This window comes from Hemiscyllium ocellatum, chromosome 1 (assembly GCF_020745735.1).
Source record: "Hemiscyllium ocellatum isolate sHemOce1 chromosome 1, sHemOce1.pat.X.cur, whole genome shotgun sequence".
In the NCBI taxonomy this organism is placed as follows: Eukaryota; Metazoa; Chordata; class Chondrichthyes; order Orectolobiformes; family Hemiscylliidae; genus Hemiscyllium; species Hemiscyllium ocellatum.
The window spans coordinates 75,975,792-76,047,880 of NC_083401.1; the positions used below are offsets into that span (position 1 = coordinate 75,975,792).

Genomic DNA, 72,089 nt, shown 5'->3' on the forward strand with positions numbered 1-72,089 from the left:
AGAAACTCTTGCAGCGATGTTCTGGAGCTGAGATGACCGACCTCCAAAAACCATGGACATCTTCCTATGTGTCAGATATGACTCCAACCAGCAGAGAGTTCGCCCCCTGATACCCATTGATTCCAGTTTTGCACGGATTGTTTGCTCCAGTTTTGATCAGCTCCTGGGGATTTATCCACCTTTATGCGTTTCAAGGCAATCCATCAAGGTTTTCTGCAGGCTCACGATCATTGGCACATTCGCATGTCATCCTGACTTGAAAATAAATTGCCAATCCTTCACTGTCACTGGGCTAAAATCTTCAATTTCATTCCCACAGCAGAATTATGGGTGAATTTCCACAACATGAATTTCTGAAGTTTGTGAACCTGGCTCAGCACTGCCATCTCAAAGCAAAATGTACAATGAACCTCTTTATGTTCAAAGTTAAATTAAGACCTAAGTTAACAACAATGAGATATCAAAGGAGATAAGCACCATGAGATGAATTATGACTGAAGTTAAATAATTTAAAGACTTATGTGAAAACTTTAAGAAATTGGATTTCACTATCATCTTTATGTGCTTTCAGTAGAACAGATATGCTCACTTATTTCAATTAATGAAACATTTTCAAAGTGAATGCTTCTCTTGTAATATGTGGTTTATGGATCTTCTTCTGGAAACCATGATTCTGCACGTCTTTAACTGAAACCACAGTCACTTATCTTGGTCAATGAAAGCAATTTGTAGCTTCAGAGCTGATGGATGACCAACTGTCCTATACTCAGTAAATAACTATCTTTTTACACAGAACAACCACATACATATTTACATCAAGAGAGATAGTAATGTTTCCTACAAGTCATTAGACTCTAGGGTTTAATTTTTGCAGCAAGCTATGAAATTTAAGTCATCCTACTATCTTCCTTTAGTGAGTTGTTTGATTGTCCACCACCAATTACGGCTGGATGTGGCATGAATGCAGAACCTATATCTGAGGGTGAGCACTCAAACAACTCGCCAGATGAGGAGGCTTCACCACCCTCAATGATGCAAGAGCCCAGCACTTCAGTGCAGATGATAAGGCTGAAACTTAGGTAGTGATCATCACCCAGACCAATTCATCTCGGTCTTCTCCAGGTTCCCAGCTTTACAGATGCCAGTCTTCCTCCAATATGATACAATCCACATGATGTCAAGAAATGGTTGGAGACACTGGATACTGCAAAGGCTATGGGCGCTGACAATGTTCTGGCAATTGCACCAACGATTTGTGCTCCAGAACTTGCTCCTCTTCCAGTACAGCTACAACACTGGCATTTGCCCGATAATGTGGGAAGCTAGGGAAGTGATTGCTGGGCCTCTTGCTGAGATATTTGTATCATCAATAGTCACAGGTGAGGTGCTGGAAGACTGGAGGTTGGCAAATGTGGTGCCACTGTTTAAGAAGGGTGGCAAGGACAAGCCAGGGAACTATAGACCAGTGAGCCTGACATCGGTGGTGGGCAAGTTGTTGAAGGAAATCCTGAGGGCCAAGATGTACATGCATTTGGAAAGGCAAGGACTGATTAAAGATGGTCAACATGGCTTTGTGTACAGGAAATCATGTCTCACAAACTTGATTGATTTTTTTGAAGAAGTAACAAAGAGGTTTGATGAGAGCAGAGCGGTAGATGTGATCTCTATGGACTTCAGTAAGTCGTTCGACAAGGTTCCCCATGGGAGACTGGTTAGCAAGGTTAGATCTCACGGAATGCAGGGAGAACTAGCAATTTGGATACAGAACTGGCTCAAAGGTAGAAGACAGAGGGTGGTGGTAGAGGGTTGTTTCTTTAGACTGGAGGCCTGTGACCAGTGGAGTGCCACAAGGATCAGTGCTGGGTCCACTAATTTTCATCATTTATATAAATGATTTGGGTGTGAGCATAAGAGATACAGTTAGTAAGTTTGCAGATGACACCAAAATTGGAGGTGTAGTGGACAGCAAAGAAGGTTAACTCAGATTACAACAGGATCATGATCAGATGGGTCAATGGACTGAGAAGTGGCAGATGGAGTTTAATTCAGATAAATGCGAGGTGCTACATTTTTGGAAAGAAAATGTTAACAGGACTTAAACACTTAATGGTAAGGTCCTAGGGAGTGTTGCTGAACAAAGAGACCTTGGAGTGCAGGTTCATAGCTCCTTGAAAGTAGAGTTGCAGGTTGATAGGATAGTGAAGAAGGCATTTGGTATGCTTTCCTTTATTGGTCAGAGTATTGAATACAGGAGTTGGGAGGTAATGTTGCGGCTGTACAGGACATTGGTTAGGCCACTGTTGGAATATGGCATGCAATTCTGGTCTCCTTCCTATCGGAAGGATGTTGTGAAACTTGAAAGGGTTCAGAAAAGATTTACAAGGATGTTGACAGGGTTGGAGGATCTGAGCTACAGGGAGAGGCTGAACAAGCTGGGGCTGTTTTCCTTGGGACTTCGGGGGCTGAGAGGTGACTTTATAATGTTTTACAAAATTATGAGGGGCGTGGATAGGATAAATAGGCAAAGTCTTTTCCCTGGGATAGGGAGTCCAGAACTAGAGGGCATAGGTTTAGGGTGAGAGTGAAAAGATGTAAAAGAGACCTAAGGGGCAACGTTTTCACACAGAGAGTGGTACGTGTGTGGAATGAGCTGCCAGAGAAAGTGTGGAGGCTGGTACAATTGAAACATTTAAATGGCATCTGGATGGGTATATGAATAGGAAGGGTTTGGAGGGATATGGGCCGGGTGCTGGCAAGTGGGACTAGATTAGGTTGGAATATCGGATCAGCCTGGACGGGTTGGACTGAAGGGTCTGTTTCTGTGCTGTACAGCTCTCTGTAACCTTGCAGAATTAATGTAGTGCATGTTGTAGCTGATGAACACTGCTGCAACTGTAAAGAACATTGGAACAGGAGTAGGTCATTCTGCCCCTTGAGCCTGTTCTGCCACTCAGTGAAAAAATGACTGATCTGCCGCCTAACTCCATATACCAGCTGCTGGTCCATGTCCCTTAATAACATTGATCATCAAATATTTAAAGTATATATTCGAGAGATAGTTCATTTTTAGCCTACTTTTTATGGTTAAATATACGGGGTCGAATATCACATTTTTGAATAGTGGAAATGCATGCCCATCAAAATTCATACCGTATCATTAGCAGAAGCCATTTGATCTCTAAGCGAATAAAGAAATGAATTGTGGTAATTCTGAAAACCCGGAGGGGAACATAGCAGCCAGCCGACCGGAAGACCGGGAGCAGAGCAGAACAACCGGCACACTGGCAACTGCAGCGCAACATGATGGCTGGCACATTGACCCACAAACATTGACCTGCTTTCTGTAAAGAACTAGGATTGACTTTTACACAAGATACATGGAACATGCCAGGTTATTTGGCCAGAAATAAGACATTGACTTTTACATGAGATCGACTATTACTCGAGTATATCCGGTATCTATCTCAGATTTAAATGTAACCACTGACCTAGCTTCCACATCTCTCCTGAATGATCTGGCCCTGATCCTCAGACTATGCCCACAGAAAGTGCTCCCTCAAATGTGTACTAATAGTGGTGAGAATGAGTGGTTAATGTAGTGAATGGGGAAGCAGGAATCAAGCTGGCTGATGTATACTGGAAGGTGTCAAGCAACCTGAGTTTTGTTGGAATTGTCACTCGTCTGGGGAAGTGGAGATTATTTCATCATTTTCCTGACTGGTGTCTTAAGATTGCGTAAAGGATTTTGGAAATCAGAAAATGAGTTCGTCATTTCAAAAGGCCTAACATCTCTCCTGCTTTTGCAGCCATTATATTTATATGGTTGATCCAATTAAGCTTCTGGTCAATGGTAATTCCCAGGATGTTGCCAGTGGAAGATAATGATGACAACTGTATCATTTAACATCAAGTAAAGATACTTTATTATTGTCATTGGTTATGGTCATTTTGTGATACATATGTTACTTGCCCTTATCAAACCAAGCTTTAATTTGTTCAAATCTCACTGTATTCACACACAACTGAGTTAAGAATGAAACTAATTCTAAGTACGTCATGTATGTAATCTGAATGTTTAAATGAAAATGCATGCTACATATAGATTGATAGATCTAGATATCCAAAATAGATTCATAGAATCATGGAGCTATACAGCATGGAAACAGACCCTTCAGTCCAACTCATCCATGCCGACCAGATATCCTAAATAAATCTAGTCCCATTTGCCAGCATTTAGCCCTTATCCCTCTTAACATTTCCTATTCATATACCCATGCAGATGTCTTTTAAATGTTGTAATTGTGCCAGCCTCCAACACTTCCTCAGGCAGCTTTTGAGATGACTAACTCATTTTCTGATTTTCTCGATGTGAAACACCAGCTCCTTAGATCCGTTTTAAATCCTTCCCCTCTCACTTTAAACCTATGCCCTCAAGTTTTCAATTGCCCCACCCTGGGAGAAAGACCTTGGCTATTTATCCTATCCATGACTCTCGTGATTTTATAAACCTCTGGAAGATCACATCTCAGCCTCCAATGTTCAAGGGAAAGTGGCACGGTGGCACAGTGGTTAGCACTGCTGCCTCACAGTGCCAGGGACCTGGGTTCAATTCCCGCCTCAGGCGACTGACTGTGTGGAGTTTGCACGTTCTCCCCGTGTCTGCGTGGGTTTCCACCGGGTGCTCCGGTTTCCTCCCACAGTCCAAAGATGTGCAGGCCAGGTGAATTGGCCATGCTAAATTCCCTGTAGTGTTAGGTAAGGGGTATATGTAGGGGTATGGGTGGGTTGCGCTTCGGCGGGTCGGTGTGGACTTGTTGGGCCGAAGGGCCTGTTTCCACACTGTAAGTAATCTAATCTATTCAGTCTCTCCCTATAGCTCAAAGTCTCCAACCCTGGCAATATCATTGAAAATCTTTTTTAATCCTTTCAAGTTTCATAAATGATTTTAGTGAATCATGCATTTCTTCTAACCAATGTCTGAATATATATTACGATACCTGATCAGCTTCAGCTAGTATCATGTGACTTGCTGTAGGCAGAATTGATGCACAATGGAAAAGTTCTTTGAGATGACATCAAAGGGAACAAACCACATCCCTTTGAGCTCATTATAAATTGAATGTGAGTTTTATTTGTCGCCACAAAAGAGGCAACAATGAAGTCATTACAGTACAATCTGTTTATTTATTTGATTGTTCTTTCCCGATCTCCAACTTGTAAGTAGCAAAATCCGCAACTTTTATACTTAGCACATTTATGTTCAGATTTATTTTAGTAATTATTGTATGGCAAAATGTTTGTCTCAAACAATTTAACTTATTTTAATAATTCTTATGTGGCAATAAATGTGTCTGGAGATTAATCTAAATGCTCAGTGATTGACATGTTAATATTTCTTCCTGTCAATATTTGTTAACTATTTGGAGTGAATGTTTGAAGTTAAGATGACCTTTTATCACCTCTTCACGTTCTGAATTCTGATTTAAAAGGTATCTTGACCTTGAACATTAGTTCTGTTTCTCACCACAAATTATTCCGGACCTGCTGAGTTATTCTAACATTTTGTTGTTTTATTTTTAATTCACATTTCCAGCATCAGCAGTCTATTGCTTCTGTATTTTTGCAGCAGATATCTACTTCCAGACATTTTGATTTACTTTCATTTCTTAATCTTAAGAAATACAAATAAATTGCTACCAACATGTCCGGCAAATTATTCCATTCATAATATTGAGCAGAAATAAACAGAGGTTTCTGTTGGTCTCTTGAATCATGCTTCACAGAAAGAATCTCTGGTCCATAGCAATTGTGCCAGTTCCATCCCTCATTCTGGTCCCATATTGCTACAAGTCTATTATTTCAAATGCTCATGAAATTTCAGATTTGAAGTTCATAGAGACAAATTTAACTTTGGGAGATTGTATAAAATAAAGGATGATATAAAGCATCCTATTCTACACTTCCTCGGTAGGGTGAAAGTTTTAAAATTGAAAAGGAAGGAGTATTGCATAGGTTTAAATTAAAACAACACATGGATGCTGGAAATTGGAAATAAACCAGAAAGGCCTGGAGAAAATCAACAGGTCTAGCCATATCTGTAGAGAGAGAAACAGAGTTAGTATTTCAGAGCCAATATGATTTAACTTTGGAACAAGAAAATCGTGCTGGTCTTGAAACACTCACTGTTTCTCTCTCCACAGATGATGCCATATCTGCTGAGTTGCTCCAGGTCTTCCTACTTTTATATGTATTGGATAAGCTGACTAGATTTAATATTGATAAGATGCCAGGTCCAAGTGAGATGCATCCCAGGATACTGAAAGAGAAGAGTAAAAGTTACAGAGGCACTGACCATAGTTTTAAATCTGCCTTAGGCTCAGGGGCTGTTCCAGAGAATTATAATTACAAGTCTTACACACTTGTTCCAAAGAATTTATAAAGATCAACCCAGCAATTACTGGCTAGTCAGTTTTCTTTGCTTTTGGAAAAGCTTTTTGAATAATATTCCAGGCAAAACAGTCACTTCGTGTTTGGGTTCAACAATTACAGGCTTTATTTTATAAACCTTAACTGGGATATACATAATAAAAGTGCACTAAGGTCTCCCTGGTCATGTTGACAGTTTCTAGCCTTAATTCATACATTTCTTACACTTCATTATAATGTTTGTACAACTTTACTTGTCACTCATGATCTTATGCCACTGGGCTAGAATTCCAGAATCCTGGGGTAATGTGCTGGGATGTGGGTTTAAATGCAGTAAAGAAAACTGGAATAAAAATTAAATAAATAGTGACCACGTAACTACTGCTAATTGTCATAAAAAAACTCATCAGGTTCACTAATATTTTTTAGGGCAAGAAATCTTTCATCCTTATCTGGTCTGGCCTGCATATACTGCAGACCCATAGTACTCTGGTTTACTGCCTGTTATTAATTTGGGATGTTCAATAAATGCTGACCCAGCCAGCAATGTCCACATCCCATCAACAATTTAATTTTAAAAAGCACTTATGTCACACATCCTTATCAATAATTATATTCTGCTCATAATCTTTTTATACTTTCATTAGCTCCCAGATATTTGTTAACACTATCAGTCTTCCTATCAATGGCCCTTCTAAGGTGCATGACTGTGTGTGAGCAATCAGTGCAAAGTTCCATGTACGGCGATCGGCATCTAGTTCCTGCCAAGCATGGACCTTGGAAACCCGTGCCACTGGAGAGAAAATGCTACCAATGTCTCTTACTTGCTCCCTTACCATCCTGTGACTGTTGATTCAATCTGAAAAGGTTGTTCAGTTTTCCAAACTGACATTCATGGTTTTGGGTTCCCTCAGAATTGATTACATTCTTAGTTAGGTTCCTTTGGAAACTGACTACATTTTCCATTTTGTGCAGAAAAGGCGTTTGTAGCTACAAATGTCTACTCTGAGCTATTAGTGTACATTTAAATGTCAAACTTAATGAATTGTCTCACTTCAAACAGTTTAGGAATGTAGATTAATTAAGGAAAACTAGGATCAGAGCAAATCATTTTTTACTAATTTGGTTGAGATTTTATTTATATAATGGAGAGGATTGATGATAAGCTTGTTGATGTGATGCACAAGGACCTCGAAGAAGCATTTAATAAGGCATCACACTGCAGAGTCTTGCGAAAAGTCAAATGAGAAAAAGTGGAGGTCACTGCATTTTGGACTGGAGGTTTGCAAAGGAGTTCCCAAATGTTGATGTTCAAAGCCCTGTTTTACCAGATATAAAATAATGCATTAGATATTGGGGAACAGGTCACAATATTAACATTGGTGGATGATACAAAACTTAAAAATTATGAACTGAGAGGAAGGTATTGTAGAACTTCAGACGAACATAGGTTGGTAAAATGGGCTTAAAGGCAGCAGTCAACATCTAATGCAGAGAATTGCGAAATGATTAATTTTGGTCAGACGAACACAAATAAAAGGTACAATTCTTGTAGGGAGTTCAGGAGCAGAGGGATTTATATGCATAATCACAGAAGATGACAGGACCAGTTGAGATATAATTAATCAAGAGTACAGTAGTTTTAGATTTATACATTGAGGAACAGAGTACAAAGTCAAGTTATAAAAACAGAAAGTGCTGAATAACAGGAAGTTTTGCAGCATCTGTGAATAAAAAAGCATTAACATGGTGAGTCCACTTTGAATTCTTCCAAAACCACTCTTAATCATTATATTGTGCTTCATAACTTTGAATGACTTTTTTTAGCAGAAAGCTTGAAATAAACCATTTTTTGTGGTATAATGTCACCATGGTTCAAAATATTTGCCTTTGATTTCAGGAACAGATTTTGTGATTGTGACAATGATCATATTTCGCAAAACTGAGACAAGAGATTATTATGAATGTGTTATTATGATTTCAGAAGGATTCAAGAAGGCAGCTCACTACCACCTGTGCTAGGGATGGGCAATAAATATTGACCCAATGAGTTAAGCCAACATCCCACTATCAAATTTTTATAAATCTCGAATTCTAACTTTATCATGGAGGAAATGCCATTACCAAAACAACCGAAGGTGGTTGGAGCTAAGACACTACCCTGAGGAACTCTGATATTGATGGCTTGCACCGAAACAATATGCCTTCAAAAATGACAACAATCTGCTTATGCGTTAGATATGACTGCAGCTTGTTGAGACATTTACCCTGACAACACTGATGTTAATTTTAACTAAAGTTCCTTGCTGCCCCAATCAGTCAAATGCTGCCTTGCTATCACGGCCTGTTACTGTCACCTCAATTTGATTACTATATTTTAGTTATGTTATAATTATATGAAACCATATTGCATTTGAACAAATCCTGGAGGTGAGTATGGGAGGAATCCTATGTAAAGATGTATCTATAATAATTTACTGCCCATTTCAGTAACTTAATAATCATACAATAGCTTTCTTTAAAATACAGGTCATGGTGTGGAAATTATTGGAGGATATGAAGTTGAACCCCATTCAAGACCTTATATGGTCTCTATCCAAGGTTATAATTGTAAAGCAAAGCGTTACATACATCATTGTGGAGGGGCTTTGATTAGTCCCAAATGGATACTGACAGCAGCACATTGTAAATTGTAAGTTGTCATGTGTATGACTATAAATGAAGTCTTATTATGTTTATTGACTCAACTTTGTAAATTGTATGTCTCCCGCATCCAGAGCACATTAACTACTTCTAATTGTTTACTTTTATAGATGATCTTATTGCTAGATGGCAAACATGATATAGCTCTTTAATGTGAGCATGATTTTATTTGATAAGTTGTTCCTCTGAAATTCATGAAAACTAGAAGTTGTGCCTTTGAGAATATTTTTGTTTCCTTCTGCTTGTCCAGTTTGTAAGCTTGCTCAATCATTGGTTTGCAGGATTGTATGGATCTAAAAGGAACAAATACTATTCTAGTAACAATTTATTAATGACTTTACTGTGTTTTTACATGTCACCGCTATGAGAAACGTGATTATTTTGATAGTATTCTGAGCAATTTACTGTTTGAACAAAATGACCATTGCGCATACTTGCATGTATAACTTGCATGAATAATAGCTTGAAGACACCACCATCAAGTCCTCTTATCAAACTAACGTGTATCAATAAGAATCCAATGAGTCTGTTTTCAGGAATATGGCCTTGTTATTGGAGCCTTACTATAAGCTGCAGGGATCACAAAATCACCAATGAATCTTTTTCACAGTAGCAGGCAGTTAGCAAATTGGCCAGGACAGAACTGTACAAAATAGAGCACAACTTGGGCAATGCTTATTGGGATTGTAGTTTTAGAAACAGGAATTAGCTTGGCATCTGCATATATGATCTTCTTCAACTTCTTCCATCATGCAGAAGGTACAGAAGCCTAAACACATGCACCAGCAGGTTCAGAAACAGCTTCTTCCTGGCCATTATCAGACTATGAATGAACTCTCTAGCCTCAAGCAACGCTGATCTTGCTCACGCTGATCTAACCTAGCAATGTAACCTGTATGCCTCGAAGTCTTTTTAAATCCTTACTTATTATTATCTTCTTGTTCTGGTCGTAAACAAAGCTTTCCACTGTACCTCGGTACATGTGACAATAAATCAATCAATAAATCAATAATATTGGATATTATAGAGTCATGGAGTCATAGAGATGTACAGTATGGAAACAGACCCTTCAGTCCAACCCGTCCATGCCGACCAGATATCTCAACCCAATCTAGTCCCACCTGCCAGCACCCAGCCCAAATCCCTCCAAACCCTTCCTATTCATAAACCCATCCAAATGCCATTGAAATGTTGCAATTGTACCAGCTTCCATCACATCCTCTGGCAGCTCATTCCATACATGTACCATCCTCTATGTGAAAGAGTTGCCCCTTAGGTGTCTTTTATATCTTTTCCTCTGACCCTAAACCTATGCCCTCTAGTTCTGGACTCCCCGACCCCAGGGAAAAGACTTTGTCTATTTATCCTATCTATGCCCCTTATAATTTTGTAAAACTCTATAAAGTCACCCCTCAACCTCCGATGCTCCAGGGAAAACGCTACAGCTTGTTTAGCCTCTCCCTATAGCTCAAATCCTCCAACCCTGGCAACATCCCTGTAAATCTTTTCTGAACCCTTTCAAGTTTCACAACATCTTTCCAATAGCAAGGAGACCAGAATTGCATACAATATTCCAACAGTGGCCTAACCAATGTTCTGTACAGCCGCAACATGATCTCCCAACTCCTGTACTCAATACTCTGACCAATAAAGGAAAGCATACCAAACACTTTCTTCACTATCCTATCTACCTGGGACTCCACTTTCAAGGAGCTTTGAACCTGCACTCCAAGGTTTCTTACAGGGTACTGATTGAGGATGATCAGCCATGATCATAATGAATGGTGGTGCTGGCTCGAAGGGCAGAATGGCCTACTCCTCCACCTATTGTCTATTGTATTGGGTTGATGCTGAGTTTCGGTATAGACAAGTTTCTTTCTGTATGTGAAAAAGAAGGATGTGAGTGAAGACTGGAATTCTCTACATTGGGAATTTTTCAGATCCAGCATTGCTAACATCACTGATGGCGGTACACCTGGTGGTATGGGAGAACACCACTGACACAGAGGCTAAGGAATGACCAACTACCTCCCAAATTGTACAGAGTTACTGGCCAGATATGCTGTCCCAACCTCAGCTGAAATTTCCACATTGATTATTTTTTAACTGAATTCAATTTTATTTTTACCGTTTAGATAAAAACTACACTTCTTATTGTGTGTATCTTTTTCTTTAGATTTAACAATACTGCATATATGTTAAACAAACGAAAAATGTACTTACTGCAAGTCTGAAATAAAAATTGAACATTTTGGAAATGCTCAACAAATTAGTTAGTATCTGATGAAGCATTTAAGTAAAATGCCAACTTTTCAAGTACTGACTAAGCTGCTATTTAAATGCAATATCAATGTATGTTTGGGTGGAACACAGAGCTACACAAGAGCTACACAATGTATAATGGGGTACAGGAAGATTGTAAAGATATAGATGCAGACGGTAGCAAATTCACTTGCGTTCAGATTGGCATAGACAAATTGAACCAACTGGTCTTTTTCTGCAGTGTGCACTCAAGTTTTGACTTAAGTATGAAAGTAATAGTAAATAAAATGCTTTGCTCAATTTTGTTTAGCTTGTCATTTTTATAATGTTTGAAACCTCAATTGTTTCTTTTCTCATGATTGCCTCAAGTGTGTTTTGTTTTGATGAAAGTGAAGTGTAATGATCTGTCCATCTGATGAAATGCAGGCATAGACAGTTTCAAGTTGTTCTTGGAGCACATTCTCTTTCACAGAATGAGAAAAGTCAACAAAAACTTCAGGTCAAGAAGCAGTATCCACATCCAGAATTTGACCATATAATTCCAGACAATGACATCATGCTGCTTGAAGTATGAATTTTAATTATTTTACTCCAATTCTTTTGTGGTGTTTCAAGCTTTTAATCTGGATAAAGAAGCATTTCCTTTCATAGAAATGTAACAGCATTATGTGATCTAATTCTTAGAATTAATTTAATCGATATAAATAATTGAGGTCTGCCAGTTTTATCAGTTAAGTTACAACAAACATTAAGATTCAGACACACAAAAAAAATTGTTTTGTGCTGTATTTTTTCATGCGTGAGAACTGATAATGAAGATTGGCAGCTCTGAAAGGGCATCAAATTTGAATGTGATTATGTCACAGAAACACAGAACTTTTACAGAATGGAAGAAGCCATCAGGCTATCATGCCTGCACTGGCTCTTAAATGACCATCATTCCTTCATGCCAACATCAGCTTTTTCCTATAACCTTGCACACTAACCATCCAACATCCATTTGGATGCTTCAATCAAACATGCTTCGTCCATATTTCTAGACAGTGCATTCTATACCCTACCTCCTTACCGTGTGAGAAAGATTTTTCTCATATCACCCTCACTTCTTTGACACATCACATCAAATTTATACCCTCTGATTCGTTTTACTTTATGAGTGGAACAGTTTCTCCTATCCACTCCATCAAGTCCACATGTGATTTTGAAACCATGTATCAAATCTCCTTTCAACCTTCTCCTCTCCAAGAACAGGACATGCCAAACTTCAGATCATGAATATATATTAGGAAAATACAGTGGGGCAGCACAGTGGCTCAGTGGTTAGCACTGCTGCCTCTCAGCACAAAGGGCCTGTTTCCACACTGTAGGGAACCTAATCTAAAAAAAATCTCAAAAATGGCACTTGTGGAACTGTATTACAACATTCCTCCAGCAGAAAAATATCCATTGATCATTAGTCTCTGTTTCCTATTATTTAGCCAATTTTGTATTCTGTACCATACTGTGACCTTCAACTTTACTCATAAATCTATTGTGTGGTCCCATATCAAATGCCTTTGTGTATTTGTGGTGTACACAACACCTACAGCTCCATGAATGACTTTTCCTGTTACCACTTCAGAAAACTCCAGCATTTTGTTAGAACTACATGCCAACGTTTTCTAATCAACTCACGTTTTTCCACGTGACTTTCAATTTTGTCCTACATATTTGTTTCTACCATTGAAATGATTTGTCTGCAATTGCAATTGTCCTTACAACCTTTCTTGAAAAATTTACAATTCCCCAGTCTTCTCTAACCTCCCCCCCAAAGTCAAGGGAAGAAGAAAAGATTATGGCCAGCACCATACATGTCAATATTATTGTTAACTTTGAATGATTCTTGAGACAAAGTTTTCTCCTCTGTCCCTGGCCTGGACAGCGTCCACCACTTTTGCAAAGACAAATATAAAGTATTCATTTTATACCTCAGCCATGCCACCTGCCACCATTAATAAACCTGTTTTGATTTCTAATTAGCCCTATTCCTCCTTTAAACACTCTTGTACTATTCATGTGACATAAAAGGCATTGGGACTCCACTTTATGTTAGCTGCTAGTCTTCTCTCATAATCCCTCTTTGCTTCTTTTATTTGCTTTTTCAACTTTCCATATTCCTCATGGTTTTCAATTGCATTTTCTATTTTACACCTGTCATAAGCACACTTTTTATTTCTCATATTAATTTCTACCTCTTTGTCATCCAGGTATGTCTGTCAGCTCTATCAGGAGCACTATCTAGCACACATAGACAAGAATAACTGAAAAAGGGTCACTGGACTCAAAGCGTTAACTCTGCTTATCTTTCCTACTTGCTGTCAGACGTGTTGAGTTTCTCCAGCACTTCCAGTTTTTGCTTTGGATCTCCAGCACCCATAATAACTTGCTCGCCAATGCACAATTTGTGTTCCATCTAGACTATGTGGGTCCACACCTTATTTGGTTTAAATCCAGTTAAGAGAGTAAAATAAGAGTTGAAAGTGATGAAACTGAGCAGATCTCACAGCAGTGGATAGTGCCTGGTTGATGCTGAGTGGTCTGTCCAATTTCATTTCTTCATTGAGACTTTTCAGCAATTTATATAACTTAGTGGCCATTTTTCAGGGCAGTCAAGCATTGACCATATTGCTAGTCTGGAGTCATATATAGGCCAGACCAGATGAAGATGACAGATTTACTTCTCTGAAGGACATTAGTGAACAAGTTAGACACTGTTAAGACTATCATGGGATTTATATGACACATCTGTCCCCTTTGAGATCCAGAGATATTCTCCCTGATTTCCCCAACCAAGATGGAATGATATCATCAAATTGCATGAAATTTAATGTGGTGTCAAAATTTAGAGCTTCTAATTACTAATGCAACAATGTCCAAAATAATTCTGGTGTTCTATGCTGTGTTTGGGAAACTTTTTTTATTTCTCCACAATTTTCTTTATATTTTGGTACTGTCTAAATATAATTTATAATGTTCAAGATATCATTATATGCATTTTGTGAATTGTTAATTGTTCTCTGGCTAATATGCATAAATGATAGTTGGATTGCTTCAAATTTTAATTTTTATACATGATGAGGGAATTAGAGAAGAGATCTGATTTAAGTTTCATGCTATTCTTGTACCTGATCATTTATATTGATTTCTGTGTGCTTTTGGCAGTTTTTATAAATTGGCATAGATTAGATTAGATTACTTAGAGTGTGGAAACAGGCCCTTCAGTCCAACAAGTCCACACCGACCCGCCGAAGCGCAGCCCACCCAGACCCATTCCCTTACATTTCACCCCTTCACCTAATACTATGGGCAATTTAGTATGGCCAATTGACCTAACTTGCACATTTTTGGACGGTGGGAGGAAACCGGAGCATCCAGTGGAAACCCACGCAGACACGGAAAGAATGTGCAAACTCCACACAGTCAGTCACCTGAGGCAGGAATTGAACCCGGGTCTCTGGTACTGTGAGACAATAGTGCTAACCACTGTGTCACCGTGCCGCCCATAGGTTAAAGAAACTGTAAGAAATTTAGTCAGCACAATAGGCAGTAAAGCAGTGTAAATGTTGTGCTCCCCTGGCGGCAATGTAGTTTGAGGAGAATCCTTCTCAGTGCAATCAAACCCAATCCTAACCACTTTTGTATATTCTGACCAAGTCCCCGCATTGTCTTTTTCTTCATCCACCTACCCTAATATTGAAGGGCGGAATATTTTCTGCATCAACAACTAAACCTTAAATTATGAAACCTGTAGTTTCTCAGTCCCACAACTCTCTGTAAGCAAGTTCCACCAATCTTGCTTACTGATTTTTTTTATGTTTAGTTTTTGTTCTTTCAATTATTAGAAAGATTAGCTGCCTTCTATTTTGTTTGGTCCCTTCACAACATTTATTATAACCCACCCAATAATCTATCTAATAGAAGTGCCTTCATTTGTTAATTCCTTCATACTTCAAAAAATAATTTAGTTTTTGCGATGATTCTTGCACTAGGTAGTTGTGTAACACTTGCTTCTCCATTGTCGCCTATCTAAAGCCTTAACATACTTGCCACAGTGTGCAACACAATTCTGCTGTTCTCTAATCATAGTCTTATTATTGTTTTATATTGACTCATTATTAGCTCTTGGTTTTTAATTTTATACCTTGTGAGGTAAAATCTAGAATTTTATTAGTTTCTTCTAATCTTTTTGGGGCCAAATTGGGCCAAAGCCTTTAAAGTTCTGTGAACTAAATACTTGGTCTTGTGGCATTGTGCACACTTCCACTCAATTCATAATTCCTACAATTTTTTGAAACTCAACTGACATTGAATTCTATTGATCATTTTCTCCCTTATTCCTGCATACCATGTTTAGTTTTCTAAAAAAAGAATGATAGTATAGCTATCTACTCCAAACCACGGGAATGTTCAAACCAAAGGGGAAAACAATTATAGGGCAGGTTTCTTACAACTTGAAAATTTCACTCCTCCTTTGGAATAAAGTAATACTACAAAACTCTCTTTACCTTTTGAACAGCATAAAATGCTAATTTATTGATATTGTACCACAGCTTTCCGGCAAAGCAAAGCTTAACAAATATGTGCAACTGCTTGAACTACCGAAAAATGACGGTGAAGATGTGAAACCTGGAACTCTCTGTACAGTGGCAGGATGGGGAGCAACAGCAAAACTTAAACCTCCATCCGACACACTTCGAGAAGTGAAGCTAAGTGCAATAGATAGGAAAGAATGCAAAATTAAGGACCGTTCTTCTAATTGTGAGCTTGTAATAACTAAGGATATGATCTGTGCTGGTGACAGCAAACACAAAAAAGACTCATACCAAGTGAGTATACCGTAGTAGCTGATATCATAGAGTCATAAGAATAAACTAATTGAAGTTTTACAGAATGGAAAGAAGTTCTTCCGTCCATCATGTGCATGCCAGTCATCAAACACTTATCTATTTTAATACCATTCCTGACCCCTAGCGTTCATTAGCAGAGGGATTGAATTCAAGAGTCGTGAAGTGATGTTGCAGCTGTACAGGACTTTGGTTAGGCCACATTTGGAGTACTGTGTGCAGTTCTGGTCGCCTCACTTTAGGAAAGATGTGGAATCTTTGGAGAGGGTGCAGAGAAGATTTACCAGGATGTTGCCTGGAATGGAGAATAGGTCGTACGAGGACAGATTGAGAGTTCTTGGCCTTTTCTGGTTGGAACGGCGAAGGATGAGGGGTGACTTGATAGAGGTTTATAAGATGATCAGAGGAATAGATAGAGTAGACAGTCAGAAACTTTTTCCCCGGGTACAACAGAGTATTACAAGGGGACATAAATTTAAGGTGAAGGGTGGAAGGTATAGGGGAGATGTCAGGGGTGGGTTCTTTACCCAGAGAGTGGTGGGGGCATGGAATGCGCTGCCCGTGGCAGTGGTAGAGTCAGAATCATTGACGACCTTTAAGCGGCAATTGGATAGGTACATGGATGGGTGCTTAATCTAGGATAGATGTTCGGCACAACATCGTGGGCCAAAGGGCCTGTTCTGTGCTGTATTGTTCTATGTTCTATGTTCTATGACCCTTAACTTTGCATGCTATGCCATTTCAGTGTTCATCTAAATGCTTCTTCAATGACTTGAATGTTGCCAGCTTTTTAGACAGTGAATTACTGATACCTATTAGCCTTTGGGTGAAAAACCTTTTCCTTCAATCTACTCTAAAGTAAGCAGCTCCTTACTTTAAAGCTGTGTTTCCTGGTTAAAGAATCATGAAGCTTTTGGAATTTGTATAAGAAGCTGGTATTAAGTGCCATTTCCCACATAGTAAGCTGAGCAAAGAAAACAGTTTAAAACAGAAAGCCTTTCTAAAAGGCATTCAACTTAAAGCTTATTAAAATGATAAAAGGCCATTGAATTAAGAGGAAAATAAACGATTGAATATGGAACGGTAATGTTATTTTGATGCTTTTAGGGTGCAGTGATGGTCCCCCATGATTATTTTTGGATCCTTTACTGTTGTTACATTTCACATGACATCGACTCAGATGTAGGGAATAGCATTATAAAGTATTCAGAGATACAAAACTTATAACTAATAATGATAAGGATGGTCCCAGAATTCAGGAGGCTACAGGCAAGAAGTTAAAATGGACACAGAAATGGCAGATAGACTTCAATGGAGACTGCAGAGGAAAGTGAAGTTGAACACTTTACAAAGACCAGAACGGAAAGAGATATTTTCTATAAGTGGTATGACTTTGAAAATTGTTGATAAGCAAAGGGACCTATGTGTTGATAATGTTTTTAAAAAATCAAATGGGTTACTTTCATTTATAAACAGTGACATAGAAAGCAAAAGGAAAGAGATCATGGTGAAATATTAATCATCATTGTTTAGAATTCTGCAGGAGAACTGAGGATATTTCTAGCACCAAAATTCAGGCATGATGCAAAAGATCAAGATGTTGAATAAAGGTTAACCAGGATTTCATCAGGGATGGGACATTTCAGTTATGAGGAGAGGTTGAAGTTAGGATGTTCTTCAGTGAACATAAGAGTGACCTCACCGTGGTTTTCAAGATCACGAGAGCTTTGATAGAAGACAAAATCAAAATCAAATGACACTGGGTGATAGTCCAACAGCCTATTTAAAACTACAAGCTTTGTGAGCACCCCTTCTTCCTCAGGCAGTTGAAGGTCAAAGCTTGTGGTTTCAAATAAGCCTGTTGGATCTAACTCAGTATCATTTGATTTTTGACTTTGTCCATCCCATTCCAAAACATCTTTGATAGAGGAACCAAATTAAAACTGTTCTCCATGGTGACATTTTTGCTCAATAGCAAGAGTTCATGGATTCACAAGGATAAGCAATCAATCAAGAGAGGAGAAGAAAATTTCTTTCATTTAATGATTTATCAATATGTGGAACATTGGAAAGTTACTGGAGGCTGATTCTATAAATCGTTTTAAAATGGAGTTGGACTGTTGTTTGAGGATGGGGAAGTGACACAATTATCATAGAAAAGCAGGGATATGGGAGTCCAATTACCGATTCACATGTATATCAAATCAAATGGCCTCTATTGTATTGTAAGATTCTGTCATTGTTTGAAGTGAGAAGTATCCATGATCCATTACAATTATTCACTTAGTTGTGTATATGTTTTAACATTCTTGTAAAGCTTAGTGTATGCATACATACGAAGCACAGTTCAACATGACAGGAATATATTGCAATCTAATCAGATTCAAATTTAGCCAATTCGACTTAATTATTGTATTTTGCATTTCTCTTTTTCCAGGGTGATTCAGGTGGTCCTTTAATTTGTAACAACAAGTACAAAGCGATTGTGTCGTATGGTCCTCCTGATCTAACCACCAAGGAGCCAGGGATTTATACTCGCATATCAAAGAAATATCTTGACTGGATTGCAAATATAATTGGTGTTGAAACTTCCAATATGACAGCTGAAGGTTTCTACTGAGTATTGAGTCTCACTGCTACTTGATTTTGCTTTTATTAACTTGTCATTAAATTGCTTTGCTTCCGGAAGGACCTGCATATTTTTTACTCATGTCTTTGCTGCACTGTACCACATTCAGCTATAATAAAACTGAAATGTGAAATTCTCAATATAAAATGCATCCTGTTTCATTAACTGAATCCTCAGACAAGAGTTGTGAGTTGTGAAAATGGGTCAAAGTGAAATAAGTAAGTGAGGTTTTCAATTGAAATTTTAGTAATAGGTTTGGCCTGGTTTTTAATGAGATGCTGTGTCACCAAATATAGAATCTAATAGATTCTGTAAATCTATGAGCTTTTGAACTGACATCCATCATATATCAGCAAATTTATTCATAATATGGGGGCTAAAAATCCTCCAAAAGCTTACAAGGCATTGAAGACCTCAAGACCGTAAGTGATATGAGATTCTAGATGGGAAGATAAGTTGCCGCCAATTATTGTGTCTCCCTGTCTTTACCAGTCCTACATCTACAGCTACCAGAGAAACAGCTATTCGCAGCAGAGGTAACTACAGTCCCAAAGTAATGAGCAGAAACAGCCACTGTCACCAGTTGGGATTGACTGATGGCAGGGAACATTCAACAAAACTTTGCAGGGTTTGGAGAATATGGGGCCATCTGTGTTGTGTCACACTGAGGGTCACAGATACACAATGCAAATTATAACATACAAACATAGATATGAATGTGTCGAACATAGACATTGGGCTGATTTTTATGTTTTTTATTTTGGCTAAATCTAAGCTTTGCCTTTGTTTTTGGAGGGATTTCTGCCTCTTTTGCCAGAGACTCCCTCTGCTGGTCCTACACACCTAAACCATTGACCAAGATGGGCAGAGTCAGTGATGGGCAAAAATGGAGTGTGCATGTTTGCTAGGCACTAGGATATTAAAGGGACAAAATACATAATTCGATGATTTTCAAAGCCCAGCTAAATTTAATTTGCAATTGCTTCATTGTCCATTTGTTATAGTTGTAGAATAAGCGTGCTTAGGGGTCAGATTGTGGTCAAGGGAGATTTACAACATGGTTCATGCAAACTGAACTTTGGCATATCAATCATAATAAAGTTAGCAGCAATGACGTTACAAAATGCCAATGCTACCTCAAAGGGGATTCAGTAAGATCACAGTTTCCTGGGATCCTGTGTGATCGATTCTTCATCTTCATAATAAGTATACTGAGAGTACTGTACTGAATTCAGTAAAGAGTTGATTGTCTGATGTGGGACTGTGAGAGACAAGATTGTGGAGAGCTGTGGGCTTTATCTTCTCGAAAGAAATATAAGAAAAAGAGTAGGTCATTTAGCCCATCAAACCTGTTCAACCATTCCATGAGTTCATGGCTGATGATGGCTTAACTTCTGTGACCTTTGGCCAATACTTTTGCTTAAGGAAAAGTAATTGATCTCAGATTGAACATTAACAATGGAGACATTGAGGGAGCACTCAGCCAGAGTGGCAGCTTCACTAAGGCGCTGCACTTGCTGAACCTGAACATGGCTGGATGGCGGGGACATGGCCCTAGGCTATCCATGAGCAGCTTGTCTCACTGTGGGGCTGGATGGTGTACTCACTGCTTACCTACAGGTGATGATTTGGAGATGCCGGTGTTGGACTGGGGTGTACAAAGTTAAAAATCACACAACACCAGGTTATAGTCCAATAGGTTTAACTGGAAGCACACTCGCTTTCGGAGCGCTGCTTCTTCATCTGATGGTAGTGGAGGGCTCAATCCTAACACACAGAATTTATAGCAAAACTATACAGTGATGTAACTGATATTATACATTGAAAACATGATTGTCTGTTCAGCCTTTCATCTGTTAGAATACCATGATAGTTTCACTTCTTTCATGTGTAAATCACAAAACCTCTTTTTAAAAAGTTGCATTCTCGAGTTAGTTGTTAACAATGGTGATAGCTAGACAATATGTTGAAGGTGTTAGCCCCCTGTGTTCTCTGTCTATGCCATGATGTTTAGATTAATTCTAATCTAAAAAGTGAGATAACAGAGTTTTACATGAATGCATGCAGTTTTTGAGCAAAGTATGGATGAACGGGCACCGCCCAGCAATCAACAGACAGGAGTGTTCCCTCCCAGTTGGGGAACACTTCAGTGGTCCAGGACATTCGACCTCAGACTTTTGGGTGACCATCCTCCAAGGTGGACTTCGGGACAGGCAGCAGTGAAATGTGGCCGACCAGAGGCTGATAGCTAAGTTCAGTACCCATAGGGAGGGCCTCAACCGGGACCTCAGGTTCATGTCACATTACAGGTGACCACCATTGCACAATACACACACAGACACTCCTACACACACATACTCTCACACACACACAGGCACTCCTATACACACATACACACAGACACACATATACTCAGACGCGCACACAGACACCCACACACCCTTACAGACACACACACTGCCACACTCACACATGCACCCCCTCATAGACTTAAGACACTCTGCACTCACTACACACACACACACATACACTTTCTCATACTCACAACCTCCAACCCAGACAGACAAACACACACAGACAGACAAAGACCCACAAACACACATATATTTTGTGGGGTGAATTTGTACTTTCAGGGTTACATTGTACTTTGCTCAAAAACTGCATGAATTCATGTTAAACTCTGTTTTCTCACTTTTTAGATTAGAATCAATCTAACCATCATGGCATAGACAGAGAACACAGGGGAAAGTGAGGACTGCAGATGCTGGAGATCAGAGCTGAAAATGTGTTGCTGGAAAAGCGCAGCAGGTCAGGCAGCATCCAAGGAGCAGGAGAGTCAACGTATGGGCAAGAAGGAATTCCTGAAGAAGGGCTCATGCCCGAAACGTCAACTCAGAGAACACAGGGGGCCAACACCTTCAACATATTGTCTGGCTATCACCATTGTTAACAGCTAACCTGAGAATGCAACTTTTTAAAAAAAGGTTTTGTGATTTACACCTGAAAGAAGTGAAACTATCACAGTATTCTAACATGAAAGGCTTAACAGACAATCAATTTTTCAATGTATAATTTCAGTTACATCACACTGTCAATTTTTGCTATGAATTCTGTGTGTTAGGATTGAGCCCTCCACTACCACCTGATGGAGCGGCGCTCTGAAAACTAGTGTGCTTCCAATTAAACCTGTTAGACTATAACCTTGTGTTGTGTGATTTTTAACTACCTACAGGTTATACAGCAACAACAAGGGACTGCTGCAAAGGACAAGGAGCATCAGGTACAGACACAGGCTCCATCAGGATGTGAGAGATGCATGAGAGGGCCAGAAGTTTCCACAACAATTCTATTTCCTAAAAATAGAGAAATGCAGTGCTAACCCAAGCTCTGTATGCCTCGGGACACTGTGCTGGATGCTGAGGTGGTACCTGAGGGCTGTAGGAATGGGAGACCATCCTCTCCCTATCTACGTGTGACTGGTCCCTTCCTGGGAGCAATGGGAGATCTGTGTGGGATCCCATAAATACATCAGAACAGTGACTGATGCCATCTGTGTAACGTCAACCAGAACATTGCATTTCCAATGATGATGTCACTGCTGTATCCCAGGCAATAGGATTCAGAAATATAGCTGGCATCCCTCCAGGTCCTGGGCACCATCAGCTCTACACACGTGGCACTGAGAAGGGCTTATCACCACGCTGCAGAATTCATTAATGGAAGGGTCTTCATTCCATTAATGTTCAGGTGATCCTGTTATCCCTGTTACTATTTCCTGGAGGAGTATGCCCACTACCCTACTAGGGGCAGCATGGTGCCTCAGTGGTTAGCACTGCTGCCTCACAGCACTAGGGTCCCAGGTTCAATTACAACCTGAGGCGACTGTCTGTGTGGAGTTTGCACATTCTCCCCGTGTCTGTGTAGGTTTCCTCCAGGTGCTCCAGTTTCCTCCCACAGTCCAAAGATGTGCAAGATAGGTGAACTGGCCATGCTAAATTGTTAGGTGTATTAGTCAGAGGGAGGTGGGTCTGGGTGGGTTACTCTTCGGGGAGTCGGTGTGGACTGGTTGGGACGAACAGCCTGTTTCCACACTGTAGGGAATCTAATCTAAATGCCATGACTCCTACATCCTGGGGTACTCTGCAGCGTTTTGAAAGTCCAGGTGCCTCACAAAACTGGTTACTGGAGGTCAAGGGCTACCCACAGCAAATATGGCTAATGGCACATTACACCACTTGCTGAGTGATGAGGAGCACAGGTCTGAGGTGAAGCAGGTTCGTACAGGAACAAGGTATTGGGCTGTTGAGGGCAGTGAGCTGCTTGGACTTGTCTGGAGGGGCTGGTGTCCCCCAGTATGGTCTGGACAGAGTGTGCTGCACCATCTTGGTGTACTGTGGCCTGCACCATTGGAGCAGGCAACAAAACAAAGTTATAGTTAGTGAGGAGCCGGGGAAGGGGCGCAGTATTCCAAGTAGGACAAGGAGATTGGCATGGACTAAGCTCTCCTTGTCCATGGCCGAACTCAGCTGCATTGGATATTTCAAACCAGACAGAACCTGATTGACACCTTGATCCAGTCAATGAGAGTTGGGTACAGCAGACAACAGCTCACTGTCAAATATTAGCTGGTCATGTATCTAAAATCTGGTTCACGTTGTCAGGGTGAGACTCAGTTCTAGCAATTTTGTTTGTGTTCACTTTTGCTTTCTGTGAACAGTAATTCATGTTTGGGATTGTCCAAGTGATTGCCTGTATGTGAATATTCCCCTCCTGGACAATAACAAGCTCTGGGCTGACAGTGGGTTTATGGACTGGGTAGTGATGACCTAGAGGGGGTAAGGATGGGATGTAGCTACTATCAGATCCAGTGTGTTGTGTAGTAATTGCAGAGTGACAAGTGTTCATATAAAAGAGAAATTTAGCCATGGACACTGTGATTTTGTAGCTGATGCACCATGACTTGTTCATGACAGGCAATGTCAATCCTTGACCAAATGCACAGCAGCTTCTCAAATGTGATGTGGGCAGAAGGTAATTTTTTGGCAAAAATCAAACCAGGCCTTGTACCTGAAATCCCTCCAAGAAGCTTAACGCAATGGTCGAAAACATGCAAGATTCAACCCAAAGATGCAAATATTTCTGTCGAACTGTAAGTCATACTTCAGTGATAGGTAAGTTGTTGGAAGTGATTCTGAATGGGATATTTTATCCATTTGGAGAGGCAGGAATGATTAGCGACAGTCAACATGGTTTTGTGCGAGGGAAATAGTGTCTCACAAAGTTGATTGAGTTTTTCAAGGAAGTAACCGAAAAGTTATTGTTTACCATTAGAGATGCCCCAAATGAATCTACTCAGTTCATTAGCTTTGAGTTAATAGTCAGATATGAAGTGAGACGGCCCTTGAAATTAATTAAAGAAATATTTACAGGACCAAAGTCAGAGATCTCACATTTGGATTATGTATCTAAGGTGAGAGAGAAATTAAATTGTGTCGGTGAATTAGCTAAACACGACCTGGAGAGGCACAACTTGGAATGAAGCAGGTGGCAGATAAAAACTCTAAAATTCAGACATTTTCCTGTGGGGATGGCATGTTAGTATTGTTAACAGTGGTAGGAGATCCCTTCAAAGCCAAGTTTAGTGGTCCCAATCTAATTGAGAAAAAGTTGAGTCAGGTAAACTATCTGGTAAAGATGCCAGATAGAAAACAACTGTATTGGGTATGTCACATGAATACATTGAAATCTTACGTTAATAGAGACAGAGAACTGGACAAACAGGTGTTAGTTACTGCCTCACAGAGTGAGGAATCAAATCCAGATGTCGTGGAGTTTGAAGTGCATCAAAATACGTTAAATAATGAGGAAGTGCTTGAGGAGTGGGATAGGCTAGTGAACCATCTGTCTGAAGAGCAAAGAATCCAGTTGAAAGGTTTGTTTCAGCAGTATAAAGACATATTCAGGAATAAGATGGGGAGGACTAATACTATTGTGCATGAGGTAAAACGAGGGAATGCTGTTCTGATAAAACAACACCCCTACAGAATTAATCCTGTCAAAGCCACACAGGTCCAGAAGGAAGTAGATCCGTGTTCAACAAAGATATCATCGAACCGAGTCTGAGTGGAGTTCGCCAATCATGTTAGTTCCCAAACCTGATGGGACTGAATGATTTTGTGTGGACTATCAGAAGGTCAATGAGGTAACAAAATCAGACTCATATTCAACACCAAGATTGGAGGACTGTGTAGACAAAGTTGGACAAGCCACTTGCATCACAAAGCTGGACTTAGTACGTGGTTATTGCCAAGTACCTTTATCAGAGAAGGTGAAAGAGGTTTCTGCATTTGTAACCCTACTTGGGCTATATCAATTCAAAGTAGTGCCCTTTGGAATGAAGAATGCACCGACTACATTCCAAAGACTCGTGGACAGAGCTGTGGCTGGATTAACAAACTGTACAGTTTATCTGGATGATGTAGTGATCTTTAGCAAGTCATAGAAAGATCACATGGTACAGTTGGCAGAGCTCTTTGAATGAATACGAGAAGCAAAACTGGTGATAAACTTAAAGAAAACAGAATTCATGAAGGCAGAGTTAATGTTCTTGAGACATGGAAGGTTGACCCCAAGGAATGTGCAGACAAGGGCCATCGAAAAATTTCCATGACCAACCGCAAAGAAAGAGGTGCATCAATGTTTGGGATTAAGTGGATCCTACTGGAAGTTTGTTTCGAATTTCAGCAGCGTGGTAGCACCTCTGACGGATTTACTGAAGAAAAGCACAAAACTTCACAGGAAAGAACAATGTCAGGAGGTATTTGAGAATTTAACAGCAGTGTTAACCACCACACCAGTTTTAGCTACACAAATTTTTTGAAGCCCTTCAAAGTTACAGTCAATGCTAGCAATATAGGAGTTGGAACTGTACTACTACAGGAAGATGATGACGGAATTGAATGGCCAATTGGCTCCATTTCAAAGAAACTCAACACCCACTAGAGAAAATACTCTACCATCGAAAAGGAATTGTTGAGATTGGTACTGGTCTTACAACATTTTAATGTTTATGTGATGAACAATGTGCCCAAAACTGTTGTGAACACGGATCACAATCCTCTTACATTCTTGCAAAGATTTAAAGATAAAAATATGAGACTATTTTGTTGAGTCTTATGTTACAGACATTTAATACACAAACCGTACAAGTTGTGGGTCGTAAAAATGTGATAGCAGATGCTGACACTCTGGGAAGGGAACCCTCCCTCCACTGCTGACACTCCGGGAAAGGGAACAATCCGACTGCTGACACTGCAGGAAGGGGACCGCTCCCTTCACTGACACTCCAGGAAAAGGACTGCACCCACTGGTAACACTCCGATAAAGGGACCTTTCCCACTGCAAAAACTCCAGGAAAGGGGCTGTTCCCACTGCTGACACTCCGGGAAAGGGACTGCTCTTACTGTTAATACTCCTGGAAAGGGACCACTCCCATTGCTAACACTCTGGGAAGGGGACTGCTCCCACTGCTGACACTCCAGGAAGGGGATCGCTCCCCCCACTGCTGACATGCCAGGAGTGAGACTGATGCCAGCAAGAAGGAAGAAAACAAGAAAAAAAAGAAGCAAAAGTAAATGAAAGAGAGAGAAAGAAGAAAGGCAGATGGAAGCAGATAGGCCCCTGACTAAGAACAAAGGCACGAGTATGACAACTCCACTGCCACCATCTTGGAACAAGCCTAGTGTCCCAATTAATGGCTGCTTCCTGGCATTGATGTTTCTGAATGCAGGAGCAATTAGCAAAGGAGTGATGACATCACTGCCATGGTGGCAATGTGCTTCCTGGATCATCAATTCAAGCAAGGGACCCTTATAATGGCCGTCACTCCCTCATTAAACATCTCAAAATGTCACCTCCCCAAGTTGGTGTCTAATCTAAAGGATAATTAGAGATGGTTAATAAATGCCTGGCCAACAATACTCACATGCCCTGAACCAATAATAAAATGCAAATTGGCATTGCTCTAAATCCCCACTGAAACTAATCATGTTGAAAAAGAACGCCATTTCCCAACACCAATAGGAACAGACAATAACAAGATCGCAGGTTTTATCACTTTTACAGTAAAATACAAATGTAAACCGATGAAAAACAAACATCACTTATCTAGAACCTAATACATCAAACTAAGAAATAGATGAATTTTGCATTAGCTAACTAATGCAATAAGAATGTGCTTTACAAAACACTTCCCCAGATCGCTTTCCTTCTGGCAGATATGTAGATTTATAAGAATAGTTTCATAGTTTCTCCCAGCTCACCAATAGTTCCATTTCTCTGTCATAGTATCATAGAGATGTACAGCACGGAAACAGACCCTTCAGTCCCACTCGTCCATGCCAACCAGGTATCCTAAAATACTCTAGTCCCATTTGCCAGGACATGGCTGATATCGCTCTAAAACCTTCCCATTCATATGCCCATCCAGATGTTGTAAATGTTGTAATTGTACCAGCCTCCACCACTTCCTCTGGCAGTTCATTCTATACAAGCACAATTCCCTTTTGCGTGATGTCAGATTGAAAACTCCAGTATCCTTTGATAATTGCTCTAGTCAGCCTGATATTTCTAATCCAATTATTCAAAGTATTGCACACATCTACAGTTAGGAACATAGAAATAGGAGGAGATTAGTCAGCCCATCGAGCCTGCTACACCATTCAGTTAGATCATCCTGACTAACGACATCAATGCTGCTTCGCTGCACTCTCTCCATATCATTCGTGCCCAATGATTGAGCTTCCATAATTGTCTACGATAGAGAAAGTCCTCCTCACTTTCTGTGCCAAAGTAATATGATTGAAAATGTTTGCTTTAAATGGAACATTACACTTAGATAAACGCATGCATATTTTCTTTTCTAATTATCTTTAAATTCTTACAAAATGCAGCTACTGCAACAACTGAAGTAAACATTGCATGCATGGGATGCACATCACTGATCTTTAGCACAGCCCAAACTGCCGTTACAGAATACTGTGAAGCTGGAAACTGAGACCATACATTCAGAAACAAATTTGACCTAATCAACAGCTTGATTACTTGAAGTTCATTCAAATTTCAATGTGTAGACATGATGATCATATGTTAGAGGTGATGAACTGAAGTTATGAGACTGCAGTAAGTTTAGAAACGGTGCCCACATGAATCATATTCCAAGTTCCTGATTTTCCTTTATAATTAAAATTAAAACAACATCCTAGCTCTTGTGCTTGATTGATTTGCAATGCAATGATTTTGATATATATATCAATATATAGATCTATAGGCATCATTGAGTTGTTGTACTAAAAGTGTGAACAGGTACTCAAAAAAATATTAACAAAGCAATGAAAAGCGGAAACTTCAATAAATGTTGTGAAGAGGATTTTAGCTTGAACCACATTTATTGCAAGAGTCACACAAGAGAAAGGCTGGCATTGTACATTTGGTGGGTTTCTTAAAAAATCAAAAGTTTATCTACAGGCAGCATTGAAAACCACATGCTACAACACATCATGTTGTTTAACTAAGAGTTATTGTAGAGAGTGTAAATCATTGCTAACAAATGCATTGAGGTTTTTCAAATAAAGGCAACTCATTTCCCTCCTTTAGTGCTAGACATAAAGTATTTTCTGCATCTGTTCAAAGGGTTTTCTGTTTTGAATTTTCCGAAAAATGGTTTGAGGTGATTGAATAACTGATAACTACTTTGTTGATAGTGGTCATGTTTTGGGAGTCAAATGATGTGTTGTTCACTAAAGAATTCCTAGCATCTGACCTGCTCTTGTAGCCACAGTATTCATATGGCTGGTTCAGTTCAATTTCTGCTCAGTAAGAGCCCCTAAGTTAATAGTGGGGCAATTCAGCCATGGCAATGCCATAGAAAATGCATGGGCAATAGTTGATGATTCTGTCTCATTGGGGATGGTCACTGGCTGATGATTCTGTGACAAAATGATTATTTATGATTTACCATTCCAAGCCTGTTGTTGACCAGGTCTTGCAGCATTTGAACATGGCCTGCTTCAGTACCTGAAGGATCCTGAATGGTGCTAAACATTATGTATTCATCAGAAAACATCCCCACTCCTGACCATATGATGGAGGAAAGGTCATTGATGAAGCAGCAGAAGATGGTTGGGTCTAGATCATTACCCTGAAGAACTCTTTCAGAGGTGTCCTGGAGCTGAAATGACCAACCTCCAACAACCACATCCATTTCCCTAAGTGCCAGGTATAACTCCAGCCAGCAAAGTGATTCTCATTAAATTCCAGTTTTATCAGGTCCTTGAAATCATAATCTATCAGCTGGGGTTTTGACATCAAGGGCAGTCATTCTTTACCTCATCTCTTTGCTTTTTTTTCTAGGTTTGAATCAATGCTGCAAGGAGGTCAGGAACAGAGTAGGTCTGGTTGAATCCAAACTGAATGTCAGTGAGTAGGTTATCATTGAGTAAGTGCAACTTAACACCTGACCGCTTCCATCATTTTATCAATGAATGAGAGTAAACTAATGTAGAGGTGATTGTCCATGGTCAATTTGTACTACATTCTGTGTACAAAACATGCCTTGGCAATTTTGGTGTTTAGATTACTTACACCTTTGGTCCAACAAGTCCACACCAACCCTACGAAGAGCAACCCACCCAGACCTATTCCCCTATATTTACCCCATTTTCTATCTGTATTTAGGATAAAATCTTCCACGATAATTTCTGTACACTATTGACAAACTACCATTCTATACTCCCTGGTACATGGTCTTAAAGTGTGGTTGCTGTTAGGGAACATGTAACAACTTTCACGAGTGACCTCTTGCCTTAATCAGTCTCTCGTCTACCCAGATTGCTTCTATATCCCATTTCCTGAATTTTGGTCATCCCTCTGTATTGTACTCACATCATGTTTTATTAACAAAGCCATTCTTCCACTTATTTCTAGTTCAATATTATATACGTTTTAATATGCGGGTCTCCATTTAGGCCATCCTACAGCCTACTATTGTAGTTTAAAATTGTGGTTCATCTAACATACAATTTTCAGAATAAATAAAGGCAAGGCTTCCTCAAAAAGTATCGCAATTCAATATTTTATACAGCTATCATAGAATCGCTGATTCCTGATGAAGGGCTTATGCTCGAAACGTCGAATTCCCTATTCCTGAGATGCTGCCTGGCCTGCTGTGCTTTAACCAGCAACACATTTTCAGCTGTGATCTCCAGCATCTGCAGACCTCATTTTTTAATCATAGAATCGCTACAGTGCAGAAGCAGGCCATTCGGACCATCAAGTCCAATCAAGAACAAAAAGCTAATCAAATAACAACCGAGTAACTACTGCCAATTGTCATAACAAAACCCACCAGGTTCACCGATTTCTTTTTGGAAACGAAATCTGGCATCCTTATCTGGTCTGGCCTGCATGTAACTGCAGACCCACAGTAATCTGGTTACTCTTATCTGCCTTGTTATTAATTCAAGATGCTCAATAAATGCTGAACTAGCCAGCAATGCCCACACTCCATGAACAATATTATTTTTTAAAAGCACTTATATCACATTTCCTTATCAATAAACAGATTCCACTGCTATCCCTTTCATACTTTCATTAGTTCCAGGATATTTGTTACCACTGTCAGCCTCAATACTCCCTCTAAGGTGCACAACTCTGTCTGAGCAACCAGTGCAAAGTTCCATGTATGGTGATCGGCACTTAGTTCCTGTCACATATGGACCTTGGAAGCCTGTGTCACCAGAGAGAAGATGAGGCAGAACACTGCTAACAATGTACTTCCTTATCACCTCATGATTGTTGATCAAACTGATAAGGTTGTTCAGTTTTCCAAACTTACATCCTGAGTTGGGTTCCCACAGAATTGGCTACATTTCCCAATGTGCTTAGGAAAGGGGCTCATAGCTACAAAGGTCTATTCTGAGCTTTGTTGTACATTTAAATAGGAAACCTAATCAATTGTCTCATTAATTAAGGAAAACCAGGATTAGTACAGATCATTTTTCATTAAAATGCTTGAGCTTTTGATTAGGATTGACGGAGAGGATTGATGTTAATACTGTTGGTGTGATGAACAAGGACTTCCAAGAGGCATTTAACAAGGCATCACACTGCAGATTTTGACTAAACTACGGTTCATGGAATAAAAAGGACAGTCACAAAATGAATATAAAAACTGACTGAATTACAGAAAACAGGGGTCACTGCATTTTGGACTGGAGGTTTGCAACAGAGTTTCCAGATGTCAATGTTAGGAGCCTGTTTTTCCAGATATAAACCAATGACCTAGAGCGTCTTGGAGTTCCTTGTTCATCACATCAACAGTATTAACATCAATCCTCTCCATCAATCCTAATCAAAAACTCAAGCATGTTAATGAAAAATGATTTGCACGAATCCTGGTTTTCCTTAAATAACGTGGATTCCTAAACTGTTTGAAGTCAGACAATTGATTAAGTTTCCTATTTAAATGTACAACAATAGCTCAGAATAGACCTATGTAGCTTTGAGCCCCTTTCCTAAGCACATTGGGAAATGTAGCCAATTCCGTGGGAACCCAACGAAGGATGTAAGGTTGGAAAACTGAACAACCTTATCAGTTTGATCAGACATTTCTCTCTGATATATGAAATTATGCATGCTTCCTGAGACACTTCACAATTTGTTGTGAATTTTGATTAGAAATGTTAAATTTTCCTCTTACATCTTTCGATAATTTTATTTGAGGCATTTATTTTTTCAAGGTTCTTCAGGTTACTAAGTTGACATCCCTGGCTGTCAATATAGTTAAGCAGTAATTTTAAAGAAGCTGCTGTGAGTTATTGCTGTGCATGTGCATCTTGAAACAATTCATCCAATTGATAAAGGAAGTGAATTTTGAAGATAGTGAAAGTGGTGTCAGTCAAGTGGTTCAATGTCTTGAATGATATTGAACTTTGATTGTTACTAGAGCTGCACCTATCTAGCCAAGAAACATGGATACTGTGCAAGTGGCAGGCAATGATGACACGGTGGCTCAGTGCTTAGCACTGTTGTCTCATAGTGGCAGGGAGCTCGGTTTGATTTCACCTGCAGGTAACTGTCCGTGTAAAATTTACATATTCTCCCCACTTCATCCAGGTGCTCCAGTTTCCTCCCTCAGTCCAAAGATGTGCAAGCTAGGTGGGTTGGCCAGGCTACATTGCTCATCGTGTCCAGAGATGTGAAGGCTAGGTGGATTAGTGATGATTCAGGGTTACAAGGATAGGGTAGCTGGGTGAGATGCTTTCAGAGGGTAAGTATGAATTTGATGGATGGAATTGCATGCATCCACACTGGAGTGAATCTTTTATCTTCATCAGGAAAGAGTCTACCCATTGCTCCTTGACAGTCGATGGCATCACCAACACTCAATTCTCCCACTATCAACTTCCTGGGGTTACCACTGATCAGGATCTGAACTGGCCTTCTATATAAATATAGTGGCTATAAGATTAGGTTAGAGGCTAGGAATCCTTCAATGCATAACTCATCTCCGGTGCCTTTCCACCATCAGACATTTGATGGAATAGTCCCCATTTGCGGGCACAGGCACAGCTCCAACAGCACTCAAGAAACTTCACGCCATCCAAGATAAAACAAGCCACTTGATTGTCACTACATCTGCAAGCATTCACTCCTACCACCAATAACATATAATAGCAACAACATGTATCATCTACATGCTTCACTATAGGAATTCACCAATTGGGACAGCACTTTCTCAACCAATGACTACTATTATCTAGAAGGACAAAGGCAGCAGATACATGGGAACACCCACACCTACAGTTCCCCTGTAAGCCACTCACCATTCGGACCTGGAAATATTTTGGCATTCCTTCTGTGTCACTGGGTCAAATCCTGGAATTCTCTCCCTACCAATATTGCAGGTCTACCCACAGCACATGGATTGCAAAGGATTCAGAAGGAAGATCACCACCATCTTCTCTAGACATGGGCAATAAATGTTGAGCCAGTGAGTTGCGCCAAAATCCCATGAACGAATTTTTATAAATCTCCACTTCTGACCTTATCATGGAGAAAATGTTATTAATAAAACAATTGAAGATGGTTGGGATTAGGACACTACCCTGAGGAACTCTGACATTGATGGCTTGCACCAAGACAACATGCCTTCAAAAATGACAACCATTTGCTTTTGCGTTAGATGTGGCTGCAGTTTGAAAATTTACCCCTGACAACGCTGATGTTAAATTTAACTGAAGTTCCTTGATGTCACACTAAGTTAAATGCTTCCTTAATATCAAGGGCAGTTACTGTTACCTCAATTTCCATATCATGTTTTAGTTATGTTACAATTCTATAAAACTATATCGCATTTAAACATACCTTGGAAGTGAGTATGAGAGGAATCCTATTTAAAGATGTATTCATCGTCATTTAGTGCCCATTTCATTGATTTAATAACCTCACAATATTGGATTACTTACAGCGTGGAAACAGGCCCTTCGGCCCAACATGTCCACACCGACCCGCCGAAGCGCAACTCACCCATACCCCTACATTTACCCCTTACCTAACACTACGGGCAATTTAGCATGGCCAATTCACCTGACCCGCACATCTTTGGACTGTGGGAGGAAACCGGAGCACCCAGAGGAAACCCACGCAGACACGGGGAGAACGTGCAAATTCCACACAGTCAGTCGCCTGAGTCAGGAATTGAACCCGGGTCTCAGGTGCTGTGAGACAGCAGTGCTAACCACTGTGCCACCGTGCCGCCCATTATCTATTTTTTAAATACAGATCATGGTGTGGAAATTATTGGGGGTCATAAAGTTAAACCCCATTCAAAACCTTACATGGTCTCTATCCAAAATTACAATCGTGAAACAAAACATTATGAACAACATTGTGGAGGGGCTTTGATCTGTCCGAAATGGATACTGACAGCAGCATGTTGTAAAAGGTAAGTTGACATGTGCATGTGTACAAATGAGGTATTATTATGATTACTGACTTGCATTTATAAATTTCGTGTCTCCCACACCCAGAACACATCAACTACTACGAGTTTACTTTCATCGATGATCTTACTGATAAACGGCAAAACATGATATGGCTCTTTAATGTGAGCATGATTTACTTTGATAAGTCTGTCATCAAAAATTCATGATAACTCAAAATCATGTCTTCAAGAATATCTTTGTCTCCGTCTGTGTGTGCACTAATAAGCTTGCTGGATCATTGATTTGTATAGATTTAAAAAGAACAAATACTATTCCAGTGATGACATATTAATTATTTTGCTGTATTTTCACATGTCAACATTATCAGAAATGTGATTATTTTCCTAACATTCTGAGAAACTTACAGTTTGTACAAAACAACCATTGCACATACTAGGTTTAACTTGCATGAATAATGGCTTGGTGATACCAACATCATGTCCTCTTATCAAAGTAAAGTATGTTCATAATTATTCACTGAGTCTGATTTCATGAATATGGCCCTTGTTATTGGAGCCTTACACTCCAGCTACAAGGATCACAAAATCACCAATGAAGCTTTTTCACAGTAGCAGGCAGTTAGCAAATGGCCAGGACTGAACCATACATAATGGAACACAACTTGGGCAATTCTTGTTGGGATTGTGCTTATAGAAACAGAAATTAACTTGGGATCAGCATAAATTGAGTTTGGTATGGTATTGATGTTGAGCTGTGGAATGGGCAGGAACATCATCTGTTTCTTTCAGTGCCTGTGAAAAATGGAAGATATGGGCTAAGACTGAGATTCTCTACATTGGGAATTTCTCAGATCCAGCATTGCTAACATCATTGACAGGGGTACACGTGGTGGTATGGGAGAACACAAGTGACACTGAGGGTAAGGATTGGCCAATTACCTCACACATTTTGCAGGGTGACAGGTCAGATATGCTCTCCCAACGAGATTTTCCACATTGAGTATTTTTCAACTGTTTTCAATTTTATTTTCAATGTCTAGATAAGCATCACAGTGGTGACTCGGTGATTCAGTGGTTAGCTCTGCTGTCTCACAACACCAGGGACACAGATTCAATGCCAGCTTCAGGTGACTGTGTGTGTGGAGTTTGCACATTCTCCCTGTTCTGTGTGGGTTTCCTCTGGGTACTCTGGTTTCCTCCTACCATCCAAAGATGTGCAGATTAGGTCAATTGGCCATGTAAATTGCCCTGCACTGTCTAGGCTTTGCAGGTTAAGTGGATTAGACATAGGAAATGCAGGGTTTTAGGGATTGGATTGGGTCTGGGTGGGAATATTCCTCTGAGGGGTAGTGTGAACTCCATGGGCTGAATGACCTGCTTCACACTATAGAGATTCTATGAAAAGCCATACTTCCCATTGTGTGTATGTTTTTCATTGTAATTTACATGCTGCATAAATGCTAAGCTAAAGGAAAAATGTAATTACTGGATGTTTGAAGAAAAAAGACAACATTCTGGAAGCAGTCTGAAGAAGCATTTCAATAAGATGACAATTTTTCAGGTACTGACTGAGCTGCAATTTAAATGCAACACTAATGTACATTGGTATGGAACACAGGTGAGAGACATGCATAATTGCTTACAGAAAAAATGCAAAGATATAGTATAGATTGTAGCAAATTCTTGGCATAGACAGGTTGAACCAAATGGTCTTTTTCTGCATTGTACATTCAAGTTTTGACTTCGGTATGAAATGAATAGTAAATATTACGCGTTGCTCCATTTTGTTCAGCTAGTTATTCTTACACTGTTTGAAATCTCGATTGTTTCTTTTCTCATGATTGCCTCAAACTTGTTTTTTTTATGAAAATGAGGAATAATTATCTGTCCATCTGATGATATGCAGGGAAGGACCTCTTCAAGTCATTCTTGGAGCACATTCTCTTTTACACAATGAGAAAAGTCAGCAAAAACTGCAGATTAAGAAGCCACACCCCCATCCACAGTATAACAACAAAACTATAGAAAATGATATCATGTTACTCAAAGTATGAATTTTAATAACATTGTTCCATTTCTTGTGTGGTGTTCCAAGTTATTAATTTAAATAAACAAATGTTTTATTTCAAAGGGAAGTAACAGCTTTATGTGTTCAATTTCTTAAGAGTTAATTTAATGGATATAAATTTATTGAAGTCTGTCAGTTTTATCAATTAAGGTACAGCAAACATTAAGATTCAGACACATGGAAGAATACAGTTTTTGTGCTGTATTTCTTCAGGTGTGAGAACTGATAATGAGTCTGCCTGGCTTTGAAAGGGAATCAAATTTGAACATGATTGTGTCACAGAAACACAGAACTTTTATGGAATGGAAGAGACCATTCAACCCATTGAGCCTGCACTGACTCTCAAACAACTATCATTACTTTGAGCCAATCATCTGCTTTTTCCCTTCCCTTACACACTAACCATCTGATATCCATTTGAATAGAGTCATAGAGTCATTCAGTACGGAAACAGAACCTTCGGTCCAACCAGTCCATGCAGAACAAAATTCCAAACTAAATTAGTTCCACCTACTTGATCCTAGCCTATATTCCTCAAATCTTTCTTATTCATGTACTTATCCAAATGTCTTTTAAAAGTTGTAATTATATCCGCATCTACCACTTCCTCAGGAAATTCATTCCACATGCAAATCACTCTCTGTGCAAAAAATTTGCCCTTCATGCCTTTTTTCAACTTCTCTCTTATCATGTTAAAAATATATCCCCTAGTCTTGAAATCCCCCAATCTAGGGAAAAAAATAACGACCACTAACCCTGGATGTAAGTATGCTCGCTGAGCTGGAAGGTTCATTTTCAGATGTTTCATCACCTTACTAGGTAACATCATCAGTGAGCCTCCGATGAAGTATTAGTGTCAGTGACCCACTTTCTATTTATGTGTTTAGGTTTCCTAGGGTTGGTGATGTCATTTCCTGTTCTTTTTCTCAGAGGGTACTGAGTGGAATCCAAGTCGATGTGTTTGTTGATAGAGTTGCGGTTGGAATGCTTCTAGGAATTCTCATGCATCTCTCTGTTTGGCTTGTCCTGGGATGGTCCCAGTCGAAGTGATTTCCTCCCTCATCTGTATGTCAGGATACTAGTGAGAGAAGGTCATGTCTTTTTGTGGCTAGTTGGCATTCATGTATCCTGGTGACTAGTTTTCTGCTTGTTTGTCCAATGTAGTGTTTGTTACAACTCTTGAACGGCATTTTGTTAATGAATTTAGTTTTGATTGTTATCTCTATGGGGTCTTTTGATTTCATTCGCTACTGTTTTAGTGTGCTGGTTAATTTGTGGGCTACCATGATGCCAATAGGACTGAGTAGTCTGGCAGTCATTTCTGAGATGTCTTTGATGTAGGGGAGAGTTGCTAGGGTTTCTGAATGCATTTTGTCTATTTGTTTTGGTTTGTTGCTGAGAAATCAGTGGACTGTGTTCATTGGGCACCCATTCATAGGGAGGAACTGTTCCTGCACATAAGGAAAAACAATCAGAAGGTATAGACTTAAAGTGATGTGCAAAAGAAGCAAAGGTGAGGTGAGAGAAATGCTTTCCACGCAGCAAGAAGTTAGGGTATAGAATGTACTGTTTAGAAATGTGGCGGAGGCATGTTCAATTGAAGCATTGTACAACAAATAGGTGTAGGACTTATCCTATTAGTGGTAGGGTCTTCATTAATTGGACAAACAGGCAGAAAACTGGCCACCAGGATACATGGACATCAACTAGCCACAAAAAGCCATATCCCACTCTCACTCATAACCTTACATACAGATGAGGAAGGACACCACTTCGATAGTACATGGGAAATCATGTCTCACAAACTTGATTGATTTCTTTGAAGAAGTAACAAAGATGATTGGTGAGGACAGAGCAGTAAATGTGATCTATATGGATTTCAGTAAGGCGCTCGACAAGGTTCCCCATGGGAGACTGATTAACAAGGTTAGATCTCACAAAATACAGGGAGAACTAGCCATTTGGATACAGAACTGGCTCAAAGGTAGAAGACAGAGGGTGGTGGTGGAGGGTTGTTTTTCAGACTGGAGACCTGTGACCAGTGGAGTGCCACAAGGATCAGTACTGGGTCCTCTACTTCTTGTCATTTACATAAATGATTTGGATGCGAGCATAAGAGGTACAGTTAGTAAGTTGCAGATGACGCCAACATTGGAGATGTAGTGGACAGTGAAGAGGGTTACCTCAGATTACAACAGGATCTTGACCAGATGGGCCAATGGGCTGAGAAGTGGCAGGTGAAGTTTAATTCAGATAAATGTGAGGTGCTGCATTTTGGGAAAGCAAATCTTAGCAGGACTTATACACTTAAAGGTAAGGTCCTATGGAGTGTTGCTGAACAAAGAGACCTTGGAGTGCAGGTTGATAGCTCCATGAAAGTGGAGTCTCAGGTAGATAGGATAATGAAGGCGGCATTTGGTATGCTTTCCTTTATTGGTCAGAGTATTGAATACAGGAGTTGGGAGGTCATGTTGTGGCTGTACAGGACATTGGTTAGGCCACTGTTGGAATATTGCGTGCAATTCCAGTCTTCTTCCTATAGGAAAGATACTGTGAAACTTGAAAGGGTTCAGAAAAGATTTACAAGGATGTTGCCAGGGTTGGACGATTTGAGCTGCAGCGAGAGGCTGAACAGGCTGGGGCTGTTTTCCCTGGAGGGTCAGAGGATGAGGGGTGATCTTATAGAGGTTTACAAAATCATGAGGGGCATGGGAGTCCAGAACTAGAGGGCATAGGTTTAGAGTGAGAGGGGAAAGATATAAAAGAGACCTCAGGGGCAACATTTTCACACAAAGGGTGGTACGTGTATGGAATGAGCTGCCAGAGGAAATGGTGGAGGCTGGTACAATTGAAACATTTAAGAGGCATTTGGATAGGTATATGAGTAGGAAGGGTTTGAAGGGATATGGGTCGGAGGGAGGTGGGACTAGATTGGGTTGGGATATCTGGTCGGCATGGATAGTTTGGACCAAATGGTCTGTTTCCATCTGTACATCTCTATGACTCTATGACTGGGACAATATATCCATCCTAGGACAAGCCAAACAGAGACACGTACAACAATTCCTAGAAACATGACACTCCAACAAGAACTCTATCACATTGACTTGGACCCTATTTACCACCCTCTGAGAAAAAAAAAGAAAATAACATCATCACAGGAACTGACGTTATCATGGGAAATGATGTCACCAACCCAAGGAAACCTAAACACATAAATAGAAAGCGGGTCACTAACAACAGTGCCTAGCCGAAGGCTCACTGATGATGATATCTAGTATGGTGACAAAACATATGAAAACAATCCTTCCAGCTCAGCCAGAAAACTTATATCCAGAACCTTCTCAAAACTCGCTACCATTAACTCTATCTATATCCTTCATTATTTTATAAATTTCCATAAGGTCACCTCTCAAACCCCTATGCTCCAGTGAACAAAGTCCCAGCCTATCCAGCCTTTCCTTATAACTCAAATCTTCCATCCCAGCAACATCCTGATAAATCTCTTCTGACCTTTCTCCAGTTTAATAATATCCTTCCTCTAACCGAGTGGACAGAGACACCCAGGTCCCTCTGTTCCTGCAGCTCATTTAGAATTCTACCCTTCATTTTATCTTGTACACAATATTCCAGAAGAGGCCTCAGCATTGCCCTGTACAACCTCAACAACACTTCCCAACTCCTATACTAAAGGACTGAGCAGTGAAGGCAAGCATGCTAAATGTCTTTTTAATTTCCCTGTCTGTATCTGATGCAAAGTTCAAAGAATTATGTACCTGAACGCTTCTGTCCCTCTCATCTACAACTTACCCAAGGCCCTGTCATTAATAGTATAAGTCCTACCCTTATTTGTTGTAAAATGCTTCAATTGAGCATGCGTCCACCATAAATCCAGGCAGTACATTCTATATACTAACTTTTTACTGTTTGAAAAACATTTCTCTCACCTCACCTTCACTTCTTTTGCATATCACTTTACATCTATACCCTCTGATTATTATTTCTTTACATGCAGTAACAGTTCCTCCCTATCTACTCTATCAAGCCCACTCATAATATTGAAAACATGCATCAAATCTCCTCATTGCCTTCTTCTCTCCGAGAAGAATAGTTCCAACTTCATCAAATGACCCTCAAAATTGAAGTTTTTCATTCCTGTAATATATTTGTAAATTCCATCTGCACTGTCTTTCCAACCTATCCACATCATTCCTATAATGTGGTACCCACAACTATAGACAATAGTGCAGTTGAAGTCTAACAAAGATGCCTTATCAAATTCGATATCACATCCTTGTTCTTGTGTTCTATGTGCCTCTTGTTATAAACTCAAAGATGCTTTATGATTTACTAACTGCTTTCTCCACCTGTCCTGCCACCTTCAGTGAACTGTGGACAGAGACACCCAGGTCCCTCTGTTCCTGCAGCTCATTTAGAATTCTACCCTTCATTTTATCTTGTCTTGCAATATTCTTCCTGCCAAAGTCCATTACCTCATGTATCTACATTAAACCTCATCTTCCACTCTACCAAATTGTGCTTTTGGAGTTTGACATTGTCCTCCTCACAAGTTACAATCCTTTCAAATTCCACATCCACTTACATGCCAATATATAGATCAGGAATGTATATCAGGATCCCTGTGGAACTCCACTACGGACCTTCCTCTGGCCTGAAAAAAATCCATTGATCATTGCTTTCTGTTTCCAATTACCAAGCCAATTTTGAACTCTTGTTGCTACTGTTTATTTTATATCATGACAACTTCACTTATAAATCTGCTGTGTGGCACTTCTGGGAGTTCATGTACACCACATATATAGCATCTGATCTTTTCTGTTACCACTTCAGAAAAATCAAGTAAATAATCTAAACCTGATGTCCCTTTTAGAATGTCATGCTGACCTTTTCTAATCAACTCACTTTTTTCCATGTGACTATTAATTCTAACCTAAATAAATGTTTCTACCAAAGTTGACTTGACTGGCCTGCACTTGCTGGGATTACCCTTGCAAGCACACTTGAACAATGCTGTATGGTGGAAGCTGATACAATTACAACACTCAAAAGGCATCTGGATATGTGTATGTTAATAGGAAGAGTTTAGAGGGATGTAGGCCAAATGCTGGCAAATGGGACTAGATTTGTACTGGATATTTGATCGGCATGGATGAGTTGGATCGAAGGGTCAGTTTCTGTGCTGTATATCTCTGTGACTCTATGACTTTATATATCATGGATGATAATGGCTGCCTGTTTTGTGCCTACCACACTGGAGAACCAGGTATGCGTTTTGAAAAACACATGCCATGGTTAATCTGTATAATGCTTAATTTCTTTCCTTGCAAAAAACATTGCAGAAAAACACTGCAGAAAAACACAACACCCAGACACAGATCTATAGTTCCCAGCTGCTCAAAACAGGCCCAATAACTGCCCGTATGCATTACATACAAATAGACATCTATAGTAAACACTGTGATTAAAAACTGAATTGTTTTTGAATATACTCAAATGTAATTCCAGCTCAATGGCAAAGCAACTCTGAACAAGTTAGTGAGTGTCCTGAGCCCACCTAACACTGGAATGGCTGTGAAAGATGGAGACCACTTGTAATGTCGCAGGTTGGGGGCTCACCTCAGTTACAACTGAGAAAATTTCAGACACATTGCAGCAAGTGAACGTAATTGTCATGGATAGGACGCTGTGTGCACAGTATTACACCTACCATCCTGCGATAACAGAAAGTGTGCTGTGTGCTGGTGCCAAAAAGGGTGCAAAGGATTCCTGTTCAGTGAGTATCTTGCATGTAAAAAACCCCAAAAGTTTTAGTTAATAGGTAAGTGTAAGTTGAGACAATCTGTTAAAGAACATTTTGCTGCATCACGTAGTATTGGAACATGAAGGTCAGCCAGTTCTGGAAGAGAAAGACAACTTGAACGGACAACTGCCCAGTAAAACTATAATAAGCAGGTTTCTATGTCACCTGCCGAAACAGGAACTTTAAAAAGAATTAAATATAAAATATTTGGTCACTTGCATCATTGGGATATCACAAATGTGTGAATACATCATTAGTAAATTACATTCTTTATTTCTTATACATAGTCAAAGTTGGATTTCACTGACAAGATTGGTATTTATTATTGATCTGTAGATGCACTTAGATGCAGGTGGGTCTTTTTTTTGCAAGTGATCACTTCAAGGCCAAACTGAGAGTTAGCAGTAGCAGTGTATGACAACCAAAGCAGGCTGGCTATCAGTAGCAGGTTTCCTCTTTAAAAGCCAAATCAATTATTCTGCCCATGACACTATACCAGAGGTAGTTTTTTTCAATCTTTTTTATAGTTAAGTATAAAGAATCATTACATTCATGAAAGCTGTGAAAGGACAGAAAGTGTACAGATTTTGCATCAGGAGAAAATGAGGCATCAGTCTCATTCCTGTTCTCACAGATCAGCACATTTAAAATTCCAGTTCTTATATTGAGTTCTTTCAATGATTTCATCCTCCCTATCTCTGTTTTCTTCTCCAGCACGACAACTCTGTCCACCATATTCCAAAATCACATTACATTCTTTCCTGTTTCTTCTTGCTTCTGTCCTTTCACTTACACCATTGACATTTGAAAGGGTTCAGAAAAGATTTACAAGGATGTTGCCAGGGTTGGAGGATCTGAGCTACAGGGAAAGACTGAACAGGCTGGGGTTGTTTTCCCTGGAGTGTCAGAGGCTGAGGGGTGACCTTATAGAGGTTTACAAAATTATGAGGGGCATGGATAGGGTAAATAGACAAAGTCTTTTCCCTGGGGTTGGGGAGTCCAGAACTAGAGGGCATAGGTTTAGGGTGAGAGGGGAAAGATATAAAAGAGACGTAAGGGGCAACATTTTCATGCAGAGGGTGGTACGTGTATGGAATGAGCTGCTAGAGGAAGTGGTGGAGGCTGGTACAATTGCAACATTTAAGAGGCACTTGGATGGGTATATGAAATGGAAGGGTTTGGAGGGATATGGGCCGGGTGCTGGCAAGTGGGACTAGATTGGGTTGGGATATGTGGTCAGCATGGACGGGTTGGACCAAAGGGTCTGTTCCGTGCTGTACATCTCTGTGACTCTGTCTTCAATTATCTAGGTTTCACAATCTGTAATTGAACTTTAAACCCTTTTATATTTGCATCCCCTCTCCTTTATGACGCTCTTAAAGAGTTGAGTCCACTCCAGAATTTGAGTACATCATGACATTTATGTGAGAGTTTAAAAATTGAGGGGGTGCTGTACTTTGTCATCTTTTAGATGAGTCAGAACAACCAATGAGAAAAGCCCATTTACATTGCAACTTTCATGACTTGAGGATATTCCAGAGATATTTTGCTATCAACAGAGTACTCTTGTACTGTACAGTAGTCACTATTGTAGCATAGGTCCCTAGTGAAACTTTATAGAGGTAAATATACGAAATGTTAAGGCTGCTCGTGAGTGAGCAGCACAAAAAGGGACAGCACGGTGGCTCAGTGGTTAGCTCTGCTGCCTCATAGCTCCAGGGACCCAGGTTTGATTCCATCTTTGGGTGACTGTTCATGTGGAGTTGTGCATTCTCCCCATGTCTGCATGGGTTTCCTCCCACTGTCCAAAGATATGCATGTCTGGTGAATTGGCCACACTAAATTGCTCATAGTTTTAGGTGCATTTGTCAGAGGGAAATGAGTTGGGGTGGATCACTCTTCAGAGGGTCAATGTGGACTTGTTGCGCCAAATGGATTGTTTCTACACTGTAGGAAACCTAATCACAAAATGTTCAATGGCTGCTCGTAGCTAATGCAGCAGAACATGGCTGACTATAGTTAGAGCACTTGGGAAATGTTTATTTCATCTTCACAAGTAGAACAATAAAAGCTCTGTGTAATCAAGGATATAGAATGTCCAGCTGGAGTTGATAAGAACATTTCACATTAATTATTTCTCTTGAATTATTTAAATAATCGATTATAATATTAAAAGTTGGTTTTAGTTAAGATTCTTCAGATAAATCATAGGCACAGATTCCAAAGTAGTTATACATCTACATATATACAAAAAAAATCAGTAAAATCATTAGAGGAAGAGATTCAAACCAGTTTCAGACAGTAAAAGCAACCCCCAAATCATTACAAGGAGAAATGAAGAAGGTTCCTGAAGAAGGGCTCATACCCGAAATGTCGATTCTCCTGCTCCTTGGATGCTGCCTAACCTGCTGCGCTTTTCCAGCAACACATTTTCAGCTCTGATCTCCAGCATCTGCAGTCCTCACTTTCTCCTCCAAGGAGAAATGAATCAAAGGTATAGGGATTAATAGACATTGGAATGAGCACATTAAGACACAACTTGTTAGATAAAGAATTCTAACATTAGGTGAAACCAAATAATTTTGTTAGATCTGGTCAAAAATCAATATTCTTTTGTATTTCCTGCAATGAGAAATTTAGAAAGGTCCTGAAGTGATAGGGGAGTGTCCAATTCATTCGAGTAACAAATGAGGTCTGCAGATGCTGGAGATCACAGCTGAAAATGTGTTGCTGGTTAAAGCACAGCAGATTAGGCAGCATCTCAGGAATAGGGAATTCGATGTTTCGAGCATAAGCCCTTCATCAGGAATGAGAGAGAGTAGCCAAGCAGGCTAAGATAAAAGGTAGGGAGGAGGGACTTGGGGGAGGGGCGATGGAGGTGGGATAGGTGGAAGGAGGTCAAGGTGAGGGTGATAGGCCGGAGTGGGGTGGGGGCGGAGAGGTCAGTAAGGAGATTGCAGGTTAGGAGGGCGGTGCTGAGTTGAGGGAACCGACTGAGACAAGGTGGGGGGAGGGGAAATGAGGAAGCTGGAGAAATCTGAATTCATACCTTGTGGTTGGAGAGTTCCCAGGCGGAAGATGAGGCGCTCCTCCTCCAGCCGTCGTGTTGTTATGTTCTGCCGGTGGAGGAATCCAAGGACCTGCATGTCCTCGGTGGAGTGGGAGGGAGAGTTAAAGTGTTGAGCCACGGGGTGGTTGGGTTGGTTAGTCCGGGCGGCCCAGAGGTGTTCTCTGAAGCGTTCCGCAAGTAAGCGGCCTGTCTCCCCAATATAGAGGAGGCCACATCGGGTGCAGCGGATGCAATAGATGATGTGTGTGGAGGTACAGGTGAACTGGTGGCGGATATGGAAGGATCCCTTGGGGCCTTGGAGGGAAGTGAGTGTGGAGGTGTGGGCGCAAGTTTTACATTTCCTGCGGTTGCAGGGGAAGGTGCCGGGAGTGGAGGTTGGGTTGGTGGGGGGTGTGGATCTGACGAGGGAGTCACGAAGGGAGTGGTCCTTGTGGAACGCTGATAGGGGAGGGGAGGGAAATATATCTTTGGTGGTGGGGTCCGTTTGGAGGTGGTGGAAATGACGGCGGATGATACGTTGTATGTGAAGGTTGGTGGGGTGGTAGGTGAGAACCAGTGGGGTTCTGTCTTGGTGGCGGTTGGAGGAGCGGGGCTCAAGGGCGGAGGAGCGGGAAGTGGAGGAGATGCGGTGGAGGGCATCGTCGATCACGTCTGGGGGGAGTCTGCGGTCCTTGAAGAAGGAGGCCACCTGGGCTGTGCGGTGTTGGAACTGGTCCTCCTGGGAGCAGATGCGGCGGAGACGAAGGAATTGGGAATATGGGATGGAGTCTTTGCAGGGGGCAGGGTGGGAGGAGGTGTAGTCCAGGTAGCTGTGGGAGTCAGTCGGTTTATAGTAGATGTCTGTGTTGAGTCGGTCGCCCGAGATAGAGATGGAAAGGTCTAGGAAGGGGAGGGAGGAGTCTGAGACAGTCCAGGTGAATTTCAGGTCGGGATGGAAGGTGTTAGTAAAGTTGATGAACTGTTCAACCTCCTCGTGGGAGCACGAGGCAGCGCCGATACAGTCATCGATGTAGCGGAGGAAAAGGTGGGGGGTGGTGCCAATGTAGTTGCGGAAGATGGACTGTTCCACATATCCTACAAAGAGGCAGGCATAGCTGGGGCCCTCCGCTCCAATCCCAACCTCACCATCAAACCCGCAGATAAGGGAGGCGCGGTGGTAGTTTGGCGCACTGACCTTTATACCGCTGAGGCCAAACGCCAGCTCGCGGACGCCTCCTCTTATCACCCCCTTGACCACGACCCCACCTCCCACCACCAAACCATCATCTCCCAGACCATCCATGACCTCATCACCTCAGGGGATCTCCCATCCACCGCCTCCAACCTCATAGTCCCACAACCCCGCACCACCCGTTTCTACCTCCTGCCCAAAATCCACAAACCTGCCTGCCCCGGCCGACCCATTGTCTCAGCCTGCTCCTGCCCCACCGAACTCATCTCCCAATACCTCGACACGGTCCTGTCCCCTTTAGTCCAAGAACCCCCCACCTACGTTCGGGACACCACCCACGCCCTCCACCTCCTCCAGGATTTTCGCTTCCCCGGTCCCCAACGCCTTATTTTCACTATGGACATCCAGTCCCTGTACACCTCCATCCCCCATCACGAAGGACTCAAAGCCCTCCGCTTCTTCCTTTCCCGCCGCACCAACCAGTACCCTTCCACTGACACCCTCCTTCGACTGACTGAATAACTTCTCTTTTCAATCCTCCCACTTCCTCCAAACTAAAGGAGTTGCCATGAGCACCCGCATGGGCCCCAGCTATGCCTGCCTCTTGCCGCCCGGACCAACCAACCCAACCACCCCGTGGCTCAACACTTTAACTCTCCCTCCCACTCCACCGAGGACATGCAGGTCCTTGGACTCCTCCACCGGCAGAACATAACAACACGACGGCTGGAGGAGGAGCGCCTCATCTTCCGCCTGGGAACCCTCCAACCACAAGGTATGAATTCAGATTTCTCCAGTTTCCTCATTTCCCCTCCCCCCACCTTGTCTCAGTCGGTTCTCTCAACTCAGCACCGCCCTCCTAACCTGCAATCTCCTTACTGACCTCTCCGCCCCCACCCCACTCCGGCCTATCACCCTCACCTTGACCTCCTTCCACCTATCCCACCTCCATCGCCCCTCCCCCAAGTCCCTCCTCCCTACCTTTTATCTTAGCCTGCTTGGCTACTCTCTCTCATTCCTGATGAAGGGCTTATGCTCGAAACGTCGAATTCCCTATTCCTGAGATGCTGCCTAACCTGCTGTGCTTTAACCAGCAACACATTTTCAGCTGTCCAATTCATTGACAGTTAACACAGCACAGCTGGCAGACGTTACTTCACAATATCTGTTGTGAAATGCCTCAACAAGGGAGGTAAGAAAGTCTGGGAAAGCATCATGAAGGACCACAAGCCTGTCCATCACTTTGCCATTCAGTGATATGATTCACATAATTGGAAATACATTGAAATTGCTGTCGCAGGCTTGAACTGTGTAAGATGCTGTATGAGAGAGCCAATTACAAATGGATAATTCAGCATTACTGATCAATAGTAGTCAAAAGGGAGGGGGGATGAGTGTGCTCTAAGTTTACATTGAATAAGCTGACACATTCTGAAGCTTTGTGTGTGTCTTATTGCTATGAAAATCTGAAGCTGTAACAAAGTTGTTTTTCAATACATGTTACTTGACACCACCCCGTGACTCAGACTCTCTATGAGATCTAACACTAAATGTTTACCAGTGGCTAGGTTGATGATAAACCAGCCAAAACTAGACTAGATCTCTATCTAACATACCCATTATGAGGGGTTAAGTAATCTGACATCGTGGACATGTCAGTTGGGAATAATCCATTCTGCATTTAATAATAAAATAGTTTAAGCCAATACAGACAAACACATCACTTTTGTGCATAAATAGCCCTACAAACTAATATCTCAATATAGAAAATGCAATGATTAACCAATATTTGCATTATTGATGTATCATGGGTCAAGTTATTGCCAGCCAGGATATTAATAATAGATTAGAATGACATTGATATTTTAAAAATTAAATCACAATCTGGCTATTTTTAATTTTGTTCAGGTCTTCTTAAACAAGAGTTATCCCTTCTCACAGTGACAGACATGCAGCTGAGATTAAGAACATAATTCTTTGAAATTTTCTTGTATTACTTTTATTTCAGGGAGATTTAGGAGGTCCACTATTTTGTAATGGAAAATTCAAAGGAATTGTTTCTTTTGGATACAGTTGTGGACAGCCCCGAAAGCCTGGTGTCTATACCCGGCTGACAATGACGAATCTTTCCTGGATTAAGAACACAATTCAACACTCAAATATTCAATGTAGTTTGACATTTAGTTGGTGTGTTATTTGTCCCTTTTTAATTGCTTCGACTCAAATAGTAAAACATAAATATAGGATAGATGCAGAGAGATGTTATTTCCTATTCAGCAATTGCTTTTATTAACTTTTTTGCACAACATTTTCCACTGGATGTATCAAAGTCCAAAAGGTGTCTTGGTGATATTATAAAATGGGTTCATAAACTCAATCAAGTTAGATTGTTTCCATTCATTGGTAAGAAGGTAATGAAATATCATACATTCAGGATGACCATAGAAAGAATAAAATATGTTAAGAAAAATGTCATTATATGAGTCGGTGCTGAAAACACTCATTTGTGCCATCTAGCTCTGAACCCAGATACTAAATGTCTGATTAACCTGGTACAAATGTGTCTTCAGCAATCAACTGCTCCCTACAGCCAAAGAACTTGACAGCACAACAGTTCCCTTACCTGAATAATCCATTCCCCTCCTCAATTTAAATATCTAAGGTAATTGAGTTTACGCCAATTCTTCCAGCATGTAGCCAAGCAGTAACCCAGGAGTAGGATGTAGGTTTGCTCGCTGAGCTGTAGGTTTGATATCCAGACGTTTCATTACCTGGCTAGGTAACACCATCAGTGACCTCCAAGTGAAGCAAAGCTGTTGTCTCCTGCTTTCTATTTAGATATTTCTCCTGGATGGGGTTCCTGGGGTTTGTGGTGATGTAATTTCCTGTTCATTTTCTGAGGGGTTGATAGATGGCATCTAGATCTATGTGCTTGTTTATGGCGTTGTGGTTGGAGTGCCAGGCCTCTAGGAAATCTCTGGCATATCTTTGCTTAGCCTGTCCCAGGATAGATGTGTTGTCCCAGTCGAAATGATGTTTTTTTTTCATCCGTGCGTAGGGCTATGAGGGAGAGGGGATCATGTCTTTTTGTGGCTAGCTGGTGTTCATGTATCGTGGTGGCTAACTTTCTTCCTGCTTGTCCTACATAGTGTTTGTGGCAGTCCTTGCATGGAATTTTATAGATGACGTTGGTTTTGTCCATGGGTTGTACTGGGTCTTTTACATTTCTTAGTTTTTGTTTGAGAGTGTTGGTGGGTTTGTGTGCTACTAGGATTCCGAGGGGTCTCAATAGTCTGGCTGTCATTTTTGAAACTTCTTTGATATATGGTAAGGTGGTTAGGGTTTCTGGCTGTGTTTTGTCTGCTTGTAGTGGTTTGTTCTTGAGTTCACAAACCTTGTGAGTAATCCAGGAGCTTACCAGTGAACTAAGAAAGCAGAAATGCTTCATGTAGGAAAGTCTCACCTCGGCTCTGTCCCTTCTGCAGTTTGGTCTTGTGAAGGACCAGCAGAGGTCCCACCTTTCTTAAAGTCAACTGCAAAATTCTGAAATTTATAGAGCACATGTGCAACCAAATTTATATCATTTTTCAGTGAGTTCAGAAATGGGAATTCGATAGGTCTCTTGAACAAATGCAAAGGTGTTGTTGCTTAGAATTTCCATTTTTGAATTAGATTCCATGCATCCTTCGTAAAAGGTGAGAAAGGAAAGGATTGGATGCAAAGTTAAAGTAGCTGTGTAAAGCCTACTGCCCTTTTCTGGCTTGGTTCTTACCATCAACATCTCAACTGGGCATTTCTTTTATGCTCAGGCATACATTTGACAATAGGTCCCTAAGTTGAACTGTCACTGAACTGGGCTACAAATCTGTCTGAGGGGTTTGGTGCAATGAACAGTATAAAGGAGTCCCAGGAATTTAAAGGGCTCAGAGCACAAGCACAACCTGATAATGTCAGAGGTATTGAATTCTCAACTTGCCTGTTGCTGGACTGATTACAGGACCTGGGGAGTTAGCAGGAGAGTCTGTGAAGAAGTTCACGTTATTCACATATCATCCACAATTACCGACCACATCCAGGTGCAGAAATAAAAGCTTTGTCCCAGTACATTTATCATGATGAGGTGATTTTTTTTTAGTCATTAAAAGTACATAGTTTGCTTGCAAATTAGACAGAATTGTCTGTAGTTAATTATTTGTTGTTTCTAGGTTGTTGCATTGGAAAGTGTTGTACTGTAGCTTTGATATAAATTGTTTAAAAGTTATTATACCAAAAATAAAAGTATGATCTTTATGACTTAAATGTTTTCTTTTGCATTCCATATACCACTGAAACTCAGCAGCTGAAACTGGTACTCATGCTAGGACTAGCTGACAATATCACCTTTGTACAGTACGATCTAGTGACTAAAGATAATTAAATCATAAGTGCACTGTTCAGGTTAGAGACAGCAGACGCAGAGCTGGAACTTTTAGGCAGGTTGTTAGTCCCAGATCTCCACTGTCTTCCCCTGCCTGTACCCGAGTTTAGCTCTGGATGGGAAGGCTGACCTTGAATCTACCCAACCTATTGCTTTTTGAGTCCTTAAGCAGACAGCTATTGATTTTTATTCATTCATGGGATGTGAGTGACACTGGCTAGACCAGCATTTTTTACATAAGAACATAATAAGATAAGAGCTAGGAATAGGAGGAGGCCATCTGGCCCTTTGAGCCCACTCCGCCATTCAATACGATCAGGTCTGATCTTTTCATGGCCTCAGCTCCACTTACCTGCCCTCTCACTACAACCCTTAAGTCCAAAACTGTTCAAAAATATTTATCTTAGCTTTAAAAACACTTACTGAGGAAGCCTCAACTACTTCACTGAGCAGAGTTTTCCACTGGTTCACAACCCTCTGGGTGAAGAAGCTCCTTCTCAATTCAGTCCTAAAACTGCTCCCCCTAACTTTGAGGCTATGCCGTCTTGTCCTAGTTTCACCCACCAGTGGAAACATTCTCTCTACTTCTATCTTATCTATTCTCTTCATAATATTTTATGTTTCTATAAGAACCAACTCCCCCCCCCCCCGCAACTATCTTTCTAAATCCCAATGAATGTAACCCCAGTCTACTCAGTCTCTCCACGTATGCCAACCCTCTCCACTCCGGAATCAGCCTAGTGAACCTCCTCTGAGCCCCCTCTAGTGCCACTACATCCTTTCTCAAGTAAGGGGACCAAAACTACATGCAGTACTCCAGGTGCAGCCTCACCAACACCCTATACAGCAGCAACATAACCTCCTCGCTTTTAAATTCAAACCCTTTAGCAATGAAGGACAAATTCCACTTGTCTTTTTAATTAACTGTTGCACCTGCAGACCAACTTTCTGTTATTTATATATAAGGACACCCGGATCCCTTTTGCATAGCAGCAGGCTGTATTATTTTTAACCATTCAAATAATAGTCATTTTTATTGTTACTCCTACCAAAATAAATGAATATTTATTAATATTGTACTTCATCTACCAGATCTTTGCCCACTCACTTAAAGTGTCTATGTTCCTTTGCAAAGTTTCACAGTCCCCTGCACACTTTACCACTCACTTAAATTATCTCTGTCCTCTGCACACTTTGACCTAACACTCATTTTAGTGTCATCCACAAACTTCAAATCATCTATGCAAATTAGGAATAATTGTTGTCTCAACACTGATCCCTGAGGCACACCATTAGTCACAGAAATCCCAATCAGAAAAGCACTCATTTATTCATACTCTTTGCCACATTTGTAGTTAACTACCATGCTAATATGTTACCCAGAACACCTTGCATCTTTACCTTATGCAGCACTCTTTTGTGTGGCATTTTGCCAAATGCCTTTTGGATATTAGCTTAGATTTAATTATCTACAGTGTGGTAACAGGCCCTTCAGCCCAACAAGTCCACACCGACCCTACAAAGAGCAACCCACCCAGACCCATTCCCCTATATTTTCCCTTGCACCTAACACTACGTGCATTTTAGCATGGCCAATTCACCTAACCTGCACATCTTTGGACTGTGGGAGGAAACTGGAGTACTCGGATGCCACCCACGCAGACACGGGAAGAATGTGTAAACTCCATACAATCAGTTGCCCGAGGCAGGAATTGAACCCGGGTCCCTGGTGCTGTGAGGTAGCAGTGCTAACCAAGGAGCCACCGTGCCACCCTTGATACACCACACCTACTGGGTCCCTGTTGTCTACCGTGCTCATAATGCCTTCATAGAAATCTAGTAGATTAATTACACATTCAAACAGCATGGTCCCTGATGTATTTTTGTCTTGGCTCTGTGGTGGGCCAAGCTGAAGAGCCTACTGTTTGATCTAGTGCGTAAGTAAATCCTCTCTGTTATGGTGCGAAAGAACCACATGCTTCAGGACCACAGTAAAGAATTTTACTTTCCCAGTAAAGGATTTTTTAATATACTTATATTTATTTTTTAAATTTTATTCTTTTACAAAAAAGAAAACAAAAAGTTATAAAAATACATAAATACAGATAAGTAGAAATAATACCATATTATAATATTTCAGTAATGTTAACAATAAATTACCTATGACTCTTAGGGATACAATTGTCTCATAATTACTTAACCCAAATTAAAATAAACCCAAATTAAATGAAATAGTATTAAATTAAATTACAATCCAACAAAAGTAAATTACTTGACATTACACTATGTTACACTGCTCTACTGCACTCGCCACACCTCCACCGAAGCTCCAGTCCACGGGAGCAATAGTTATTAAACCCAGATTTACTAGGCTGCCTCCCCCTCCCAGACCATCATATACGGCCCTCACAGCTGTATAAAGGCCCTAATCAGTACCACCGATAGGCCCATGTTTATGTAATTTAGAAATGGCCGCCATGTCTTATAAGATTGCTTTGTTCCATGGTGCACCATACTTGTCAGATAATCCTGGGAGACGTGCTCCATCACAAGTCTGTGCCACCCTGCAAGACCTGGGGGGTTTCTGATATCCAGTTCATTAGAATGTTCTTCCTCACACAGAGTGTAAGAATATTAAATAACCTCATCCTGTGTTCACCCAGAGACGACAGATACATTAGTCTCAAAAGAAGGGATACCAGGTCCACCTTAACTTCAATACCCAGGATCTTCTCCAGCTCACTCACTATGGCGCACCAGTACCCATGAATCTTGCAGCAGGACCAAAAGCAATGTGTGAGGGTGCCTATGCTGATTGTATATTTGGGACATTTCAGAGAAGATCATTTCCTAAACTTTGCTAACTTCTCTGGTGCCAAATGGGCCCTGTGAAGGATCTTCAATTGCATAGCTTGTGCTTTATTGCATATTTAAATTTTCTTTACACTCTCCCATATATCCTCCTATGTTTCCGATGAGATTTCTTATCCTAACTCCTGATTCCAGATCCCATGGAGTCTCTGCATTAGTAGAGAATTTGAGGGGGGATGTCATGCTCTGAGCTGGTCCTAGTGCTTCTTGATGCCTTTGTACATTCCCCACATGTTCCCTTTATAGCAGCCATCTGAATTTCCTCACTTAGCTGTGTCCAGTGCTCGTTAGCGCAACATCTGGTAGTTTGCTGAACCTTGTTCCTGGGAGCCCTGAGAATCTGCAGGTTCTTCCCGCTAGCTGACTGCTTATACTCAGCTAGGGCGGCACACTTGGCTTCAACGACAAGGGTCATCTCGGTTGCCTTAGTCTCAAAACAGTCGTGTGTCTTGCAGGTGATGCTGCAGTTGCAACACACACCCAGCAGGAACTCCAGTTCCTGATAATCGTCTCTCTCATGCTTACAAGGATTTCAGGCTAACTAGCAGTCTAAAGAAGACAAGCATGCTGGGACAGGACACAGAGGCATTGCCAGTCATGGCCATTGACGACCACAGTGGCACAGTGGTTAGCACTACTGCCTCACAGCACCAGAGACTCAGGTTCAATTCCTGCCTCAGGTAACTCTCTGTGTGAAGTTTGCACATTCTCCCCGTGTCTGCGTGGGTTTCCTCCGGGTGCTCCAGTTTCCTCCCACAATCCAAAAATGTGCAAGTTAGGTGAATTGACCATGCTAAATTGCCCATAGTGTTAGGGAAAGGGGTAAATGTAGGGGAATGGGTCTGGGGGTGACGGGTCGGTGTGGACTTGTTGGGCCAAAGGGCCTGTTTCCACATTGTAAGTAATTTACAAGCTCAATGTCATCCATCAGTTTACGTACTTCGGCTCTACTATCACTGACAATCTCTCCTTGGACACACAGATTGGCAAGAGGATCGGGAAAGCCACCTCACTCTTACTCGCCTCATGATTCGAGTACGGAGAAATCCCAAGCTGACAGCACAGGCAAAAATGTCAGTCTACAAGGCCTGCGTCATAAGCACAGTGCTGTACAGGAGTGTACCATGGACTACATATGACAGACCAGAGAGAAGACTGAATACCTTCCACTTGAGGAGTATCTGCCATTTCCTGGGCATATCCTGGCAAGACAGAGTGTCCAATGCAGTGGTCTGATTTTGCATTGACCTTCCCAGCATGTACACTCTGTTCAGGCAGTGGAAACTGTGCTGGCTAGGCCATAAACACTGCATGGAGGATGGCCGCATCCCAAAGGATATCATCTATGGAGAGTTCCATTTGGGAAGAGACCCACAGGATGTCCCCAGCTGCACTACAAGGACATCTGCATGAGGGACATGAAGGTGCTTGATATTGTTACAGAGTCCTGGGAAAGGCTTGCAGCTGACCACATGAGATGGAGAAGCACCCTGAACCAACACCTCAAAACAGAGGAAAAGAAGCTGATGAGCGCTACAGCAGACAAGTGAACTTGAAGACAGGAGTACAGCAGTTCTAGCAGATCAACAAACATATATAGATGTGACCTCTGCGACCGGGACAGTCACTCCAGCATTGGTCTCTTCAGTCACAAGCGATGTTGCTTCAGGGAAGCAGAAAGTCAGAACAACGAGGATGCAACCCATGGTCAGCCATGACTGAAAGGGGCCACACATCACATTCACAGTTAAGCATGGCCTGCCTTTCATTAACCCATGCTTCTTCTTCCCAATGGGGCAATTTATATCTACATGTCTCACTATTTCTTCCTTGATTGTAGATTCAAGCATTTTCCCCACTACAGAAGTTCAGCTAATTGGCCTATAATTCCCCATCTTTTGTCTACAGCCTTTATGAAAAAGTGTCCAGCAGACAGTCAAAGAATCAGCTACGTATGGTGTAGGATTGAGCAAAAATCCCCCTATCCTGAATCTTTTAAACTGGTATTTAAAAGTAAAAGGACAGCTGGGCTTTGCTTCAGGAAAATACACAGACAGAGAGATAGCTGCCAAAAAAACATTGCTCAGCCTGAAAATCCAATTCACACCTCAACTCTAAAAACACAATCAACCAGGCCTAACACTGCTCCAAGCCAGACTGAATTGGGCCTCAGCAGATACCAGACATTCAACTTTGATCAATATTCACGCACAGGGATACCAGACATTTCACTGAACCAAAATGCATTCACACCTATTCTAAAATATCAGGAAGCCAAATGAACGCAAAAGGGAACACCAATAACACACTCACACAAAGATTACAGGCCCGCAATACATAAAATTGCAGGCCATGATCTGACCTGAGAGGGCTATCCCCACAGCCATCTCCAAGAGAGGGATTGCAAAAGGTGATTCTCCTTGAGAACTACCTGCACAGCCATCTCCAGAAGAGGGATCCCGACGGCCATTCCGAAACCTCCCGACGCAGGCCTTATCAGGGGAACCAATGGTGATCAACCATGACCAGCAGACCTGAACACTAACAACGTCCAACAATTACTGACCCAAATGACACCACAAGGCCTCAGGCATATACTGAGGTGAAACCTGGATCACAAAAATCACCGAAAGGCAAGAAGAACCAAGTACTCACCCGATAAATCCAAAACGCATCCTACCACATCAGCAGATTCAACCCAGACCAAAGGCCTGCACTGTTTGAAGTCTTCATCAAGGCACTGGGTTCAGCGAGCAACAGATGAATGGACACAGTGCAACAGTCGCCAGACAGATCACTTCAGTGGTCAGGGACACTCAGCCTCGGATCTTCGGGTGACCATCCATCAAGACAGACTTCGGACTGTGCAATAATGCAGAGTGTCCAAACAGAGGCTGACAGCCAAGTTTCGTACCCATGAGAATGGCATCAACCAGGACCTTGGGTTCATGTCACACTACAGGTGATACCACTATACTATCCACTCTCTCAAGCACACGCATACACACACATACACAAGCGCACACACACACTCATGGAGACCCTCTCTCATATACATGCTCTCTCTTTTACACACAGACATACACTTCCCACACTCACACCATACATACACCCTCTCACAGGCTTATACTCTATCAAACTCATGCACATACTCTATGAAGCAAGCACACACGTAAACACACACGCTCTCACACACACTCACACTCACATGCACACACTCTCTCCTTCTTTCTCTCTCTCCTTCACATACACACACAAGTTTATGTGATGAATTTGCATTTGCAGAATTGTATTTGTAGATACATTCTACTTTACTCAAAAAGCACACAATCTGCATGCAGTCAAAGCAGGCATTCAATCCATATAACATGTTACAAGTTCCTACTTTGGAAATAGATCGAGTATGTCTCAAGCTTGGGTTACAGACAGAGATGCTGCCTGGCCTGCTGTGCTTTGACCAGCAACACATTTTCAGCTGTGATCTCCAGCATCTGCAGACCTCATTTTTTACTTACAGACAGACTCTAACCTTACACCTTTAATGCATTGTCCGAGCTGAGATGTCACCTTTTTTTAATAAAACCGTAAGTTATCTTGGGAATGTGTCTTGAAAGAAGTTCTGGGATTTATATATTAATGAACCAAAACCTGCAACTCATTCTAAAAGATGATAGACTTAACAGCAGTCTGGGTTTGTTCAATATATTGTTTTAATTACATGACACTGTGACCTTGTGCTATAAATTCTGCGTCTTATGATCCTGCCCCCCTAGTTACCTGATGAAACAGCAGCATTCCGAAAGCTAGTACTTCCAAATAAACCTGTTGGACTATAACCTGGTGTTGTGTGATTTTTAACTTAGTCAGCAGGAAGACAAACAAGACCTGTAAAAACATCTTTTTTAAGCTTTTAATGTCTAACCAGCAGTCAATGGCCAGGTGTCCTGTGAAATGCTTCAAATCTCTTCCGGTATGTGTACAGTTACTTGTCTAATCTTGTTTCAGCCGAGACAATTAAATTTTGCTTTATGTCGACTGACTGGCTCTGCAGATCCTCATTCTTGCTGCTGCATTGGCCTGTTAGCATTATTTGTGTTATTGCAATGAGTATTATTACATGTTATAACTCTTACATTTGAGGGTTTCATTCTTAGGCCACTATCTTGAGCCCGAAACGTCGAATCTCCTGTTCCATGGATGCTGCCTGACCTGCTGCGCTTTTCCAGCAACATATTTTCAGCACTATCTTGAGCCATCTTGTACAGGTTTGCAAAGCTATGGTGTTTAACAAAGAATGTCCTCAATGTCATCATCTGCAGTCATTATTCAAACAGTCCTAAACTACTTAACAATTTGATATCAGACACTGCAAACCTGCTCAGTGGTGTAGACTAAATTACTCAACTTGCAACTATATTTACTGGCTTATTGTGTTTATTTCTTGGAAAACATTTGTTTGCAAATCATTTATTTCTTGCAGCTAGAGTATTGCTTTTGCCGCAATGAGCTGTTCCCTTTTCTTTCTTGTGGTTTCTTTTGAAATATTTACATCCTGTACTCTGCCCTCACTCTTTCTAATGACCCTTCTGACAATATTTCTTCCATTGTATTAATTTTGTCGGACCTGGACAGTATAATCCGATCAGATTTTCCATTTTTTTCCGCGACCAGTAAAGGTAATGATTTACTCTTGTTGTAATCCAGGCTGCCCCCTCAAAATATTTTAAGAAAGGAGCCTAGACACTAAATGTCCTTATTTTAAAGGCAGATGTGGAGTGGATATTCCAGGAATGATGCAGCTGGTCAAACCACTTGGCTTTAAACAAACCAAACAAGACAAAATTAAAACACTACAATTGAAACATGAACAAAAGAAAACGGAATTTACAATAACTGAACTATGGGAAAGCTTAACTGACTGGATACAGCAATTTAACTAAGGAGCTGTCCCAATTCCCATAACATCCCATAAACACACTCCTTGGCAAAAAGTAAATTCAAACACAGGTTCTTACAAGCAGGAGAGATTTCAGAGAGAGAGAGAGAGAAGTCAGTCAAGAATCATCTGCTGAAGTGTGGAACCTTTTTGCACTTAGCAGCATCTGCTACAGCTACCAGCAGTTTCTAACTGCCTGCTAAAACTCACCAAACTAGAGATAATCCTGAACTTGGAGAACTGGTCACTCCCCTGCCATTGTTAAAATAGACATTTCCAGACATTTTGGCACCTCTGCCTTTATGACTTGTCTTGAAGAAAACCCAAGGAAAAAATAACAGTGTTACAGTGATAGCATCGTCACACTCTCTAACTGACATGATGATAGCTTTTTTCAGAGTTTTTCTCTTCCCTCAGCAGACACACTCTCACAGTAGGATCTCTTACTGCTAAATTAATCCAATCATTAATCTTCCACTTATCTAAACTCACGAGATTCAGCTAGATGCTTCAATGCATCCACATGCTGATCAATATTCTTATCCTATTCCAGAGCCCTGATATTAAGTGAATACAATTCAGAAGTAAAATGACTAATGGGTTCAAATTGGGTCTTCATCACCTTCAAAATTTCTTGAGACTGATTTTCTGCTGCTCAGTGAGGTATGGAGAGTCATAGAGCTTTCAGGGCTTTTTTACCCCCAGCACTGTTGATAGTGTTACTTATTTGCTTAGGTTTTCTGTTTAACATGGTTTAAGTCTATAGCTACCACATCAATCTGGAGAAGTTCCTATCCTGTCTCACATCACACTTCATATCACCAGGAGCATGACTGGAAAATCCATAGCTATACTGACTCACCCAGTTGTACAGAGTTGCAGACTGATGTTTTTAAATGTTTCACTGGTGTTTCATAAAGTAAGTGGCTCTCTTACAGTTCTCAAAATCTACATAATGTCAGCAGCACACTTCTGATACCATATTTCATGTGCAGGCTTAAATGGCACCTGCCTTCAAATTGGACATTCCAGATCACACATATATGACAAGTCACAGTAAACAAATTGATTTCTCCAAACAGCCACCTGGACTATTGCATGGGTAGATAAACTGAGTCTGTACTTCAATTTATGGCAGGTTTGATACCACCAAACTCTATATGTAGAGATTTGTAGGGCCAGCTTAGTCCAGTATGCTCGAGGAAAACTACTTCCTGATCTAACCAGAAGAACATTATGTACTGAATAAGAAGTATTTGATTACATTTTTGCAACTCATTACAAGATGCATTAATACAATCGGTATTGCTCTAGAGATTTTGTGGAGAACATGCTTTTGCAATCCCATATTGCTTTCACCATGAATCCATATAACATTGTCATAGTAGGTAGTGCTTATGGAACTCACAGTATTAACACCTTTAGACTCCTATACAACATAGTTAAGTGACTAGGGTTTGTTTGTTGCATTAATCTCAAACACTAAGGGCTGAATCTTCACACATTGTGGCTAAATGACATTTTGGAGAGTTTATGGAGGGTCTCCTTCCATGAGCCCTGGTGGCTCGTGTCACACAAATCTTCTCATTAACTGTGGAGCCAGAATCCACAAAGTTACTTGCAATTTTGTTCACATCAGAACAGGGACATTCTGCTGTTCACATCTCAGGTGTCATATTTAAAACCCTCAGGTGCCACCATTTCAAATGTTTCAAACTAGGACTTGCCCTTTATGTGTGGCTATTCAGTTTTAAAGGACAGAGAGTAAACTTGGCAGTCCATTTCATAGACAACCACGGTGTGAAACTTGAGAAACATTTAAAGTTCTGAGAAGTTAATATCATAGCTCCACCCCACTGTTGGCAATTTGAAGTTTGGCTTCTCACGCATTAAGGTTCCATCACCTGCCATGCTTCCCATTTTCAGGGACAGCATAAGATTGCACCCAGAAGAACAGACATTAGATGCAAAGGTTCGCTATGCCTCAGTATTGCATCATGGAAAGCCAATTACCTCATTAAATATAATTTAGTGCTGAAATGTCCAAGCACTCCAGCCCCTTCTGTTTCAGTCAGAGCCTTTTCCTGGATGGCTAAAGTGCAGACTGCACAATAACTTGTGTGAGGCTGTTCTCAGGTCATTATAATACATTATAATACATTATCACCAAGTGGTTGGGAATTGGCCTCTGTCCCTCTACCCCATTCATACCAAGCTTGGAACTGGTGGGAGAGCCGATTTAAAGTTGTAGCAGATGCTCAGCCCAGGCTTCATAGACACTTGAGATCTAGATAGGGCCACATAACATGAGGAGAAAAATTAGATGATCATCAGTGATGAGGACTTATGCCGAAAATCAGAATGATGAACTATCAACCAACTATTCACATTCTACTGGGAATGAAGGGCTTGAGACCTAAAAATAGACCCAGGAAGACTGGCACTTTTTTTTCACTGGAGAATAGAAGGTTAAGGACGTGACTTACAGAAGTTCATAAAAGCATGAGGGGCACAGATAGGGTGAATATCAATGGTGTTTTTCTTAGGGAGGGTAGTTCAAAACTCGGCCATAATTTTTAAGATGAGACGAGAAAGATTTAAAAAGGACATGAGGGGCAACTTTTTTCTGCAGAGAGTGGTTTGCATGTGGAATGGATGGCCGGAGAAAGTGATGGATGCAGGTACATTTAAAATGTTCAAAAGACATTTGGATAAGTTCATGAATAGGAAAGGTTTGGAGGGATATGGGCGAAGCACAGACTGGTGGGACTAGTTTAGTTTGGGGACACGATTGGCCTGGATTAGTTGAACCAAAGGGTCTGTTTCCATGCTGTATGATTCTATAACTCTAGGACTTGGTATTATTATCTATTTATTTTCTATTTTCTTGTTCAGTTTTGATTCATCAATTGCTTCCAAACACCTTCATTGCTCAAACTATGAGTCTTAATCTTCACCAATTCAGCGTTACTCATAAATTGGCATTTAGCATATATTAACCCCATGTAATTTCTGAGAAACTGCATCTATGAGACTCAACAGTCACTGAAAGATATTTGAGATCATATTGAGGTAAACTGACAAACCACATCCTCAACCTTTCTCCATATAAATACAATGTGCTTAAAGCCACTGATCACAAATTGACTGCACAAATGATGTTTCAGGCTTTCTTCAGCTCTGCGATGATTATTTACTTCTTAACACCAGGTAGTAGGTGTACCTAGTATTTTGAGCATACTATTTCTGCTAGGAATTATTAGTTTCTACTAATGTAAGTATGTAATTTTAACATGCAGAAGCTTCCAATTAAGCAAATGTGATAAAAACAGCATAAATGCCAGAAACCTGTAATGAGGATGAAAAGAGCAGTGGATTTAACAAGGTGCAGTTATAAATGAACTGTACTGTTTTCTATTCTCCTGGTCTTCATGGAATCCTTTTAAACTTCTAGTAAAGTGGGCAGGGAGCCAGAAGCTCCCTCAGGGAGTTTGACAAAGTTTCCCTATTGGGTTCACAAGGAGCAGGAGTGCCCTTGTTCAAGAAAAGCTCAGGCTGGACTGTAGCATATTCTCCTCACCCGGCTCAACACACCATCAGCTGGTAATTAAACTCTGACAACACACAGCCTGAGATATCTGGTTGCAGGAAGCCTCCCCCTTGGTTCAGACAGACCTCTGGAACATCTGATCTTCTTTCCCACAGCCCCCTCCCATCATCCACATGACACCTTTTGTACCCAAATCCCCAGCAGCTGAGAGCAAAAGGCACTGATCAATTGAACCGCTCTTTTCTGAAGATTTCATCACAGTTTGATTTCAGTTTTGAGACACTCAAATCTACCCCTCACTGTATACTTGAGGAATGTCACTTTAACAAAGTCCGTGACTCCTGCTAGCATGAGGACATTCAGGAGGATCAGGGTCAGTTGGGGGAGGGTTCAAGATAAACATATGTCTTCAACAATTTGAGTCTTGGGCTAGCATTAAGTCAAATTAGAAAATGTCTACTTTTCCTTTGCTACAAGATGCTAGTTTGTACCAGACCTTATGTAGCCTTACTAATGGCCCTTATAGGGAATGTTGAGGATTACAGCTAAATGGTGCCTAAATGTGAAAATGTCTATATTTTCTCCATTTGCAAAGAACAGGAATGTTCATCCTGGCTCTACAAGCCAACTGCCAGCTGCTGTCAGCCCAGGGCACCCTCCCTCTAAACATTGTCTACCTCACAGCTTCCACCTAAGCTCTGTTGTTATCATTGAAACCAGGCCAAATTGTTGCCAACAGAATCAAGAGCTGTTCCCCTTGGGTATCCACAGGGCTCTGGTTCCCAGAGACAAGGTCCAAAGCAAGGTTTCAGGCACACGTACCACTTTTACTCTCCAGATTCAACCAAGTTTTCAAACAATTAGTAATTCTGACTGGACCAAATACAGTTTTACTTCTAATGTCTCTGTTATGGTCACACATCTACTTCCCAGCAAATTTTGCTTGCTATTCCAGGTAACTGTGTCGAAATCGTAGGGGGTAAAGATGTCAGATCTCATTCCAGACCCTACATGGCATCACTCCAGATTAATAATCATCACATTTGTGGAGGAACATTAATCAAGCCGGCATGGATATTGACTGCAGCTCACTGCAACTTGTAAGTTAAAATTACAATAAGAGTGTATGAACCATTTTCAAAATAATGTAATATTTCGTATATTTTGCTCTGATGTTGAAAGTGATTGTGTACACAGCCTTTGGTGATCCAGGCATTGCACACATCGACTGCTTGACAGTGTATTGTGGATGCTTTTCAGGGACCCTAAACTTCCTCATTGCCTTCATTACGATTACCACTTCTTATGCTGTTTTTCACCTTGAAATATGAGAGAGTCTGTACCGTCATATAATTGTGTACTTGTACCATTATTGCATCAAATGGAAGCTTCCCTAATGTATTGAAGGCTTGATCTTTTGTATGCATGAGGACATTTGCACAATTGCACTATCCACGTATGTGGAAATTTCTTAGATCACTTGAACAGTCATTGTAGCTTCATACACAAAGCAACTAAAAACCTCAGCTGGCACTTCAGGCAGTTGTAAGCAAGCTAAAGCAACTGTAGAGCTTCTCACAAATTCCTTTCTAAATGCTGCCTTCCTCCCTGGCTCGCCCAGTCTATGATTTTGAAGATCCCCACCAGCTTTGTCATAAGGAATTACAGAGTTGCTCAACTGCTACAACTGCTCAGCCTGTGGCAAGGTCTGTTCAAGCATTTATTGCACAGTAGATGGATACTTTCTTTCATAGGACAGATAGTTTTCTCAATATGTGCATCAACCTCATAGAACCCATGACATACAGGCATTAAAAATACAGCACAGAATTAGACATAATGAGCCATTATACTATGCCAATGAGATCCTTCTATGTAATAATTTGATGTTACAGATGGCACTCTATCTTAGTTACATGCACAAAGCAGTAAAGTTGCCAACTGAACAGCCACTGACAGAGGTGAATGGTTCGAATGCATGAAAGCAACCCTGGCTGTGTTCTCATTCACTACTGCAAGAGAGTGGATGCCACAGAACACCTTCAATGGTTAATTAACTGCAGTGGTAAAATCTCAACCATTTTCTCTCCACACTAAAGTGACAAAAGAAGTTTGCCACAAATCTTCAACTGAGCTTAAAACAAAACCCCACAACTGAGTATTACCTTCCCTGAAAGGGTTTCATGATCATAAATGGCACATTCCAAGATACTTGCATCATTTATGTCAAACATTGTATTTACTTTCCTCATAGAAAACTGATATGTCCAAACGATAAGATATTCCACTCTTTGTCAACAGTATGCTGCTCCCAAACCCAGCTGCACCTCTGTCCTGCCTGCAGTTATGCACATTTTAAGTCCTGTCAATGGAAGGCTGCTCCTGCAAGACTAAAGGGTGATGGGATTAAGTTGACAGGTTAGCTGACTTCTCTGAGTAAGATGGTGCTGTTGTGAAGGTTCCTCCTGGTCAATGTAGTCTTGTACACGGTCATTATTTTTCAGAGGACTCATAGACAGTGATTGCCATTCCACCAGGCCCTCAATCTGCAGCCTCATTGATCAGTTGGTTGCTGTGGTCAAGTATCCTGGAGAAGATACTGGTGAGCTGTCACCTTGAACAGCTGCAGTCCTTGGTGCGTGAGGACATCCAAGGTGCTGTGAGAAAAAGAGATCCAGGATTTTGTCCCTCCTGTATTTGTCAAAATGTGATAATACAATTTAGGAGGCTCCTGATCATTCCATGAGCAGCCGGTAGATAGGAGGTTATGAACACGGATGGCTTTAAGTTTTCACAATAGGTTTGAAATAATTATAAATCTATAGCAAGTGGCCATGGGATTTTAAAAATGCAGTCTGAGGGGAAAAATGATTGAACAATTTATTTACTTAATTTCTCTTCTTAATTAATTTTAATATTACATACAGACATTTTAAATCTCAGAAGGTTAAGGCAGTCCTTGGAACAGATTCACTGAGCAAAAAGGAAACAGCACAAATTATTACAGTGAAGCAGAAATTTCCTCATGTTTGCTATGACAAACAAACCAAAGAAAATGACATCATGCTGCTCCAAGTAAGTGGTTTTGAGTTAAGGATTTCCATAAGTCCTCTCATTGTATGATGATACAAATAGAATAAGCGGCTTCTATTTAAAATCGGTTGTCAAACTACAGGATCATTTTCAATCTTCATTCCATTCTCAATATACCATGTACATTGTCTCCTCCTTAAGTGCAAAACATTTCATTGTATAATGTTCCCAGTTACATGAGAGTCAAAGCCTCCATTTCTTTCCTTTAATTGAAACATACTGATTCCTTACAATAAGATGTCTCCATTCAAATTGTTTCTTAACGCATTTTGGCAAACTTAAATCAATTCCTACATATGTTTTATTTATGTATTATCCCTTCATGGGGAAGCATTTATCACAATAAAGCTAATTAAATTTAGCAAAGTTTCATGTTAATATTTGTAAAGATTTAGGACTTAATGTTGACTCTGAATCAGACATACAGAAAAATATTACATACAGATGGTTAAAATTTACAAATTAAATGAATTATTGCGTCTTACATATTTCATCAGAATTTCATTCTGGCCTAGTCACTCAAAATTTGTCTTTTTTTTGTTATCATTTGTGTAATCAAGAAAGACTGCACTATTTAAGAATATAGACCAAAAGAAAACAGCTGTAGGGAGTGGAATTTGAAAAGGAAAGAAGGAGGCTGTATATTATCTTAGGTTGCCCAGTCTTCCCCATAATCGTCATATACAACTATGAAGATGTTCGGGCAGCAATGCAATGTCATCGCACTACTATCCAAAACTTTTGGAACTTGAGCTTGTTAAGGACACAAATATTTGGAAATTTTTATTACTTGCTGTATTGGGTAACTGCAACTTCTCCACAATAACACTCAACACTGGAAACCCCCAACGATGTGTTCTCAGCCCCTATTGTACTCTCTGTACACCCATGACTGTTTTGCAAAATTCCAAACAAACACCATCTGCATGTTCACTGACAACACCACCGTAACCTGACAGATATCGAACAAAGACGTGTCAAAATACAGAAGGGAGATCTCTCAACGTCAGCAAAACTAAAGAACTGATCATTGACTTCAGAAAGAAAGGTGCAGAACACCTCCCCATCTACATCAACGGAACTGAGGTTGAGAGGGTGGAGAACATCAAGCTCCTTGGAGTGACCATAACTGACAACCTGTCCTGGACTTCCCACATAGGTGTGATAGTCAGGAAGTCACAACAAAGCTTCTTCTTCCTCAGGTGGCTCAGGAAATTTGGCTTGTCCATAAGGACCCTCACCAACTTCGACAGATTCACTAGTGAGAGCATACTGTCCGAATGCGTAATGGCCTGGCATGGCAACTGCTCTGCCCAGGACCGTAAGGAACTAGAGAAGTTGTGTGCACAGCCCAGATTTTTACCCGTGACTAACTTCTTGTTTTCAGCCTTGGCCCTTTGCCCAATGATGCCCGTACCTACAGTCCCAATTAACCACAGAGTCCCCACTGCACCTCCAATCGATATCCTTCCTGTCCATTTAGTTGGATGACTGTAAAAGTGGAGGTAGAAGGAAGTGCTCTGTTCTATCTCCCTCACCCTACTGAAAATCATAAAGTCCAGGTAGTGCTGAAAAATGTCAGAAGGTCAGGCAACATCTTTGGAGAGAACAGAATTAGTGGATTTATCTGATTCAACTTTTTAAGGCATATTTGTTTCTGCCCCCCTTCCCATTGTTCTGTTTTGTTTTAATGTCACTTCACCATAGTTGGTCTCTCGTTCTAGTGAAGCATCATTAACTTACCAATTGTCTCTGTAGTTGTTACCTGGTCTGTGAATATATCCACAATTTACTTCATGTCATATAGAAGATTGTGCTTGTTTAATAAAAACTTTCAGAGAATTTGAAAGAGGATATAACAATTCTCTCTACTTATTACAGCTACAGTCTGAGGCAGAACTTAACAAGTATGTAAATCTCCTTCCTCTGCCCAAAAATTACTTGGATGTGAAAAATGGAACTGTCTGCTCAGTTGCCGGTTGGGGATGGACAAGCATAAAGTCAAAAAAGGGCTCTGACCATCTTAAAGAAGTAAATGTAACAACCATAAACAGATCAAAGTGCAACAGTCGACAGTATTACAACGGCAAACCTTTAATAACTATGAGCATGCTCTGTGCTGGTGACAAACGAGGTGGAAAAGATGCATGCAAAGTAAGTTGAGATGTTTAAAAAATGGTTGCAATGTCTGAACAGAACAGTTAGAATTGATTATTTTAGTTAGTGAAGTGCGTTTGTTGCCTATAACCAATGCATCTTGTGCAATTCAGAAAGTTATTTAATCTATTTAGTTGATATATGGATTGCAACTTCTGAGGAGCATGCTTATACTCAAATCTAGATGTTGCATTGTGCCGAAATGGGCTCAGCTGAAGCTCACACTGATGGTGCCACCAGGACCTGTCACTTAGAACCTTTGGGCTAATTGCCCAGAAGATACAAGGCTTCTAATGTTAATTTGTTTAGAACTGCTGCTAGCCAGTATAGATCCTACTCACAATGTACCTGAAAACAACACGCGTGTTAAGACAATCCCAATCCTTTATCATCCCAGCTCTTCTCCTTCCCAGCTCCTCCAGCTCACTGATGTTAGAAGCAAAATTTTAAAAAGAAGGGAGGCATCACAATAAATTGTTACTTCTAACATTGACACAACAAAGAAACCCAGATGGAAATGAACCGCGTGTGCTCAGCCTTGTGAAAGAAGCCCTGAGAATAGATAGGCAAGATGAGGGGTTGCTAGATGAATTTGAGGTCCTGATGGGATGCAATCATCAGAAAATTCCAGGCTACTGAGATAGCGTCACTCAACCCAAAACATTAACTTTGATTTCTCTCCTCAGATGTTACCAGACCTGCTGAACTTAACCAGCAATTTCTGTTTAGGTCCAAGGGATGTATGGGGTGGGAGTGCTGGACAAACTTGATACATAATATTTATACTGACATATCTAACCTCAATAGGTTCTACTTTTTGTTTAGGTTCTGCTCTGAGTTTATGAAGCACAGTAAAAGTTTCTAATGATATTTACTTGACCTGTTGTTGTTTAACCTCATCCACGTTTTGGTTGAGACTGAGGTCAATTCATGTCTTTCTACTTAGAGATGGAAATTCATGACAGTGAAATCCACATAAACTTTCCAATATTTAGTGTCCCCCTTGATTGGACAGTTGTAGCGAACTTATAAGTTAAGTACTATGCCCCTGGACCATCAACCATTGTCACCCAAAGGCTGTGTTTTGTCTGCCAATGCTCACTATTTAATAATATTGTGTAACAAATCCCCATAGCTAGTTTAAGACATTATTGTGTGCACACCAAAATGAGTGGTCTGCATCACACATTGTCCTCTGGATATTTTTGGCTTTACCTTCTCATGGATATTGTTACACCTCATTTTTGCTCATGGTTTTGTGGTTCTTTAGCATTTCTGTTTCCTGCAGCTATGCCCTGCTTCAGTGAAGTTTCTGAAGTTGACCTATTTCTTTACAAGAAAGTATTCACCCCAGTGAGGCTTCTTTGATCCACAGGATTGGCAACAATTTTCAGTGCTTGGTATCTGTCCTACCAATCACATTGGCTTATTTGCTGTATCTTTTGTAAATTTGTCCCTTGCGACATGAATAGATTCTGTTGATCTTGTATGCCAAGTCTTATCTTCTTAGGACTGAACTCTTATGTTTCCAGGCTTCTATTTTCATGACTTGAACAGCTTTCTCTAAAATTAGGTCTTCTTTAAACTGTAATAAATCTGACAAAGCATCATTATTAATGTCTGCAATTTTCTGATTACTTTAAGTTCAAACTTGAGCTCACAATATTAATCTCTTCCCACTAGCATGTAGAGATTATAAATGAAATCACCCATGGATTAAACTGAATATTTTCTTTCCAATGTCCAAAACCTTGCATTTTATTTGGCCCATCTTTGAAATTGATTCTTTCGAACAATACTGAAGTCGTCCATTTGAATGTAAATATGTATTTTATCTTCTATACAACATTCACTCAACAGTAATGATGGTTCGCCTGTATTTTTCTGCTGGATGTAGATGATCACATGTTTCCAGGGTTTTCTGAAAAACATTGCTTCCATTTCTGTACATCTTCTGTCAGGATTGCATTGCTTTCAGTGTCAATCTCTTGGATATTCCCATATCTTGAGTATCACATAAGTTTGTGAACTATGCAGTCATTAGTAATCAGCATTATCTGTTTGCGTTGAAGTCTTCTCAATCACTAGCATAATTTCTTTTAGTTCTTGCTTTCTTTTATGAGAGGATAAAGTTTTTTTTTTCTTAGCTGACACCATTTAGACTCTTACCACTGTTAGCTAAGTTGTGCAGTGCCCACCATTATCACCCTTGAGCTCCTTGAAACCTGACATATTATATCACAGATGAGGATAGCCATCTAGCTCATCTAGCTGGACAAGTTTTACCAAATAAACACTATAATTCCATAGATTCTCAACCATCTTGTTGATTCTCTTCATAATCTCCAAGAAATAACTGCTTAATAACTCTTACGCATAAAAGCATTGAACAGGATTAGCAAAATAGACGTGTTCAGGTCTTTCACTTTCAGAATAACAGATTCTTTTTGGCGTTTCAGGGGGACTCAGGTGGACCAATGATATGTAAGAATGAGTTCCGAGGAATTGTGTCTTTTGGGAAAAAGTGTGGACTTGCCAAAAAGCCTGGCGTTTATACAAGGCTCACAAAGGAGTACATTGAATGGATTCAAGAAAAAACAGCCTGATCCTTACAAAATGTTTATGAAGAGCTTTATTTCTATCTTCTGTAAGTTGATGTGGCCTGTGTAGCAAAATGAATTGACAATTATTTTCCATTTATTGAGATTATTTTAAATTAATGTGCTGTAAGTAAATTCAAAATAGGAGCCTGTACATATTTATTCCCTGCTAAGTGCTCAGGGAAGTTATGAAATAGAACTTATAGTTTGCACATGCATATGGCAGAAAAATTGAGAAATATCACACACGTGTTGTTGAATTGTTAACTATATGCTTTGTTTAAATAGCAAAATAAAATTTACCCTGTTCAGCATAAATATTCAACTATTTTGTGTTTCAATAAATAAACAGTCATATTCTGCGTTCTCTGGATTTGAAGAATCATCTTAACTGAGTTAGTTGTAAACTCATATCTAATATGAGGTCAAACTCTGCTCCAAGACCTGAGACAATAAATTAATGCAGTGCTAAAGGAGTTCAGTGCTGTTGGAATATCATCTTCACAAACATATGTAATTGATAAACAGAATAAGACTAGCTGGTGTATCAAGTCTGCTCCTGATGGCTGAAATATCATGGCCAAACACTGCCTGATCCTCTGCACTGCCATTAAGAGACCAGTAAAGTAAAACAAAACTCAGAAACATTATTTATCTTTGTTGAGGGAGTCACATCACAAAATAGAATTGAAGAATGATAACAGCACAGGAGGAGTTCATTGTGGTTGTGCCAACTGCCTGTGTTGGGACTGCGATGGGACAATTGTGGTCATGATCAACTGTACTACTCCATGAGAAATCCTAAAAACAGAAATGTCCAACTGAATCACCAAGAAGGTTAGATTGCATTATGTTTGCATTGCTGCTCGCTAGTACAAAAAAAAAGGGACTCCCACCAGGTTTCACCCACATGCACAGAATAATTATTGATCATAACTTGCATCTTTAACATGTGGCAAAATGGGTCAATAATAATTACTGTGCAAAATGAAATTGTACCTCCTTTAAAGCCAGGCACACACACATTCACACACAGTCAGGAAGATACAGGCTATGCATTTCTATTCAATGACTGTGGGTGGGGAAAAATAGCCAAAAAATAAAACCTTGTGTATCAGGAGTCCAAACCACAAGAGTGGAATAATAGGACTTTCACACAGTTCATTCCATTTCCATTGATGAGATCACATTGCTGTCAGCCTCAGGGTGATGGATGACATTCCATTGGGAAACCAGATCTTTCACTGAGTTAACAGTTCAGTTTTCAGAGCATTACCTTTAACTTACACAGAGAAGGAGAGAGAAATGGGCTCACAAAGTACTAACCTTAAATAATGGCTATTGCAAACGAATGAGGGCAGGGTTGGTTGGAGCGAACTGGAAACGGAGCAAAGCAGCAAAGATTGTTGAGGCTCAATGGCAGACAATTAAGAAAATAGTCCAGGGCTCACAGTGAAGATATGCACCAGTGAAGAAGAATTCTTAGAAGGCGGAAGTCAACCATGGTGAACCAGGAAAATCAGGACAGCATCAGATTGAAGTAAATAAACCTGATGCCAAAATTTTAAAAACTAGCGAAAGCTAGTCAAATAAATTAATTAAGAGGGAGAAAATAAATTTTGAGGAAAAATTTGCAAGTGATATCAAGATGGACAGCAAAAGTGTCTCTCAATATATAAAACCAAAAAGAAAAGCCACAGGCAACATCAACATCTTTGGAAATGAAACCCCAGAAGTAACTGCTGAAAGCTAACTAAAACTCCTGAATCTGTGAAAGTTTCACCACAGCCATTCAGGTTGTTTCTATTGTTCCAACTTTGCAAAAAAAAACCCAAGGTCTCCCAAGTTGTTTACCTTCTCACAGACTGCTCATCAGCTATCCACAAACCCCTCTCTCTAAAAGAAACCAGAACAAAATGTCCTGTTTAAAACCACATCATCATATCTCATCCCTTAAAGCATGAGCCATCAATATATAAACGTGGATTCATTTTTCAAAAGCTTTAGTCCTACACTATCACTACACTACAAAACATATATATTACTTTGATTCTAAGCATGCAAAAATTACAACAGTCTATTTCAGGCCAATTCTTTTCCCGCCACCAAATGCCTCTGCTTGTTTTCATCAAAGTTGCAATAAATGTTAGCAATTGTGTTTTCTCATCCTGCCATGGGTATGGTTTTCACATTGAATGGCTGCAATAGTAAGCTCCACTTAAACAACCTGGAATGTTTGTCCTTAAATTTCTTCAAAATCTTTAAGGGGTTATGATCAATGTTTTCACTTGTCTCAGACACATTACTGGCAATATAAATGTTGAAATGTTGTACCACCAACTCCAAACCTAAAGTTTTCTTCTCAACCATGGAATATTTCTATTGATGATTATTCAATTTTATGGAAAAGTTCCAAATACGTTTTTCA

The 72,089-nt window shown here is 40.5% G+C and overlaps 2 protein-coding genes and 1 pseudogene across 2 annotated transcripts; all 3 read left to right on the forward strand.

Moving 5' to 3' along the window:
• Positions 1 to 5,149: 5,149 nt before the first annotated feature.
• Positions 5,150 to 19,050, forward strand: LOC132818930 (granzyme A-like). The gene is made up of 5 exons (XM_060830066.1): positions 5,150 to 5,216; positions 8,956 to 9,118; positions 11,818 to 11,959; positions 15,981 to 16,256; positions 18,712 to 19,050. Exons 1-5 carry the CDS (start codon positions 5,156 to 5,158, stop codon positions 18,892 to 18,894), a joined length of 825 nt encoding a protein of 274 aa, XP_060686049.1. The 5' UTR covers positions 5,150 to 5,155; the 3' UTR covers positions 18,895 to 19,050.
• Positions 19,051 to 23,114: 4,064 nt separating this feature from the next.
• On the forward strand, positions 23,115 to 53,483 carry LOC132835807 (granzyme A-like; annotated as a pseudogene).
• A 7,933-nt stretch (positions 53,484 to 61,416) lies between these two features.
• Positions 61,417 to 69,667, forward strand: LOC132818935 (granzyme A-like). The gene is made up of 5 exons (XM_060830079.1): positions 61,417 to 61,474; positions 62,767 to 62,911; positions 64,739 to 64,886; positions 66,786 to 67,058; positions 69,521 to 69,667. The coding sequence occupies exons 1-5, from the start codon at positions 61,417 to 61,419 to the stop codon at positions 69,665 to 69,667; spliced, it is 771 nt and encodes a 256-aa protein (XP_060686062.1).
• Positions 69,668 to 72,089: the final 2,422 nt, after the last annotated feature.

Excerpts from the sequence above, each read along its gene's own strand:
- LOC132818930 (XM_060830066.1), top strand. The coding sequence starts at position 5,156 with ATGAAGTCATTACAGTACAATCTGTTTATTTATTTGATTGTTCTTTCC. Across the intron at positions 11,960-15,980 it reads ATGACATCATGCTGCTTGAA|CTTTCCGGCAAAGCAAAGCT; the intron begins GTATGAATTTTA and ends ATTGTACCACAG. Across the intron at positions 16,257-18,711 it reads ACAAAAAAGACTCATACCAA|GGTGATTCAGGTGGTCCTTT; the intron begins GTGAGTATACCG and ends CTCTTTTTCCAG.
- LOC132818935 (XM_060830079.1), top strand. The coding sequence starts at position 61,417 with ATGATGTTTCAGGCTTTCTTCAGCTCTGCGATGATTATTTACTTCTTA. Across the intron at positions 64,887-66,785 it reads ATGACATCATGCTGCTCCAA|CTACAGTCTGAGGCAGAACT; the intron begins GTAAGTGGTTTT and ends TACTTATTACAG. Across the intron at positions 67,059-69,520 it reads GTGGAAAAGATGCATGCAAA|GGGGACTCAGGTGGACCAAT; the intron begins GTAAGTTGAGAT and ends TTGGCGTTTCAG.